General features: G+C 36.0%; 1 protein-coding gene and 1 long non-coding RNA gene across 4 annotated transcripts; both read right to left on the reverse strand.

Annotated features, from left to right (window-relative positions):
* Positions 1-371: 371 nt before the first annotated feature.
* LOC127083883 (uncharacterized) lies at positions 372-22,105 on the reverse strand. 3 transcript variants are annotated; one of them, XM_051024243.1, is made up of 14 exons: positions 21,881-22,105; positions 21,639-21,810; positions 21,458-21,543; positions 20,729-20,883; positions 18,416-18,480; positions 18,114-18,294; positions 16,194-16,439; positions 15,762-16,088; positions 15,619-15,678; positions 9,219-9,467; positions 2,215-2,473; positions 1,934-2,139; positions 973-1,023; positions 372-855 (listed from the first exon to the last, which is right to left on the reverse strand). In XM_051024243.1, exons 2-14 carry the CDS (start codon positions 21,740-21,742, stop codon positions 814-816), a joined length of 2,031 nt encoding a protein of 676 aa, XP_050880200.1. In that variant the 5' UTR covers positions 21,743-21,810; positions 21,881-22,105; the 3' UTR covers positions 372-813. The 3 variants fall into 3 exon arrangements, 2 of the variants coding, with proteins under 2 accessions (XP_050880200.1, XP_050880199.1); XM_051024242.1 differs by having other exon boundaries at positions 372-842; positions 21,881-22,103; XR_007788569.1 differs by having other exon boundaries at positions 686-842; positions 1,881-2,139.
* A 20,731-nt stretch (positions 22,106-42,836) lies between these two features.
* On the reverse strand, positions 42,837-44,330 carry LOC127083884 (uncharacterized). Its single transcript, XR_007788570.1, has 2 exons — positions 43,883-44,330; positions 42,837-43,761 (listed from the first exon to the last, which is right to left on the reverse strand). It is a non-coding gene; the product is annotated as an uncharacterized LOC127083884 (long non-coding RNA).
* Positions 44,331-72,089: the final 27,759 nt, after the last annotated feature.

Here is a 72,089-nt window from a genome sequence, read left to right on the forward strand (position 1 = left end):
ACACTAATTTCCACATTGAGTATGCCGGATTCAAATCACCTTGTATTGCTTAAACTCTGAAACTAACACTGATTTTCACATTGAGTATACCGGATTCAAACCACCTAGTATTGTCGAAACTCTGAAACTAGTAGCTTCAACGCATAATTTCATTTGTACCCTTCAAGCTTTTCTTCATATAAATTTTTGTATTGTAGAATCCGATATGCTCAAAGAAATGTGGATATGAGACACTCGTTAATATTTCTCTATATAAATTCATCCCTATAACAAACAAAATACCAAATGTCTCCCTCTGGTGCGGCGTAAATCTGGGTGTGAGAGTTGGGGGAAGACAGCACCCACCTTCACCTTCACCCATGAACCCCGAATAATCGAAACGAAAAATACTTTATATTAAAAATCCATTCAACAACTAATTTTACTAAACATTTTACTAAAATGATTACACCAATATTCCCTTGACTCTTCCTAAAGATGTACACAACTGTATTTCATATAAACATCATAAAGTTCATCAACCCAAGACAAATGACAGTACCAGCCAATTGCTATCGAAACAGATCTGGGAAAGACCACATTATGAACCTTGCAAAAATGTCGGAGTCGAGAAATTCAATATGTGCAGCCCGCCCAATGAAAGAGTTCAAATTCTTGCCATGGGCAGTGGCATCAAAATTGACATCACAGCGCATGAACACTCGACGTTCAGAGGGGTTGGCACGTATTTGGTCCAAACAAGCATTAAGCATCTCCAGGAACATTTTACCCTTCTTTGAAGTGTCGTGTGATGCGGCTTGACATGATTCAATTCTAGCAGAATGATAAGGCACATATCCATCCTGAAAATTTGTACTGTATCAATTAAAAAGAGCCAAACAAGTTTGAGTAAAAGAAAATGTGACACAAGGAATAGTAAATTGCAATCCTAAATATAAAAATGATTTTAAGAATTCTGAGAGAAGGCAACACCTGAGGAGAAGATATCAAGATAACATTCCTAAAATGCTCCAATGTCTTCTTCTGAAAAAATGAAGAGTGCAAAAGAAATAACTCCATTAAGAACTCTTCGTGATATTTATTGCCATGTATGTATGAATGATTCATTAAAATCTATTTTCTTTTTCATTTTTTAAGAGTGCTTCATAAATATAAAAACAGAAAATACTTAATTGAACAAAGCTTTAGTTTTCATTTCCAGAAAATAACTCCCTACAACTTGGAAAAAATCTAATTAGTCAGTTCCATTCATTTTCAATAACCCAATTTATCTTCATTAGCATGCCTTTATACTTTCCCCAACATTATTTTTTTAGTTGAACTATTCATACCAAAAGTAGTCATTGTGCACCAATACAAAGTAACTATCAAAACATTTGTTGAAAATACAGGCCCAAATCACATTTTACGGAATTTTTTAGGATTTCGGGAATATGATTTGGTCTAACTCAACCCTTACAAAAAAAAAAGTTTGTAAGGTGAGGACTATCCACCACTTATAAATACATTTTCAAGCCATATATATGGGACTTCTCAACACATCTAGAGTGTGGCCCAATAGGAGGTGGTTCAACGAATCTTGAATAGACTCTGATACCATTAAAGAATTTTGGACTGGCTTGTAAGGCGAGAACTAACCACCGCTTATAAACACAGTTTCAAGTCATTCAATGGGGGACTTCTCAACAGAATTCATTTCACAAGAAAATTGCCATCAACTTTGAGGAATTCGTAATAGAGATCACATATACCAACTTTTAAAAATCACATCAACATTACTTATCATTTTCAAATGCAAGGAAATTTTACTTGGAAAAACAGTTTTTAATCAGTAACTCCAATTAGACATCAAAACAAACATGGCATGTAGAAAACAAGACCTTTGAGCTCATGTCTGTCATTTGATCCCAACCTTTGTAGGACACTTTCCTACCTTACACAGTTTGTATAGGAACGTTTTTTGCAAATCTGGATCATCCGTACATGTGAGCTGATGAATGCACTGTGTGCCTTTTAGCTTCTTCAAAAACCACATTCCAGAATTAAATAATGAGTTTGAACTATAAATATACCCCAAGTGTGGACCAGATACTGAAACATATGTATGTAGGTGTCTTAGATATGGCTCCATCGAGCTATCTGCAAACACGGGACAAAATTTAGTACCAAATTTCAACTGATCAACAGCATCTCTTTTATACAATTATAACATACCTGCTATTGCTGCTCTTATAATGAGATTACCCATAGAATGTCCAACAAAACTTAACTTAATATCTCCCAATATCCCATATTTTGTTACTTTGTCCATTTTGCTTTTAACAAAAGAAATAACTTCCTGAGCCAGCCTATGTCCCATTTCTTTGAAGTCTCCAGATGTTTTATCTTCATTAACTTCTGACATGAGAAATTCTACTTTGGGATCTATCAAAAGCCATTGATTCCTAACAAGTCGTAGATCCAGATGATGCCCCTAAAACATTTTGAATGATGAAGAATAAGCATTTAATCAACTTTTTAACCAGTGATGAACAAAACAGTGAAAGCAAACATCGCAGCTGGAATGAAAATGATACATCTTATGTGTATGATATTTCTTCATGTTCTAAGAAATCAAATATTGAATATCAAAACCAAAAAAGTAAGCAAATCATGCATTTCCAAACAGCATATGTCTGGGCAGTGAATTCAATTTATGTCAGCTCAACTCAGCTATATAACAAAAGATAGTAATTACAAACTTTAGTATACTTGGTAAAAAGAATAGAAGACTTAGGTATAAAAACGATTGCCAATTTGTTAGAAACTTAAGCCAGATCCAACCAAAAAAAACAGAAAAGAAAAGAAGAAGAAACTACAAGTCTACAACCCATTTTAATAGAAAGTTATCCCTAAGAGAAGAGATATTCAACACAGAAAAGAGAAAAACAACATCAATGTAAAGAAAAAGATGAGAAACTGAAAAGTCCTGGTCCTGAAGCTGAGATGTGATACCCTCTTTCTGATTGGTGAAACCTCGCAAAGAGGAAGGACCACTCTTTTCCAAAACTTGCAACATTCATGGTTGTATGAGAATTGAAAAGTATTGCTTATGTATTACATCCATGTTTGAAATCTGGCCATGAAGCACAACTTTAACTGAGAATGGTCTAGACAAAGTCCAAGTCAGATAACTTCCAAGTTTTAACGAATTAGGATTTTCAACTTTCTACTTTGTTTAACTAAAGGATATGGGGTGCCCAAGCACACATTGAGTAGTATGGGATGCGGGGTGGGGTATTTAAGTGGCTTGGTGTTAGGGACCAAGTGAATGAAGATGGGTTAGATATGGAAGTGACCAATCATATTGGGCCTAAGAGTGCTAAGACCTGGCAGGTTTATTCAAGAAGGAAAAGAGGATCTCACACCATGTGATAGCTATGAGGTGGCTGAGAGAGAGAGAGAGAGTAGTGGTCCTAGCCAATACCGTTAGACTATAGCATAAATGATGTGGGAAGGGAATTGAAATCTTTTCTTATAAGAATCATAGAGTAACCATTGGATGGAGGGTTGTTAAGCACTCCATAGGAGCATAGCTCTGTGGCAGTTAGATCATTGAATCTTCGGTAAATTCTCTTACAATCATACAATAAACAAACAGTCATTATTTTTCATCAATCTCTATTCTTTATCTTAATTTTACCCTTTTCTGTCAAAACCTAACACTTGGTTCTTCCCCTTTGATAGCTAGCTTTTAAGGGAGGGTTCTTCAAATGTGGTCAGATACTTATCAATTGGTATCAGCACAAGAGACAGGTTTTCAGTTCCTAGGAAAGGGCTACCTACGGAGGGGATGACCGGAAAGACCAAGTAAAATGTCAAGAGTGCCATTCGTCGGGAAGGAGACGTTTATGAGCAACTTACAGAGATTCGTCAAAAGGGTACAGTGGAAGACTATATACAAGAATTTGAGTGTCTGACTGCGCAGATTCCAAGGTTGCCTGACAAACAGTACATTGGGTATTTTTTGCACGGATTGAAGGACGAAATCAGAGGTAGAGTTCGGAGTTTTGTGGCGATGGAACCAATTACGAGGAGTAAATTACTTCATGTCATCAGAGCAGTGGAAAGGGAGATAAGGGGTGGGTCAGGTTGCACCCGAAATCCGAAAATAGGTATGGGGGAAGGAGACGTTTATGAGCAACTTACATAGATTCGTCAAAAGGGTACAGTGGAAGACTATATACAAGAATTTGAGTGTCTAACTGCTCATATTCCAAGGTTGCCTGACAAACAGTACATTGGGTATTTTTTGCACGGATTGAAGGACGAAATCAAAGGTAGGGTTCGGAGTTTTGTGGGGATGGGACCAATTACGAGGAATAAATTACTTCACGTCACCAAAGCAGTGGAAAGGGAGATAAGGGGTGGGTCAGGTTGGACCCGAAATCCGAAAATAGGTGGGTCAAACCGGGTTAACCCGAGGAGACAGGGAGGTATGGATTGGGTTTTTGTCAAAGGGGGCCAGAACAGTAGAAATCATAATGGGTTTGGGCCTAGAGGTGTTAATGGCCCAACTAGTGAATCCAAACATGGTCCTGCAGATAAGAGGAAGGGGATGCACGTGAGAAGGGATTTACCCAGTTGTCTTATCAAGAGCTCATGGACCGGAAGAAGAAGGGTTTGTGTTACAAATGTGGAGGCCCATATCATCCTCTCCATCAGTGCCCCGATAAGCAACTTCGTATCATGATTGTAGACGAGGAGGAAGGAGGAGATGATGAAGCGAAGTTGTTGGCGGTAGAGGTGGATGAATCTGAAGAGGAGCAGGGTGGTGAAATGAGTGTTATGAGTCTCTTTGAACTAGAAGAATTCCAGCGTGACAAAGTTCAAACACTCAAACTCAGAGCAATAATCAATGGCGTACCGGTGGTGGTGTTAGTTGACAGTGGAGCTATGCATAATTTCATTGCGAAGTCCATGGTTCAAAAGTTAGTGTGGCAAGTAGAGACCACTCCAAAGTTTAGAATCAAGTTAGGTGATGGGTTCCAAACCATTACCAGAGGAAAATGTACGCAGGTCTTATTCAAAACTGGGAAAATCACTTGTGAAATCGAGGCTTATCTATTTGATTTAGATGGGGTGGATGTAGTTGTGGGTATGGCATGGTTGAAATCTTTGGGAGATATGATAGTTAATTGGAAGAAACAAACAATTGAGTTTTGGCATGAGGGGAAGTGGGTAATGTTGAGAGGGATAGAAGGTACACCTAAAACAATCTCAGCATTGCAAAGCATCGTAGGGAAGGCTAGCAAAGGGTATGGCAAGAAAGGAAGGTCATTAGATGCAACATTGAGCAACACTGAAGGGCAAGCAGAAGCATTGCTAGAATAATCTATATGCAGGAAGTATTGAAGTTATTTGATGATGTGTTCCAAGAACCTAAGGGTCTTCCTCCACGTCGCGCAAGGGACCATGCTATCAATTTAATGTCAGGACAAGGCGCGGTCAATGTCAGACCCTACAGGTACCCACACCACCAGAAAAATGAAATAGAAAAACAGATTAAAGAGATGCTAGAAATGGGAATTATTCAACACAGTTGCAACGCTTTTTCTAGTCCCATTATACTGGTGAAGAAAAAGGACGGGACATGGCGGATGTTTGTTGATTATCGTGCCCTTAACAAGGTCACCGTGCCAGACAAGTTTCCAATACCAGTGATAGATGAGTTACATGGGGCTCAATATTTCACCAAGCTTGATTTGAAGTCCGGCTACCATCAAGTGAGAGTGAAACCAGAGGATGTTCACAATATTGCCTTTCATACTCATGACGAACATTATGAATACCTTGTGATGCCGTTTGGATTAATGAACGCTTCGTCCACATTCCAATCTTTGATAAACGAGGTGTTCAGACCCTTATTGAGGAAGTTTGTATTAGTTTTTTTCGACAACATACTCATTTACAATAAATCCTGGCAGGCACACACCCTTGAAGTAACCGAAGAGTTGCAGATTTTGAGGAGACACAAATTGGTTGCTAATAGGAAAAAGTGTCAATTTGGCCAAAAAAACGGTTGAGTATCTTGGTCATTTGCTCGTGGGAAGTGGTGTAGCAGTAGATCCCACGAAGGTGCAGAGTGTAATTCAATGGCCTATACCTAAGAATGCTAAAGGAGTGAGGGGGATTTCTAGGCCTTACGGGTTACTACCGCGAGTTTATTGAAGATTATGGGAAGATTGTCAAGCCATTGACGGAGTTGACAAAGAAGGAGGGGTTCAAATGGGGCCTCAAGCTCAAAAGGCTTTTGAAGTGTTAAAACAGAAGTTGACAACAGCCCCGGTACTTGCATTGCCTGATTTTGAAAAGGAGTTCACAGTCGAATGTGATGCATCCGGAGTGGGTTTAGGTGCAATACTAATGTAGGAGAGAAAGCCCATTGCTTTCTTTAGCAAAGCTTTAGGAGGAAAGAATTTGGCTAAGTCTGCATATGAAAGGGAGTTAATGGCAGTAGCTTTAGCGGTGCAACATTGGCGTCCTTATTTGTTGGGCAGACATTTCACTGTGACAACTAATCAAAAGAGTTTGAAACAATTATGGCTACAGAAGATTACGACCCCGGATCAGCAGAATTGGGCCACTAAATTGCTCGGTTATCAGTTTGATATCGTATATAAACCGAGAGTGGAGAATAGAGGAGCAGATGCTCTTTCTCGTTTACCTGAAGGTGAATTAGCATCTCTGGTTTCGTATCCAATATGGGAGGAAGGCAACGTGATACAAGAAGAAATCCACAAGGATAAGGTTTTGCTAAAAATCATAGAGGAATTGAAGGAGAAACCAGATTCAAGGCCAGGATTTAAGTACAAACAGGAAGTGTTATTTTATAAGGACCGTTTAGTGTTGTCTGCACAATCTTCAATGCTTCTCAAAATGTTGGCTGAATTTCATATTACTCTGGAAGGTGGCCGTTCCGGTTTTTATCGCACCTACAGACGTTTAGCTGCTAATGTATATTGGATAGGGATGAAAGCAAGGGTGCAAGCTTATGTGAAGGCTTGTGATGTTTGTCAGCGACAAAAGTACTTAGCTATCGCACCTGGGGTTTATTACAACCTCTGCCATTCCCTCAGCAATATGGGAAGAGGTCTCAATGGACTTTATCACAGGTTTGCCAAAATCCCGTGGGTTTGAAGTTGTGTGTGTGGTAGTAGATAGGCTGTCAAAATACTGTTATTTCATCCCTCTCAAGAGACCTTATACTGCAAGAACAGTACCAGAAGTCTTTGCCTGAGAAGTTATACGACTTCATGGTTTACCTACAGCAGTTGTTAGTGACCGTGATCCCCTGTTCATCGGTAATTTTTGGACTGAACTTTTCAGGTTGCAGGGTACTACTTTGAAGATGAGTTCAGCTTATCACCCGGAAACGGATGCCAAACGGAAGTCGTCAATCGATGTTTGGAGACTTATTTGAGAAGCTTCATTGCGGACCAACCAAAATCCTGGTTGTCTTGGGTTCCCTGGGCAGAGTTTTGGTTAAATACAACATTTCATGCGTCCACAGGGAGCACACCTTTTGAGTTAGTCTATGGAAGGAAACCTCCAGTTATTACAAGACTCTTGCAAGGTGAAACACGGGTGGCTACAGTTCAAAAAGAGTTGGAAGAACGAGATGAAGCACTCAAGCAACTTAGAGCTCATCTTCAAAGAGCTCAAGACCGTATGAAGTATTTTGCAGATGAGAAGCGGACAGAATCCAGTTTTAGTGTTGGAGAATGGGTGTTCTTGAAGCTACGTCCACACAGACAGCAATCCGTAGTATCTAGAACTAATGCTAAATTGGCAGCTAGATATTATGGTCTCTTTCAGATTGTGGAAAAGATAGGAGCTGTTGCATATAAGCTTAGATTACCCGAGGGATCACGGGTACATCCAGTTTTTCAGGTTTCTCTGTTAAAAAGGACAATTGGAGATTATGCAGTGGAGAGTGAATTGCCCCATAAAGTTGAAGGGAGTTGTGTGGAGCAGTTTGTGCCTGAAAAAGTTTTAGTCACACGTTTCAATGGGCTAGGAGAACAGAGAGTTGAACAAGTTTTAGTTCAGTGGACTAACAGGGTTGTGGATGAGGCTACTTGGGAAAACATGGAGACCATAACAAATCAATTTCCTGAATTTAACCTTGAGGACAAGGTAGCTTTTCTAGAAGGAGGTATTGTTAGGGACAAGTGAACGAAGATGGGCCAGATATGGAAGTGACCAATCATATTGGGCCTAAGAGTGCTAAGACCTGGCAGGTTTATTCTAGTAGGAAAAGAGGATCTCACACCATGTGATAGCTATGAGGTGGCAGAGAGAGAGAGAGTAGTGGCCCTAGCCAATACCGTTGGACTGTAGCATAAATGATGTGGAAAGGGAATTGGAATCTTATCTTAGAAGAATCATAGAGTAATCATTGGATGGAGGGTTGTTAAGCACTCCATAGGAGCATAGCTTTGTGACAGTTAGATCATTGAATCTTCTGTAAATTCTCTTACAATCATACAATAAACAGTCATTATTTTTCATCAGTCTCTATTCTTTATCTTAATTTTACCCTTTTCTGTCAAAACCTAACACTTGGTTCTTCCCCTTTGATAGCTAGCTTTTAAGGGAGAGTTCTTCAAATGTGGTCAGATACTTATCAATTGGTATCAGTACAAGAGACAGGTTTTCGGTTCTTAGAAAAGGGCTACCTACGGAGGGGATGACCAGAAAGACCAAGTAAAATGTCAGAGTGCCATTCGTCGGGATGTCGTTCTCATAGACGGTGTTATCGTAGAGGCATGGGTATTATGGGGTGCCCAAATCCCACATTGAGTAGTACAAGTATGGGATGCCTAGAGGAGTATTTAAGTGGCTTGGTTCTTCCCCCTTAATAGCTAGTTTTTGTGAGAGGGTTTCTCAAGTGCTTGGATCCTGATCACAAGGGCAGAAGTCAAAACTGGCCCCAAGTCGGGGTTGCGCTTTTAGGTTTTCCAGCTTGTTTGAAGTCAGGTGAACCCTATCTGGCTCTTCTTCAGCTTTGGTTTGATGAGTTATTCCAGGATAGTCCCCCTTTCGACAATGCTACAAATAGTTCATCAAACAGTACATAACTAACTAACATACGTGGATGTACTTAACATGCTCAAGTCCTAAATAAATAAATAAAAAACAAGGTACAGTTTTGCAATAAAATCCACAAGACATGCCTGAAACCCATGCACAAAGACAACAATCTTCAACACGCGAACATAACTTTGTGGTGCAGATTTCTTGCTTAAAGTATCACTGCTGGGCCCATTTGTTAAGCTATGTGAATCCACAAATCCAACATGTCTCATAAGTGAAATTTCACTAGTACTACGCCGTGGTACATTCATCACCCTTTCAACAAGCACAACTGGTATACGCAAAGGATCTCCAAATATCTGCATGTCTTGAATTGAACGGTTGTTAATCTGCACACAAAAAAAACATTAATTTATTAAATAGGCCATACTTAAAGGCTATGAAGCACCGATACTCTAATTTGAATGTGTGTTTGGTATCTGATACCGACATGAAATCAACATATTTGATTATATTCAATTATTTTACTTTTTCAAATTATTAACAGTGTCAACATGTCAATGTCACGTTCCGTGTCTCTGTTTGTATCAATGCTTCGTAATTTAAAAGTCACTATTAAGAAATGTGATTGAACCTAACTCAACCCTACAAAACCGATTGGTAGAGTGAGGACCACTCCCACTTATAAACACATGTTCAGGCCATATATTATCCGATATGGGACTCTTAACACACACCCTCACGCTCAGGACTAGGCAACTGGAACGTGGAAATAAACGGTGGGTGGTACGATAGCGAAAACCATAATAGGTGGCTCACCGGATCTTAAACGAGACTCTTGATACCATGTTAAGAAATGTGGTTGGACCTAACTCAACCCTACAAAACCGGTTGGTAGAGTGAGGACTGCCACCACTTATAAACACATGTTCAGGCTATATATTATCCGATGTGGGACTCTTAACAGTCACAATGTGTGTTTGGTGTCTGCTACCAACACGAAATCAACATATTTGATTACATTCAATTATTCTACTTTTTCAAACTATTAACAATGTCAATGATAGAAATATGGATCAAGTGGTGGGCCTGGACAGTGGGCCCAAACCAAAGGTTTGGAGGGTTTACAAGAGAAGTAAAAGAATAAAAGAATAAAAGAAATAATCATAGGAGTTTGTTAGAGTTATTATAGGAATTAGTTATTACAGAAGTTTGTTATTTTAATTAGGGGGGTTTGTTTCGATAAATTAGGAATAAGCTTGTGGCTATAAAAGAGGACAGGATTTAGGTATCAAGGAAATCAATTAGGATTCACCATCTTGGTGAGGGAAGCACTGTGTGCTTAGGGGCTGATTGGTATTCACCATCAGTTGTTACTTTTATTATTATTTTACAATCGATTCATTCTTTTATTATTCCATTCAATTATTCTCTATTTCTCCCATATATTCATATAAGAACCTAACAATTGGTCCGACCTACCGGATCAAAAAAATCACCACCACACCGAAATTGTAGATGCCACGAAAGCCCAAGATGGGGGATCGTATGGACGCGTTGGAAACACAGATGGTTGACGTCGAAACACAGATGGTTGACGTCGAAACACAGATGGTGGACGTCAAAGCAACACTGCAGACGTTAGCTCAACAGATGCAACAACAAAGCGCTGTTCTCTCTGATTTATGCAAACAGATCGGTCAGAAGAATACGAATCAGGAGAGTGGGGGTCCCATGGGTGAGTCTTCACATGAGGAATCACGTTTGTCAGGGAAGAAGGTGAAACTGCCATTATTCGAAGGAGACGATCCTGTTGCATGGATCACACGAGCTGAGATCTATTTTGATGTGCAGAATACGACTGATGAGATGCGAGTGAAGTTGGCACGTCTGAGTATGGAAGGTTCTACAATACACTGGTTTAACCTTTTGATGGAAACAGAGGACAATCTGTCCTGGGAAAAGTTGAAAAAGGGTCTGATTACGCGCTATGGAGGAAGACGTCTGGAAAATCCCTTTGAGGAATTATCCACGTTGAAACAGAGGGGTAGTGTAGAAGAATTTGTGGAAGCTTTTGAGCTTTTGTCGTCACAAGTGGGAAGACTTCCAGAGGAACAATATCTCGGTTATTTTATGAGTGGTTTGAAGCCACAAATTCGTCGTAGGGTTCGGACTTTCAATCCTCTGAATCGGATGCAGATGATGCGTATTGCAAAAGACGTAGAGGAAGAGTTGAGAGAAAATGATGATGACGCGGGCAGATACGGTAGCAAAAAAGGAGGGCCGGATCGATGGGGCCGTAGTGATTGGGCCGGGCCAACTTTTCGGAACAGGAACGGGTCAAATCTGAAAGAGACAAGTCGTTCCAGTTGGGCCAATCCGACTCAGAAAACAGGATCAAGTGGATCTAACACGCGGTCGACGACGTCGTTAGCTTCAACTGGGAAAAAGGGTGAGAATGATTCGCGACCTGAAAAAGGGAAAGGGATTCGCAGCATTCGCAACGACGAGATGGATGAGAGAAGGGCGAAGGGGCTGTGTTTCAAGTGCGGTGGAAAGTATCACCCTACTCTCCATAAGTGTCCTGAGAGATCCTTACGAGTATTAATTTTGGGTGAAGGAGAAACTCTTAACGATGAAGGTGAAATCGTATCTATGGAAGAAGTGCAAACTGATGAGGAAGAGGGGGAGGAGGTAGAATGTCAATCCATGGGTGTGTTGGGAAGTATGAGTGGAAATCGTACCATGAAAATTGAGGGAAAAATTGAAAATGTGGATGTGTTAGTGTTGATCGATAGTGGTGCGAGCCACAATTTCATCTCCCCTCAAGTAACAAATGCGTTGGGGTTAGAAATCACTCCTGACCCTGCCAGGAGCATCAAACTTGGAGATGGACATAGGGTGAATTCTCAAGGGGTGTGCAAAGGAATTGTAATAAAGATGGGTTCTGTGAAAGTAGTCATTGATGCGTTGGTACTGGATCTGGGAGGTTTGGATATAGTATTGGGAGTCTCGTGGCTGAGCACACTAGGAAAGGTAATAATGGATTGGAAGGTGTTGTCTATGCAGTTCATGTATGAGGGGCAGATGGTTAAGGTGTTGGGTCAAGGTAGCAGGCAAGAGGAGCATAGTTATCTGAACTCCTTTTTGGATGACAAGCAGAATAGGATGGGAACTGAATGGTGGGGATCTCAGCATCACCAATTGGAAGCTGGCGAGATCTCTGTGCCAACAGAAGTAATTGCGATTCTGGAACAATTTCCTGCAGTTTTTAAAAATCAAATTCAGCTGCCTCCGGAGAGATCTCAAGTGCACCATATCAAATTATTTCCAAATCATGGAACAATCAATGTTAGGCCCTACCGGTATCCTCACCATCAGAAGGAGGAGATTGAGAAACAAGTGACTGAACTGTTGCAGGCAGGAGTGATCAGACCCAGTATGAGCGTTTTCTCTAGTCCGGTGATTTTGGTAAAAAAGAAAGATAAAAGTTGGAGAATGTGTGTGGATTACGGAGCGCTTAACAAAGCTACAGTTCCGGATAAGTACCCTATTCCCATCGTAGACGAATTATTGGATGAATTATACGGCTCGACTGTTTTTTCGAAGATTGACCTTAGGTCCGGTTATCATCAAATCAGGGTGCATGAAGATGATATTCCCAAAACAGCTTTTAGAACTCACAATGGCCACTATGAGTATCTCGTGATGCCATTTGGGTTAATGAATGCTCCAGCCACGTTCCAAGCAACCATGAATGATATTTTTAGGCCCTTCTTGAGGAAATTTGTCTTAGTTTTTTTTGACGATATCCTCATATACAGTAAGAACATTCAAGAGCATCAAAAGCACTTATGTCAGGTTCTTTCTGTTTTACTTGAAAACTGTTCTATTGCAAATCAAGCTAAGTGTAAGTTTGGGTGTAAGCAGATTGACTACTTGGGGCACATTATCTCAGGTAAAGGGGTAGCAGTAGATCCTGCGAAAGTAAGGTGCATTTTGGATTGGCCAGAACCAAAGAATGTAAAAGGAGTTCGTGGATTTTTGGGACTTACTGGGTACTATAGAAAATTTATTAAGGATTATGGCAAAGTGGCCAAGCCTTTGACTGAGCTGACCAAGAAGGATAACTTTGCGTGGGGAACAGAGGCAAATGCAGCTTTTCAATTGATGAAGATTATCATGACTTCACCCCCTGTTTTGGTACTACCTAATTTTTCTCTACCCTTTGAAGTGGAATGTGACGCAGCTGGTAGAGGTATCGGAGCAGTGTTAATGCAGCAAAGGAAACCTGTAGCGTTTTTCAGCAAAGCATTATCTCAAGGCAATTTAGCAAAGTCGGTGTATGAAAAAGAGCTTATGGCCTTGGTATTGTGCATCCAGCATTGGCGACACTACTTGTTGGGAAAGCAATTCACAGTATACACGGATCACAAGAGTCTAAAACACTTCCTGCAGCAGAGAATAACTTCCCCAGACCAGCAGTGTTGGTTGGCTAAGTTGCTTGGCTATCAGTTTGAGGTGAAGTACAAACCAGGGATGGATAACAAAGTTGTTGATGCTCTATCCAGACGTGATGACGATGCTGATTTGGGTACCTTGATTTCGTACCCGCAATGGACCGATAGCAAAAAAAATTTAGATGAGGTGAAAGATGATCCAGAAATTCAGGACATGATACAAACCGTGTTGTCTGCTCCTGATTCTAAGCCAGGCTATTCTGTTAAGCAAGGTGTGTTGTTTTATCATGGCAGGCTGGTTCTTTCTCCTAAGTCCCCATCTATCCCTCTACTGTTGGAGGAATTTCATTGCACTCCTACTGGTGGACATTCAGGTTTCTTGAGAACTTATCGGAAGCTGGCGGATAATTTATATTGGCTGGGAATGCAGAAGTCGGTGAGAGAATTTGTGCGTGCTTGTGATATCTGTCAAAGACAAAAGTATGCGGCCACTACTCCCGGAGGTTTGCTGCAACCTCTCCCCATTCCTAATGGTATCCTAAGTACAGTCACTTCATATTGCTCAAGCATCCTTACACAGCTAAGTCCATTGCTGAATTGTTTGTAAAAGAAATAGTGCGGCTTCATGGAATTCCAAAGTCCCTTATCAGTGACAGGGATCCCTTATTCGTGAGCCATTTTTGGTTGGAATTATTTAAACTGCAGGGCACTAAATTGCAGATGAGTTCTGCCTATCATCCAGAAACGGATGGGCAAACGGAAGTGATAAATAGATGTCTGGAAAGCTATTTGAGATGTTTTGCTTCAGATCAACCCAAAACTTGGTCAACTTGGCTTTCGTGGGCTGAGTTTTGGTACAATACCACCTATCATGTGTCGATTGGGAGAACTCCGTTTGAAGTGGTTTATGGAAGGCATCCTCCTAGTATTCTGCGGTTTTTATCAAATGAGACTAAGGTGGCTGCGGTGGCATTAGAGCTAAGTGAGAGAGATGAGGCTCTAACACAACTTAAATCACATCTACAAAGAGCGCAAGAACAGATGGCGAGCTATGCTAACAAGAAGAGAAGAGATGTGCGTTTTCAGGTGGGTGAATGGGTTTTTTTGAAATTAAGACCTCACAGACAGCAGTCAGTGGTTAAACGGATCAATAAAAAATTAGCGGCACGTTTTTATGGGCCTTTCAAAGTTATAGCTAAGGTTGGAGAAGTGGCATATAGGCTACAACTGCCTGATCAGTCCAGGATCCATCCAGTTTTTCATGTATCACTATTGAAGAAAGCAGTGGGAGACTATCAGGTTCTAGGCGAACTTCCCAAAGATTTGGAACTCACAGATGACAGTGATGTGTACCCAGAGAAGGTCATGGGCTCTAGGGTGACTATGAAGGGAGGAGTGACTGTGCAGCAAAGTCTCATTAAATGGAGGCACAAGACATGGGAGGATGTGACATGGGAGGATAATGCAGTGTTGCAGGGTCAATTTCCAGATTTTTGCCTTGAGGACAAGGCCGTTTCTATGGAGGCGGGAATTGATAAAAATATGGATCAAGTGGTGGGCCTGGACAGTGGGCCCAAACCAAAGGTTTGGAGGGTTTACAAGAGAAGTAAAAGAATAAAAGAATAAAAGAAATAATCATAGGAGTTTGTTAGAGTTATTATAGGAATTAGTTATTACAGAAGTTTGTTATTTTAATTAGGGGGGTTTGTTTCGATAAATTAGTTATTTTAATTAGGGGGGTTTGTTTCGATAAATTAGGAATAAGCTTGTGGCTATAAAAGAGGACAGAAAGGTAGGATTTAGGTATCAAGGAAATCAATTAGGATTCACCATCTTGGTGAGGGAAGCACTGTGTGCTTAGGGGCTGATTGGTATTCACCATCAGTTGTTACTTTCATTATTATTTTACAATCCATTCATTCTTTTATTATTCCATTCAATTATTCTCTATTTCTCCCATATATTCATATAAGAACCTAACAGTCAACATGTCAGCGTCATGTTCAGTGTCTCTGTTTGTATCAATGCTTCATAGTTTAAAAGTCATAGGGTGGTCCCATATTCAAGTTGATAAGCTCACCCGCATCTGTGCAATGCTCCTCCGATGAAGTTCGGCGCATGAAATTGCAGCTTCAAGAGGCTGTATGATTTCAGAGACAAAATTAATGCTTTTCAGAAGCAACTTATATGACACAACAGTATGAAGGAACATACAAGCCTTACCTCTTCAGGTAACTTCCACAAACTGGCAACTCTTTTGTGCATACCACGTTTGGAAGATTCATCACTACCACCACTATTTATATAATGATGAGGCATCTCTACCTTGGAATACATCATCCATATTGACCACTCAGATTTCCGATCCTTAGCCCATGTATTGCGTAAAAATTCTAGTATCTCTGTCTTGTTTTCCCGGTGAATTTTTAAAAATATCTTCCATAAATAGTACAATTGATCTCCCAATGAATGAAAACAGTCCAATAGTTCATTCTGAGACAGGGAATGGAGCTTTTCAGCATCCCGAATATTCTGAGTACCATTTCCTCCCTATGCAGAAAAAGAAACAAAGAATCAATAATAAAGAAACTGTAAAAACAATATAAATGCCAGACAAAAACATTAGAACTCTGTAACATGAAATAAAACAAGGACCTCAAGACCATTTTGTGGCTTGCCTTGTCCTAAATTGTCACCATCTATTGCAAAATCATTTGCTCGCACCACAAAATTTATTAAGTTCCCGTCATTCATTTTTGACACAAAATCTGAAGTATCTATAGCTTCATTAACTGCTTTGTTAATTTTGCGTAGATCTTCCAGCAATAAATTACGAGAATCTAATAATGCTCTGACAAGCATGATATCTTTCACATCTTGAGAAGCAACGCCGCTGAAGCCCTGATCAGTATGCAAAACATTCTCTGGTTAATGCTTGAAAAAGAATGATCCCTAAAACAATAATGAGCCTTTTCATCATCCCATATTACTTAAGTACAAATACAAGTATTTAAAATTACCATAAAGGCCTATATATAAAATTCTTTAAATAACTTTCACCCTATTCTCGGCACGGGTGGAAAGTATTTTGCTAGTGTCTCGCAGCATAAAACCTCAACAAATATGTCTGTCAATTTATGCTGAAACTTCTATATTATATGTGCATCACTCCCAAATCATTATCCTCTCATTTGCATTTATGAAGTACACATACAAGTATTTAAAATTACGATACATGCCTATATATAACATTGGATAAATAATTTTCACCCTACTCTCAGCATTTTGTTAGTGTCTCACAGCCTAAACTTTCAAAATAATTCTGTCTGTCAATTTATGTTGAAACTTTTGAATAATACGTGCATCACTCCCAAATCATTATCCTCTCATTTGCATTTATGAATACAACGACACACATTGAGTTTTTTTTTTAAATTTGACACTCATAATAGGACAGGAGTATTACATTTCCTTGTTGTATGATTAACATTTTATACCATTAGCCTATACATTAACATTTGAGCTTGAACTTCAATTATCATCAAACACTATTCAGATTTCTCTCATATTTCAAGTTAAATTAAGGAATTGAATTGAAAGATAGAAGGAAATAATAGTGTACGGTTGAAATTGAGCAAAAAATGGGAATAGAATTTCGCAAAGGGATTTCCATCATAAAGGATCTTTCCTTTCACTCACATACAAAATACTGTTAAGAGTCTCACATCGGACAATATATGGCCTGAACATGTGTTTATAAGTGGGGGCAGTCCTCACTCTACCAACCGATTTTGTAGAGTTGAGTTAGGCCCAACCACATTTCTTAACATGGTATCAAAGACTCGTTTAAGATTCGGTGGGCCACCTACTATGGTTTCCGTTATCGGGCCACCCACCATTTATTTCCACGCTCCAGATGTCCAGTCATGGGCGTGAGGGAGGGTGTTAAGAGTCCCACATCGGACAATATATGACCTGAGCATGTGTTTATAAGTGGGGACAGTCCTCACTCGACCAACGGATTTTGTAGAGTTGAGTTAGACCCAACCACATTTCTTAACAAATACCTCCCTCTATTCCGATTTCCCCAATTTATACAGACTATTCCCTTCCAAACTAACTCAACCCAACTACTTAAGTGTCCCTATATTCTAACACAACCCAAATAGAAAAATCGCAATTAGATAAATGGCATGCTATGTTTATTGTAGACAAAAGTTGAGTTTTAAAATATTGAAGTATTTATACCAATTTAGAATTTGATATTTTATATTGAAAATGAATTTATTTTATATGTTGTATCCCGGTATTATCAAGTTCATAAGTTTTAGAAAATCATATCCACATATTGGTGTTGGTGGATCACATCATATCTTTGTTATCAATAGAGACATTAGTGTAGACAGAGTTGCTGAAATGGATGGCGTGAACATGTTAATCTACATAATCAAACATACACAACCAAATTTTCAATCAAAACTGCTTCAAAATTTACCGATGAAATGAACACAAAATACTAAATGAGAGCCTAGTATATTCATACAAAATATTAGAACATCTAACAAACCTGGGTACCTTCGATGCAGCTGTGGCAGCTTTCAATAGACTGACATGTACACTTACATCGACAAGTACTGCATGCAGTGCATCAAAATGGACGGGACAATAAGAATGCAATCCTAACAGAGCTTTAGGAGGAATTCGGAATTCATGGATAGCAGCTGGAGAAGCATCCAGAGAAGCTTGCACATCAGCCCTGTAGATGGTATGGTCCGGTCAGCATTCCATTTTCACCAAGCAAATGTCAACCGAAAAGGAAACAAGCATGTGTGTGGATTATATAATAGGCTAATAAACACACTACTTTTATGACTCACCCATTCTCAAGTGTTGAAGCATAAATAAGCTCAAACTTTAAAATAACACCATTTGTAGTTAAATCCTGTAAATAAGAGCCAAATAAAACAGTTTAATGGGATCAGAATATTGAACTAAACGCAGGAAGCTATGAGTAATATACATGTTATGCTACTTGATTCCTCAAGTAAGATTAAGAAATCTTTAATATTAGCAAAATTGGTGCTTCCGTTGATTTGAATATGACATGGTAATAGTGGATAATGTTGGTTGTTTGAGAAGATAAGTTTGATAACATTTATGTGAGAGAGATGGCATAAAGTATTAAAAGGAATATAATCTTATTACTTGAGATGAAAAAACCACAAATAAGGTTGCTCTTTGATGTGCAATTTTGCCATTCCTTTGGCAGTGTCTTGATTAGATTCATGTGCTTTGTGTTGGTAGTTTAGAAGATATATGGGCTCGCGTATTTTAAGTATTATTACTTAGAATTCAAGGTTTAACAGATATGTCTCGTATTAAATTAGTGATATTAAAAATGCAAATTTGCCACCAAATGGAAGAAGGGTAAGTTGTTTTCGTGGTCTATGACTAGCAAGTAAACAGTGCTAGCCTCAACGACTGAATGGCTCAGGGAGCATATCTGTTTACACAGTAGTGACCCTAGGATTATCAGATGCAAATTCATCTGCGGGGATATCATAAAACAGATAAATAAGAAAGACGAAAGTGTTAATATTACTCAAGTCTAATAAATGTAAATTGATCTGTAGCACAAAATGCTGGCAAGCAAATATCATGGAGGGAGAGAATTTTGAATTTTAAGAATTAGGATTAGGTTTTGGAGGATTAAATAGATTGGAAATCATTAAGTTCAACCTTCATTTAAGGTGTGCTAAGATGGATACATTTAAGAACTAAAGAAGGAAAAACAAGTATCATTATGAAAATGCACATGGGCTGTGTAGTATTTGCACTGAATCTGGACAATGGATATTAATGTGTTTAAGTCTTTAATGTATCTTCTGTAGCAAGAATGGTTATTACAAAATTAGAATTGCATCATACCGCCAAATACGCCTACGGGGTATGGTCACATACTAACAAATAATTGACACAACTTAAAGTATAATTCATTTCTTGTATGTATATGTATGTGTGTATGTATTAAAAATGACTACAACCAAGATGCAATGCTAATATGTATGATATGCTCAATTTCCTTTCTCTTTTTGTTTTTTCCTTAACAGTTTTTTCATAGTTGCTGCAATTTCAGAAATATTCTATTTTTCTGTTACATCATTGGTATCTCTATTAATTTAAATTTCAAAACCCGTATAGTATACACTGTAGTGTAAATAGGTTTAACATAGATGTCCAATCATATTTTGTCATCTTATTATATCATAATGGTACATCTTTGTTGGAATTTCCGCTTTAATTGCGGTCCGCCCCTAGTCGCCTTAATTGTGGCATTTCGGCTTGCCTTCATTGCAGCCCCTAACAACTGCATTGTGTTGGCTTTGAAGGGGTGGATTTAGTCCCACATTGCTTAGAGATGTGGCTTGTGTTGTGCTTATAAGTGGGGGTAGTCCTCACCTTACAAGCCGGTTTTGTAGGGATGAGTTAGGCCTAACCCAAATTCTGAGATGGTATCAGAGTCTATCCTAGAGCCATTGTTAAACTTCCCGCATCGTCCACGCTTCGGGCTCATTGAAGCCCAAGCGTGAGGGGGTGCGTTGGAATTTCCGCCTTAATTGCGGTCCGCCCCTAGTCGCATTAATTGCGGCACTTTGGCTTATTTTCATTGTAGCCCCTAACACCTTCATTGTGTTGGCTTTGAAAGGGTGGATTTAGTCTCACATTGCTTAGAGATATGGTCCGTGTTGTGTTTATAAGTGGGGGCAGTCTTCACCTTACAAGCCGGTTTGGTAGGGATGAGTTAGGCCTAACCCAAATTCCGAAAATCTTGAAACTTGTTTACATTGTGGCGAGATGGTGAGCAATGATTGAACATATGCAAAACTTGTTACACATTAGTATATAGTTAGTAAACCAACTTTTTAATATAATAAGTAGCATGTTTAGAAAACATTTCTCATTTGCTGAAACAATGGAAGGTCACATTCTTCTCAATTTCTTATTCATTACTCCAAATTTAATCATTATCCAAAAGAAAATGGAAAGTTATGTGTGTTTTATTGACTACGTGGTATAATCTAGCGGACCTTAATAAATAGATAGTCGGCACAATGGCATGAAAATATAATAATTTGATTCCTGCTAAGGTATACACGTAGAAAGAGAAGAAATGACAGAAAGATCATTACCACAGATTTACTACGTGATAAGTTGAATGAGACCATCATACATAAATATACATCCTGCCTGGCATACTTTATCCGAAAGGTCTGTGTTGAGAAACTGTTTTCCGTGTCATCAATCTTCCATACTCCACAAATACTGCTTTGGTCCAGATCAGGAGCTGCAGAACCAAATTTTTTTACCTCAGATATAAAGTTCACTTGAGAAAAAGCTTCACTAATAGTTCACAATTGAAGATAATAGAATAACCACAAACCAAGGAGAAAGCAATAAACATTGCAGATAACAGTAGTGTCAAAAGTAACCAAACAAGAATTCCACATTTCATACATAGATATGAAACATACTTGGGAAATACAACACTAATCCCAGTGAGTATATCTAGGTTCAACCCGCAAAGTCCCGAGTTAACAAAACCTACTACTCCAACTAATCATTGCATCTCTTTACACTTATATTTCTCAACTTACACACCATGAGGTATTCTTTCTTGGTGATAGAAGCTGAAACTACCGAACCCTTTCAACAATATTTATTTCGAGTTCATTAACTACGCGGCAATAGTGTAGTTTTTTTTTACGCAGACACCGAATCATATTTTACTATTGTTTCATGCTATAACATTACTTCCTAGTTCCTAGCCAAGTACAGCATACATCAAGGCATAACAATTTCTTCTCCCACAAACACATCATAGAAAATTAATCATTATTAATTATTAATAAACAAATTACCTTCATATTGAACAATTCTAGCTGGAATACCAAATGCACTATTTTCATTATCTTCCCATCTTACTGTAATCTTAATTCGATACCACCTATGCAAAAAAATAAAAAACACAATTAATCAAAAACATGAAAATAACAAGCAATTAATCGATTAATTAACGAAAAGCATAAGCATAATGCATACCCTTGCTTAAACAGATCAAGATTGTGAAATCTATGAACATATACGGCAACTTCCTGAACAGCTTCCAACATAACCGCCGGCTGAACCTTAACGGCACGAGGCATTACATCAGGCAACCAACCTCTTTACGAACCAGTTTCAGCATTCCGAATAAACTCCAAACGAGGAAATTCTGAAAGGAAAAAACGAAAATGAAAATCGATTCTAGGGTTCGTAATTGCTACGATTTGGGGGAGGTTTACCTGGGTTTGTAAATGTAACAAAAATCAAATTTTCGTTATAATTATTATGAGAATTATGAGAATGTAACAAATTGGAATTTAGAAAATCTTCAATTGCATGTCTCATTTTGGTTGGAATTACAATGGTTTGTTTTTTGATTTTTCATCTCTAAAAAAAAGTTTTAATTTAATTTACTACTTCATCATATCATCCCTTATACACAACAAGCATTTTCTAATTTTCGTGAGGTTTCCTTTTAATCCAACTCATAGAAATGAATAAAGTTGGCATTTTAGTAGTATTAATTAAAAAAGAAAAAAAATACTTTAAAGGATGTAACCAAAAATAAATAAATAAAACTTTAAAAGGTGTACTTGATTGAAATTTTAAAAGAGTATTTTGTTAAAAAAAATCTTCAAATTTTTTTTAATTCAAAATTCCTTAAAACTTTAGAAGAGTACGTGGGTTTAATTTGACTTAATGGAATTTTTAAAAAAATTAACACTGATTTTTTTATCAATTAATAAAATATACAAAATTAAGAGAAAAAAAGGAGTGTGATAGGGACAAAAATCAAAATTCTCGTAAACTTGCAAAAATGAAAATAAGGGAGACCTAGCTTATTGTGGGTAAAGTCTTTTTTATTAATATCGAAAATAACATTTCATTTAATTTCTTTTGTATAAGGGTTGACCAATTTTGAATCAGATTCAAGTCATATTCCAACCTTTGATGGAAGTTATTTCAATTGGTTTCATTGCTTCAATGATCTCACTATGAAAAGTAGTTTGAATGTCAATGTTAACAGCAAAACAACCCAAGTATTAACATTGTTGTTTCTAAAAATTCCCCCTACATAAACAGTTGGATCACGACATTCTAAAGCAACTTCGTCTGAATCGCACTTGATCTAGAGGCTAGAAGGATTATACTAGATAATTTCTTTGATCATATGTGCCTTTTTTGGATAAATATGAACTTTGAAAGTTTTGAGAATTTAAAGTTCTCTTATGAAAGAAGGCGCAGATGCTTTCGATGTGGTTCCTAATCAGGGAAACCAAAGAGATAGTCTTCTTATGTTTAATTTCCAATGATAGAATTTGTTATTGAATCTGTAATTATTTATATTATACATAATAATATTTATGACATAGATAATAACATAAGTGATTATCAGTTTGACCTGAGGGAGGCGGGATCTATTGTGGTTGTTCCAAAGAGAAAGCATTGAATAAGTATAAATTTGCAAGGTAATCGCTTAGGAGAACCAAAACCATGATTGTTGGAAAAATGAGCATGAACAAAATAAATGAATTGATGATTCTAAGGCCAAAAAGCATAGATTGCACTTAAAAGCTAAATTGCATCCTCTTGATTGTAGATTTTCATTTTTTAGGAGTTTGGTATGCATTAGTTTCCATACCAAGGTGGATTTTGAGGGAATGATTGTCTTATCCAAACTCAATTTGGCCCAAGATGATTTTTAGCACGGTGTAGTCTTATGTTGAAAAGCATCTTTGAAAGTAAGCTTGCCAAAGATGGTGTGAATCAATACCAGACTATTTTTGGGGGGAATTAGGGGAATAGTGGGTTGGGAAATCAATTGTTCTAACAAAAAGGGACATATTTAAAATGTTATAATGGATATTTCAATCGTTGTTATTAATTAGATCCTTGACTTTTGCTTTTAAGAAAATTTTGACCTAGTCTAAAATGAGCAAAATGTTGGATAACGGATCTTCACACCAGACATTGTTCCCAAAATTGATTGAAGTTCCATTACCAAGTAACCATATGCTATTAATCAAAACATTTTGAAAATATGACTTGATACCAATCCAAATGCTATAGAAATGTGATATATGATGGGATTCTGATTCCTTAGCACTCTACATCTAAGAAACATCGCCCAATGATTTCAAGAGTAAAAAGTTCCCAACATGATTTAAGTGAGGCCCCCTCATTAAATAACAAACCTTATACTAATCCCACCTTGGTTTAATATGAATTGTCAAGTTGTTTAATCACAATCTTCATGGAATTTATTTCTTCTTATCACTTGCTACTAGTTTGATTGTGTATAATTGCACAAATCATTTAAAGCAACAAATTTTTGACACCGTTGATAGGGAATATGTCATTAAACTTTGATTTTTTATAAGATCTAGTAAAATAATTCATTTTAGCATTTTATATGTGTTTGTCTTCTACTTAAACATCATGTTTCATCATAACCATGCATGCATAGGTTGATATCTTCATAATACGTAGTAGATCTTGAGTCAAAAAAGACATTCAAAATCTTAAGGAGATTTCAACAAGCTCATCATTTATTTGGAACCGTGTTCCTGAACCAGAGCAAGTTGAAGAATGATTTGAAGCAAAACAACAAGAGGAAGAAAAGCCATCACTAATCAAGATGTCATTGGCATTATCAATGATCTAGCAAGAAACATAAGATATTATGCAATCTTATATCTAAATTCCATGAATATTAGTATCATTAAACCATGGATTATTTTCACAAGGTTTGAATTCAAGCATATGATGTTCCAAATATTACAAGTTATTAGACAATACTCAGGTGGTGTGACAAATGATCCTCGTGTGCATCTGAAGTATTCCTTGAAGTTGCAAGCAATTTTTTAAAAATTGGGATAACTTATGACATATTCATGCTCAAATTATTTCCTTACTCTCTAAGAGATTGTGCAAATAGTTGGTTTGATTCCTTGGAGCCAAAATCCATAGTCACGTTGAATGATTTGGCTAAGAAATTTTTAGCCAAGTATTTACCCTATCTAGAATACCAAACATGGAATGAGATTGCTTTATTTTGACAGGGGAGTGAATTTGATGTTTGGGAAAGCATTAAGGAGCTATCGAGGCAATGTCCCACCATGATATTCCAATTTGCATATAATTGGAGACTTTTTACATTGATTTAATGTCATTTTTAAGAAACAGGTTTGACATATCCTTATTAGAGCATCATGAAGTTGCATGTCTTTGCTACCTTGATGGTTATGATTTTGTTACTTGTCATTTAAGATTTTGGTTTTAATTTTATGTCATTGAGTCTCTTAATCAATTGTGCATCTCTGGATTTAGTTTTATATCCTTTTTTAGCATGCATAAATCGAACTGTTTGATTATAACGTAAGCAATATGCTTTGAGTCATTTTGTCGTGTTTTTTGATCAAGAACTATATTTGAGTTTGGTTCAAGTCATGACATTGGTAGAATCTCAAAACCTCTTTAAAATTGTAAGAATTGAGATTCTAAGAGTGTGATTCGAATCACACATCCCATCACTCAAATAAAGTGAAACAAAAACTTTTAGGAAATGTTCAAGCTATCATTGTTGGAACCGTTCTTGATGGAACAAAATCCAATCGCTTTCTTGATTGATTCAAGATTATTGTTCTTCACTCTTCACTCGAGTGATTTAACCACACCTTGGTTTCGAGATGATTTCGTCTTATAAAGATTTGAAGGGATGAGAAAATTTGAGAGAGAAAGGGAAAGAAAGAAAATTATGGCTTTGGAGAAAGGAAGAAGAAAGTATTATTGAATGAAAAAATTTGTGTACAAAGGTAGGGTACCTTCTTATTTACAATGAGATTTCATACACATCAAGCAATCTCAAGCTGACTAACTAACTTTAAAAAGTTATTATCCAAGTTTGTCGAATATTGGCTACTTCAACTTCGACTAGCTATATTTGACTCTCTATCGAATATGAGCACCTCCTTCTCTTATAAGTTATATTTGACCTTCTCTCGAATACATGAATATTCAACTACCACTCTATAGAACATAATCGACTTTGATTCAGTCGAATCCTATACTTTACAAACATGTTTAACACAAATAAATACGCATTTAACACACCACATAATTCATTGTGTCTAAACTATCTACATTCATCATAGTTCTCAATCTCTTGAACAATTCCATCTGGATAACCTTTGTCATGATATCTGCAATCTAATTCTCAATTCTGCAGTGCCCCAAGTTCAACTTTCCATTTGATACTTGCTCACTAAGATAATGGAATCTTGTCTTAATGTGTCTTCTTCTTCCATGTGCTATCAGATTCTTGGTCAAATTGATAGCAAACATGTTGTCGATTTTCATGATCATTGATCCATGACTTTCACCTACAATATCTTCGATCAGATTCACCATCCATGTTTCTTAACATGCACAAAGAGAGGCAGCTATGTACTCTGTCTCACATGATGACAACACTATAATTGGCTCTTTTCTTGACTTCAAAGAAACTAATGCACCATCTAGTATAAACACATAACCAGCTGTGGATTTTCTATCCTCTACATCATCATACCAACTTGAGTCGGTTTATCCCACTAGTTGTCATTTCTTTCCTTCATTTGTTGTAGGAAACAAAATGTCATAGTTGAGAGTTCCTTTAAGATACCTTAGTATTATTTTTATGGTTGCAAGGTGAGATACATTTGGCCTCTGCATGAATCTACTCGCCATACCTACATTGTATGATAAATCAGGCCTTGTGTGACAAAGGTATCTTAACGATCCAATAAGTATTCTATATTGTGTTGGATCTACCTCATCTGTGTTTGGATCCTTTGTCATCTATAATCTTGTTTCAGTTGATGTCGAAGTTGAAGGAGAATTGTCATCCAAGGCGCAGCGGAATTTAAAAATTTCTCCATTTAGTGATCCTTACGAATGGGCATGATCAGTGATAGAATCGTTACCTCTTGTGGCGATTCAAACCTTTGGTGCAGATCTCTGATAATGATCAAAACCTTTGATATAGATCCACGGGGCGATCACGAACGTTGAACGATGACAACGTCTCTACTCAGTCCACACGAACGAATTCCTTCAATCGCAGTGCTAGCTGTTATGAATGAAGGCTTTGAGTGAGAGAAAGAGGGAAACAAAATTCCAAGTCTCTACTTGAATTTTTGTCTGAGTGGATTGGAATGTCAATGCTTCTACCCAAGGGGTTCTATTTATAGAACCACTTGTGTGGGCTTCAAGCTAAAAAGCCCACTTAAGTGTATTTTGGCCCATATCTTATAATATGCCCAAAATCACTTAAGTATTTGATACCTTACCATATTTCGTCTCCCACTTAAGTGCACCGTACCTTACGGTGTTCCTTAGTTACTCTATCTCTCATCAATCCGTCCTTTGTGTGTGACCCTATAGGTTTTCGCGGTGTTGGCAATTATATTAAATCACGCATTTAACATAATAAACAGTGAGCGGTATCTAGCAACACATCACTACTACCCAAGTCACGAAAATGTCATGTGATCTGACAAAACCTCATGTGATAATAATTATGTGTATAATTACCCCTTTGCCCTTATGTCTATATTGAACACAAGGTATAGACCGTGTCATCCTTGTCCAGTTCAATATTGGGCCCATAGACATTTATCCTGTTATGCAGGATGGGCAAATTCCATCTAGGACACTCATGTCCCTCAGCATGCTTTGTGGAGTACCCATCAACTGTCTTTATGGTTATCCAGTTACGGACAACGTTGGATCAGCAATAAAGCACTCGACTCTACATCTAGGATCCATAGTGGTTTCAGGTCGAAGAGTGGTATACACTATTATCACCATGAGAATAACTTATGACATTTTGCATAACTTTCTATATAGTATTCTCATAGCGGGTCAATCCGGTATAAATATTACTCCTAATATTCATACCTATGTTTAAGACTTGATAACTCTTTATCCATGATCCATGAGATGTGATCATCAGTCTACAAACATAATAGTCTTAATGCTTTAATGTTATCCCACTTCACACTAAAGCTCGACTACGGATACTTTAAGAATAGTGTCCTTATGTTTAATGTGTTCTCATGATTAAGTCACACTTAATACATTAAACGGACTATCTATTTCAGGGACTTTATTAATCAACCATAATAAAGAAAATGCCTTTTATTATTAATAAATAATTCGATACAAGTACCAAAAGTATTGGCCTCTAGGGCTTACACCAACAGAAGTTGCATTACATTCATCCATCTCAAATCTTTTAAGTATCTCACTTGCATATCTTCTTTGGTGTAGTATCAATCCTCTATTACTCTTGTATAATTTGATGCCAATGAAAAATGAATTCTTTTCCAGGTCAGACATTTTGAATTCCTTGCTTAGGTCACTTTTGAAATCTTTCATCTCCTTCTTGCAGCTACCTGTTATCATAAATCATCAACATAAAGACATATTATAAGTAGTTCACTCCTGTTTGTCCTAACATATACTCCATTCTCAGTTTTGCACTTTATAAACTCGGTATCCCTTAGAAAGTCATATATCTTCTTATTTCAAGCTCTTGGAGCTTGTTTGAGTCCATATATGTCTTTATGCAACATGTATACATTGCTTTCTTGGCCTTGCTTCACAAAACCAACTGGTTGTACTACATAAACTTCTTCATCTAAGGGGACATTCAAAAGTGATAATTTCACATATGTCTCGCACATGTACTAGTTTCTCATGTTTGTTAGGCCAAAAACTAACCGGATTGTTATGATCATACCAACTGGTGTAAAAACTTCATCAAAGTCAACTCCTTCTCTTTGAAGAAATCCTTTGGCTACAAGTCTTACTTTGTGTCTGGTTTCTTATCCTTTTGGATTTAGCTTCACTTTGTAAACCCATTTCACATCAGTTACCTTCCTACGTTGTGGAAATTTAACTAGTATCCATGTTTTATTTACTTCAATGGACTTTAGTTCCTCCATCATGGCTTGCATCCATTTTGAGTCCTTCAATGCCTTAGTTACATTGATTGGCTTAATATCTGCATAAAAATCATAGTGTACCATCTCGCCTTCATCATTTACCATATCATCTGATGTGATCACATATTTCTACAACCTTGCACACATATTTCTTGTCCTTTAAGGTGTGCTTGTGCATGCTTTAACTCCATCTCCCTCTGGTTGAATTCCACTGTCAACTTCACTAGTTGATTCATCATATAGAATTCTCATTGAATCCTTCTTGACAGTGTCATTCCAATTTCACTCCTTCAGTTTATCTATAACCACATCCTTATTGATCATAACTTGCTTATTCAAGGGATCAAATAGTTTGTATTCACCAATCAAGTGATATCCTATCAAGATCATCTAGCTCGACTTGTCATTAAGTTTCCTTCTCAGCTGATTAGGCACATGTCTATGTGCTATGGATCTAAACATTTTCAGATGACTTAAGTTAGGCTTGACACCAGACCAACATTCTTCTGGTGTGATTCTTTTTAGCTTATTTGTTTGACATATTTTTAAGATGTATGTTGTAGTCGGCACAACTTCACCCCATAACTCATTTTGTAAATACCATATTCATGATGGTCTTATTCTTTCTTTCAACAATACCATTTTGTTGTGGGGTGCAGGTGGCACCACCTCATGAATAATTCCTTCTCTTTCACATAATTCATCAAAGTACTTCGACATATATTCTCCACCATCATCAATCCTCAAAGTCTTGATCTTGTGGCCATTTTGTATCTCCACAAAAACTTTTAACTTTAAAAATACCTCAATCACATCATTTTTATTCTTGATTAGGTATATCCATAATTTTCTACTGAAATCATATATGAATGTAACAAAGTACTTGTTACCTCCAATCAAATTTATCTGAAGATGACCACACACATCTGAGTATATGATCTCAAGGGTTGCTTTCGAATTACTTCATGCATCTTTATTGAAGTTGTTCTTGTGTTGTTTTTACTGAACAGGTTCTTTATATACTTCATGTAGAATGTTAATTTCTGGTAAACCTGAAACCATATTTCTTGTCTTCAGATTTCTAATGTCTTTGAATTTGAGATAGCCAAGTCTGTAGTGTCATAGCCATTCATCCATGCTAACTGCAGTTGCTTGACACTTGTGCTCCATCACATGGATTTCAAGCTTGAAGGTTATCTTTTGAGACATTGGTGTCTTCAAGATTAACTTGTCACATGAGTCGAGTAATCTCATCATCTTATCTTCGATAATACTTTGTAATTCTTCTCGATCAGTTTCTCTATGTTGAGCAAATTGCTTATGGTACATGTTTTCAACGCTATTAGTAAACTTGGTGCTTAAAGTCAATAGTTATATTATTTGTTATAAGACTAAGTTGTCATCTTGTTTTGAGTTTTATCATATGGTGACCATTTGTGAAGATTTTACAAGTTTACTCTCATGAGAATAAATTTGATCCTTTACCTACAACATGAAGAATTCAAAATTAAGACCACTAAGCAATAATACACAGGGTACAAAAGTACATTATGTGTGTGATAACATGGTACAACGTAGTGTGCAATACTTGCTTCGAGTACAGGTTCGTGGAAGTAACATGTTGCAATAGTATATGAATTATAACAAACCCTTTATCAACATTCAATTTAAAGCAACCGTCAACTAAATGTTGTTATATAATTTCTCAACCTCTCATTATTGTATTAATCACACTGCAAAACACAAAGCAATATCACTTAATAACATTTAAAAATCAACTTGAGAAAAGAAAAAAGGATTTCAAATAAAAAACATATAGATAAAAAACATATATTAAAAGAAAGAAATAAGTCATCAATAAGAGGTTCATTGTAAAACATAATTTTTATTGAAATATAAGACACTTGAATTTATGCTTAAATTTATTTACATCTCTCTGTTGATTTATATTTGTAAGCACGCAAACAATTACCTAATAATTTGATGGTACTTCCTTAAAAAGTTAAGTTGTAGCCAAGTTATTTGAAATGCCAAAGAGATTAAATTGGGGCCAGTTTTTTATGTTAGAGAATCTAAGATATAGGTTAGTTGGATCAGGAGATATCTTAGTGGTGTTGTAATTCTTCGGATCATAGTCAAAATCTCTCAAGTGTGAGAGGATTGGATATAATTCCAAGTTGTGAGTGTAAGAACAAAAAATATTCTACAACAGATTCCATGATTTTGATGATAACAAAGGATGAAACCAAAAATGGCACCCTAACGAAAAGTTTCTAAGTGTGCAGGGTTCTAAGGAAAGAAGGAAGAGATCTGATGACATCATCAGATACAGAATCATATCAGATACAAATTATCAAAAGACCAGAAGTAGAAACACGTTCAAGAAAGTCTAACTCTGAGCAAAACAGCAAAATATCAGAAGCATCTGAACAAGAAGTACGCTCTAGAAGTTCTGACTCTGAACAACGGTATGTCAAACTCCAGAAGCTCTCAGCGCTATCTGAAGAAACCATCAGAACTCAAAAGAGATCAACATCAGAAGATTAGATAGCAAGATTCCAAGATTCCCAGAAACATGAAGACTCTGATCATGGATTTCCTAATAAAGAAAGAGTAACGTTAACTTCAAATAAAGGCTTGAAAATGGATTTCCTAATACAGAAAGAGACGTTAACTCCAAATTCAAATGAAAAGGAACTATATTTGGAAAGAAGTCATTCGAGGAGAAAAAGTAGTGTTGGCAAGAAGCTATATAAGTTATGGCATTAATTCAAATTATTGGCCATCAATTTCAAAATACTTCACTCCTATATAAAGGACTGCAATCAACATTGAGAAATATCATAGAGAACATACTGAAACATCAACACACATAAAAACGTTTTATTCTCTCAATCTTCACGAAGCTTTTGCTTAGAACGTGAAACACTTTTTGTTCTTACTGTTGTAATATTTGCTTATCTTAGAAGCACTATAGATTACATAAGTCTTTATCTTTGTTGTATTTCCTCAAGTGACTCTGCGCAGTCTGTATACTTGAGAGGACTAAGAGATCTTTCTCTTAGACGTTGTTTGTAATCAATCTTTCAAGATTAGTGGATTAAGTCCTTGTTGAAGGCGAAATCACCTTGGCCGGGTGGACTGGAGTAGCTTTGTGTTATAAGCGAACCAGTATAAATTCCTTGTGTGGTTTTTATTTTAAAAAAAATGCTTATTTTCCAAAACAATTCAAACCCCCCTTTCTTGTTTTTCTCACCTTCAATTGGTATCAGAGCTCCGGCTCTGTTATTGATTTTCTAATCAAACACTTAACAGTGTAGAGAGATCCAGAACGAGAAAAACTATGGCCCACACAAATGAAAAAGATAGTTACAATGCTAAGCCTTCTGTCTTTGATGGAGAGAAATTCGATTACTGGAAAGATAGAATTGAAAGTTTCTTTCTAGGCTATGATGCTGATCTCTGGGACATTGTCACAGATGGATACAAACCTCCTGTCACAGAGGATGGAGCTGAGGTTCCCAGAAGTAAGATGTCAGATGATCAGAAGCGAGTTTTCAAAAATCATCACAAGGCCAGAACCATACTCCTCAATGCTATATCTTACAACGAGTATGAAAAGATCACCAACAGAGAAATAGCCAAAGACATACTTGACTCTCTGAGGATGACTCATGAAGGAAACTCTCAGGTCAAAGAGACAAAGGCTCTGGCGCTTATTCAGAAATATGAAGCCTTCAAAATGGAGGATGACGAAGCCATAGAGGTAATGTTCTCTAGATTCCAAACTCTTGTTGCAGGTCTCAAAGTTCTAGACAAAGGGTACACAACTGCAGACCACGTCAAAAAGATAGTCAGAAGCTTGCCAAAGAAGTGGAGACCCATGGTCACTGCTCTGAAGATGTCTAAGGATCTGAACAATATCAGTCTTGAAGAGCTGGTCAGTTCTCTCAGAAGCCATGAGATAGAACTAGAGGAAGATGAACCTCAGAAAAAGAACAAGTCTGTAGCATTAAAGTCCAGATCTGAAAGACGCAAATCTGACAGAACCAAAGCCTTCCAGGCAGAAACTGAAGATGCTGATGACTCTGAACCAGAAGATTCTGATGATGAAGAAGAATTATCCCTCCTGACCAGAAGAGTTAAACAACTCTGGAAAAAGAGGAACAACAACTTCAGAAGACCAAGACCCAGAGGGGATCGATCATAATCAACCTCAAAAGGTAAAACTAACAAAGATATTACTTGTTATGAATGTAAAGAAACAGGTCACTACAGGAGTGAATGCCCCAAGCTAAAGAAAGACAGTTCTAGAAAAGAAAGCTTCAAGAAAAATACCTTCAGGACAAAGAAAGGATTAATGGCTACCTGGGATGATAGTGAATCTGGCTCATCAGAATCTGACTCTGATGAACAGGCAAATGTGGCATTTATGGCTACCACATCCAGAAGCAGCTCAGATGAAGAATCTGAAGAGGTATTTTCTGAACTCTCTCGATCTGATCTAGAATCATGCTTGTCAGAAACTCTTAGCTCATATCAGAAATTAAAACAAAAGTTTAAAAATATAAAAGGCTGTCTTGAAGCAAAATTTGAAGAATGTGGCAAACTTGAGATGACAATTCTAAAATGAGAGGATGAAATCAGATCCTTAACATTACAAAGAGATGCAGCGAATAAAAAACGTTTAGAACTGGAAGAAGTGTTATCTCAAACTCCACAGACTTCAAATGCAATAATTTATAAATACGAAGAAGCCTTTCAAGAATTTCTGAAAAATGGGATAGGAAGGAGTGTCATGGCATCCATGATTTATGGAGTCAGTCAGAACAATAAAAAGGGAATTGGGTATGATTCTAAGGAAGATAAAATTTCTACTGGTGACCAACTTAAATCTCCGTTTTCATATCACTATACGCACACACAAGAACAAAAATTTGAAAATGCTAGAAAACCCAAAGTTATAAGAAACTCTGGGAAAACTAATCAAAGAGGACCCAAGAGATTCTGGGTACCAAAAGATAAGATTGTTTATGTTGCAGATATCCTATGCAGCAAAGTTCAGACACCAGTCATGGTACCTGGACTCTGGATGCTCGCGACACATGACGGGAAGAAAGTCTATGTTCCAAAGCCTGGAACTTAAAGATGCTGGATTCGTAGGCTTCGGAGGAGATCAGAAAGGAAGGATCAGAGGCTCCGGAACTATTGGTAATGGCACTCTTCCCTCTATATCTGATGTTCTTTGCGTAGAAGGATTAATGCATAACTTGTTATCCATAAGTCAATTAAGTGATAACGGTTATGACGTGATCTTTAATCAAAAAACATGTAAAGCCATAAATCAAAACAATGGTTCAGTCCTATTCACAGGCAAGAGGAAAAACAACATTTATAAAATCAATCTTTCTGATTTAAAAGAACAAAATGTTAAATGTCTGATGACTGTTCACGAAGAGCAATGTGTGTGGCATAGACGCTTGGGCCACATTAGCATGAGGAAACTTTCTCAGCTAAATAAACTCGAGTTAGTCAGAGGCCTACCTAAACTAAAGTTTTCTTCAGATGCTCTATGTGAGGCATGTCAGAAAGGAAAATTTTCAAAAACGTCTTTCAAAAAGAAAAATGTTGTTTCTACCTCTAAGCCTCTGGAACTTCTCCACATTGACTTATTTGGTCCTGTGAAAACAGCATCAGTCAATGGAAAGAAGTATGGACTAGTCATTGTTGATGATTACAGTCGCTGGACATGGGTGAAATTTCTAAAGCACAAGAGTGAGTCTCACTCTGTATTCACTAGTTTCTGCTCCAAAGTGCAAAAAGAATTTGACTCTAAAATTATTAGAGTCAGAAGTGATCATGGTGGGGAATTTGAAAACAAAGATTTTGAGGAATTATTTGACTCTAATGGAATATCCCATGATTTCTCCTGCCCTAGAACTCCATAACAAAATGGAGTTGTAGAGAGGAAGAATAGGACACTCCAAGAGATGGCCAGAACCATGATCAATGAAACTAATGTGGCAAAACACTTTTGGGCAGAAGCTGTAAATACAGCGTGTTACATTCAGAATAGAATCTCTATAAGACCTATTCTAGAAAAGACTCCCTATGAACTGTGTAAAGGAAGAAAACCAAACATTTCATATTTTCATCCTTTTGGATGTTCTTGCTTTATCTTAAACACTAAAGAACATCTGAACAAGTTCGATTCCAAAGCACATAAAGGTATTATGTTAGGATACTCAGAACGCTCTAAAGGCTACAGAGTATACAACACAGAAACCAAAATTGTGGAAGAATCAATTCATGTCAGATTTGATGATAAGCTTGACCCTGAAAAGTCAAAGTTAGTTGAAAATTTTGCAGATTTAGAAATCACTCTTGCAGGATCTGATAAAGCTCCAGAAGCAACTGTCACTCAGAACTCTGAAGAAATTAAATCCCCAGAAATCCCAAAGAAAGTTAAAAGTCGTATCAACGTATCTGAAGATTTGATTATGGGAAACAAGGACGAACCTGTCAGAACCAGATCTACCTTCAGGACTTCTGAAGATACTCCTCTGGGACTAGTGTCTCTGATTGAGCCTACGTCCTATGATGAAGCACTTCAAGATAACGACTGAGTTTCATCCATGCAAGAAGAATTAGATCAATTCACAAAGAATGATGTCTGGGATCTTGTTCCTAAGCCCAGAGGCACTCACGTTATTGGAACCAGATGGGTATTCAAAAACAAGCTGAATGAGAAAGGAGAAGTCGTCAGAAATAAAGCTCGACTGGTAGCTCAAGGTTATAGTCAACAAGAAGGTATTGACTATAATGAAACCTTTGCTCCAGTCGCAAGGTTAGAATCTATTCGTATTCTTGTATCTTTTGCTATAAACCACTCTATCAAATTATATCAAATGGATGTCAAGAGTGCATTCCTTAATGGTTATATTTCAGAAGAAGTGTATGTCAACCAACCTCTAGGTTTTGAAAATCCAAATTTTCCAGAACATGTTTTTAAACTTAAAAAATCTTTATATGGACTTAAACAAGCTCCCAGAGCTTGGTATGAACGTTTAAGCAATTTTCTTCTGAAACACAATTTTATCAGAGGGAAAGTTGACTCCACACTCTTCTGTAAGAACCTTAACAATGATCTCATGATATGCCAGATATACGTTGATGATATTATTTTTGGTTCAGTTAACGCCTCTGTTTGTCAAGAATTCTCTGAGTTAATGCAGGCAGAATTTGAAATGAGCTTAATGCAAGAACTAAAGTTCTTTCTGGGAATTCAAATTAACCAAACTTCAGAAGTTACATACGTTCATCAAAGCAAATACATTAAAGATGTTCTAAATAAATTTGATATGGCTGACTGCAACTCTGCAAAAACTCCCATGCATCCGACATGCATTCTTGAAAAGGAAGAAGTAAGCAAAAAGGTTTGTCAGAAGCTCTATCGAGGTATGATAGGCTCTCTTCTCTATCTGACTGATACTCGTCCTGATATTCTCTTTAGTGTCTGTCTCTGTGCCAGATTCCAATCAGATCCTAGAGAATCTCATTTAACAGCAGTTAAGAGAATTCTCAAGTATCTGAAAGGAACTCCTAACCTGGGCCTGATGTATGAGAAAACATCAGAGTATAGACTTTCGGGTTACTGTGATGCAGATTATGCAGGAGATAGATTAGAACGAAAAAGCACATCTGGAAATTGCCAGCTTCTGGGAAACAATCTGATATCCTGGGCCAGCAAGAGACAGTCAACTATTGCTCTATCTACTGCAGAAGCAGAATATATCTCAGCATCATTGTGCACAACTCAGATGCTCTGGATGAAGAATCAGTTAGAAGATCTGCAAATCTTCGAGAGTAACATTCCTATCTTCTGTGATAATACTGCTGCCATTTGTCTAAGTAAGAATCCCATTCTACACTCCAGAGCTAAGCACATTGAAATAAAACATCATTTTATCAGAGACTATGTTCAGAAAGGGATAGTAACATTGAAGTTCATTGATACAGATCATCAATGGGCAGATATATTTACTAAGCCTTTAGCTGAAGATAGATTTCTTTTTATCTTAGAAAATCTGAACATTCAAAATTGCCCTGAATAATTTGTGCCTCTGAAGATGTAAAATGAGACTCTGACATAAACAAACAAGTTTCTGTCTCTGACTCTGATACTTCTACCAAGTTAAGAAGATATCTGAGTTAGAAATCTCCAGGAACCAATCCTTTGGTATTCCTGAAGATCAGATACATCAAAACACGTGGAGCACTTAGCGTCTAACTTTGGAACTTCTAGACAGCTGTCCAGAAGAAATTCAAAGGCCAGACGATTGAGATCTCCTCGAGCAGTGTGCATACTGTTGGGATTAGACATTCATTAATGAGCCTTAATCATTTTTCCCCAAGCGTGCTAACTTGAGTTTTATGCTAACGCTGAATTGTGTGTCGTTTTGCATGTGTTTTCGTTTAGGGTATTTAAACACTCCTCTCACATTTCACACACTTATCACTCTCACTCACTCTCAAACCCTCTCTGAAGCATTTCTACAAACACTTCATCTTCATCTTCTTCTTCATCAACTATGGATGCTCAACAACAACAAGTTTTCAACTTTTCTCAACAAATGGAATCCAACACCACTGCCCAAAGTTCAAGCATTTCCACTCCAACAGTTACAGGCGTTTCCATTACTCCAGTGTACAAGGAACCCCATGTTCTTGATCGTGAACCCCATATAAACCTAGCAACCCCCTTTGAGGGACTGGAAGTTTTATGTGAAATACTGGTAGACTTCAACAACATGAAAAGGAATGGAGTAGATCTTACTGAAGAACTCCGTCAACAAGGGTGGGAAAACTACTTCCAAAGGCTTTATGGCCCTGTTTACCCAAATCTCATCAAAGAATTCTGGAGATTTGCTGACGCTGATGACCATTTCATTGTCTCCTACGTATTGGGGGTAAAGATAGTGATTACTGAAAAGTCAATTGCTTCTTTACTGAACATGGAGAAAGATGAAGGAAGAAGGATCTACAACATCAACCCTAGGTCAAGGCGCATTGCTCAGGAAACAAATCCAACCATTTTCAAACTCAACACTGAAGGCAATCCTTCAAAGAACAAAGAACTTCATCAGAACCTCAGAGTATGGCTCAAGATCATTCTGGGAACCATTCATCATCGCCCAGCATCAAACTCCTCTGACTACATCAATACAGATCAGAAGTGCATTCTGTATTGCATTCACAAGGGTTTGAAGCTCTGCCTTCCTGCACTACTCTTCAGATATCTCAGAGACTCTGTAAGGGAGACAAGAAACAACATGAAACCCAGAACCTACATCCCCCTGGGAAGACTGTTGTCTGATGTTCTGATCGAGAATGGGCTGGTAGATCATCTGGAGAAGAACAAACTGATGGAAGATCTGGCGATAGATACTGGAAGGCCTCTGAACGCTAGAAATCTCAAGAGCATGGGAATCTTGAAGAAGATTCAAGTCAGACCCACGCTGGACACCTCCTGGGACGCCTTGAAAGATCAGAGGAAGCTGCCCCATGGTCTTGCAAGGTTCTACAAGAATGAACCCAGAGAAGCTATCCTCTTCTATATGCAGCGTCTGAAGGATGAAGGAGTCGACATCTCTGACTTCAGACTGGACGATTGTCTAGATTCAAAAGAAGACTTTGTCAGGTTCAAAAGAGGTCCCTCTGAAAAGAAATCTTCAAAGGCCAAGAAAGCAAGGCTAGGAGAGACTTCTGGAACCAGATCTCCAGCACCTCTGCAAGTAACTACTGGTAAGTCTGCTCCCTCTATTCCCTCTGAACATCTTATGGCTTCTTCTAATCCTCTCCCAACACCACCTATATACACATCCTCTGAAACCCCACCTTCTACAACCAGAACCTCACAACCTCTACCCAATTTTAATCTTGCTCATACATCACTACCTCTATCTGAAACTGAAGAAATGAACCAAACCACTTCCTCTTCATCATCTTCAGCCCCAGAATCACCTCCATACCTTATCCTCTCCTCTGACCCAAAACACTCTGACCCTAACTCTCCAACCCTAGCCCAAATTCAGGCTCAAAACCTCGCTTCACAACAACCAACACAACCTGAAGTAACTTCACCACCACAACAAACAACAAACACACCCTCTGAAGCTCAACCCTCTGACCTCCACACCTCTGATATCACCCCGCCAAACACCTCCGCTGAACCTGAACCTGAACCTGAACCTGAACCTGAACCTGAACCTGAAGCTGAACCTGAACCTCTAACACTAAACCTCAGCCCTCCAACCTCTCCACCTCATACCTCTGAACCTGACCTTTCTATACCTACCCTTGAGGAAGCCATCATGCTGTTCGCAGGGGCTTCAGTTCAGAAGGTCAAGTCTTTGACCAGTAACTCTGGCATCAGTGATGATCCCGATTCTGTAAGGACACACTGGAACAGAGTCATTGGCTGGATGACCTCTAAGGCTTTTAAACTGAAGCACATCTCTGAACAAGTCAGAAACGACTTTATCAGAGATGCTGAGGCAAGACTACAGGAGAGACTTGCAAGAGAAGCTGAAGAAGAATCCAGAAGGCTGGAGGAAGAAAGAGCAAGGGAAGCTGAAATCCTAAGGGCAAAGGAAGCTGAAGCTAAAGCTCTGGCTGATGCTGCTGCTGCTGCCGAAGCTGAAGCACAGGCTGCTGCTGAAGCTGAAGCAAAGGCCGCTGCTGAAGCACAGCAGGCTCTGACTCAGGGGGAGTCCTCATCTGTTGTTCCTATGGTTCTCCAGACGCTGGAAGAACTGAAGAAAGATCAGAAGGAACTCCGTGCCAGAATGGATAAACAAGACACTGTCAACGACAACATTCAGAACATGCTAGCTCAATTGCTTCAGAGAATGCCTCCGCCTCCCAACCCCTAGGCACTTAGGATTTTGTTTGCCTGTTGTCTTGCTTTCCTTGTTTCTGATGTTTACTTGTTCTTTTTGCCCTTGTCTCCGTTGCCTTTTTATCTGAATATAATGCTTTTCACTTGAATTTCTTTTTTTTTTTTGCTATGTCTTTTTTATTGTGACAAAAAGGGGGAGAAGTCATTAATAGCTCTGATGAAAATACTATCTAAATACCTTAAGCACTCTGCAACATATTTTTCTTAAAAATAAATTTATCTAACACTAGACTTAAGAAATTGCAGAAGGTATCAAGAAACCTCATTGCTTGGAAGCTCTGGTAAGGACTTCTGAACTTCCTAGCCTATCTCAGGGGGAGCTCTTGTCTATCTGATCTGATATTGTTTATGTTTCATCTGCTAATTGAGTTTGTTTTGTCATCATCAAAAAGGGGGAGATTGTAAGAACAAAAATTGTTCTACAACAGATTCCATGATTTTGATGATAACAAAGGATGAAACCAAAAATGGCATCCTAACGAAAAGTTTCTAAGTGTGCAGGGTTCTAAGGAAAGAAGGAAGAGATCTGATGACGTCATCAGATACAGAATCATATCAGATATAAATTATCAGAAGACCAGAAGTAGAAACACGTTCAAGAAAGTCTAACTCTGAGCAAAACAGCAAAATATCAGAAGCATCTGAACAAGAAGTACGCTCTAGAAGTTCTGACTCTGAACAACGGTATGTCAAACTCCAGAAGCTCTCAGCGCTATCTGAAGAAACCATCAGAACTCAAAAGAGATCAACATCAGAAGATTAGATAGCAAGATTCCAAGATTCCCAGAAACATGAAGACTCTGATCATGGATTTCCTAATAAAGAAAGAGTAACGTTAACTTCAAATAAAAGCTTGAAAATGGATTTCCTAATACAGAAAGAGACGTTAACTCCAAATTCAAATGAAAAGGAACTATATTTGGAAAGAAGTCATTCGAGGAGAAAAAGTAGTGTTGGCAAGAAGCTATATAAGTTATGGCATTAATTCAAATTATTGGCCATCAATTTCAAAATACTTTTCTCCTATATAAAGGACTGCAATCAACATTGAGAAATATCATAGAGAACATACTGAAACATCAACACACATAAAAACGTTTTATTCTCTCAATCTTCACGAAGCTTTTGCTTAGAACGTGAAACACTTTTTGTTCTTACTGTTGTAATATTTGCTTATCTTAGAAGCACTCTAGATTACATAAGTCTTTATCTTTGTTGTATTTCCTCAAGTGACTCTGCGCAGTCTGTATACTTGAGAGGACTAAGAGATCTTTCTCTTAGACGTTGTTTGTAATCAATCTTTCAAGATTAGTGGATTAAGTCCTTGTTGAAGGCGAAATCACCTTGGCCGGGTGGACTGGAGTAGCTTTGTGTTATAAGCGAACCAGTATAAATTCCTTGTGTGGTTTTTATTTTAAAAAAAATGCTTATTTTCCAAAACAATTCAAACCCCCCTTTCTTGTTTTTCTCACCTTCAATGAGGAGAATCATGATACATTCCTCGTATTAATGTCTCTTACCATTATCTCTTTATATTCAATATTTACGTTTGAATTGAGTTTTAGTTAAACAATTAGAAAAGGTTTTAAACATAAAAAAGATTTAAACTCTCATTTATTGTATTTTCCTCACTTTCACTCATATCATATGAAACTGCTAAGATCTATAAGTCAAAGGTAAACTGGTGGCTTGAAGAGTTTCACGTGGGGATACATTTTTACTCATTGACTCTAGGTTGATCCTTTTCCCAAGAAGGCTTAAATATAGATGGTCTTGTATCTTTATGAGATCAAAATGTTGTCCACAGATTGATTTGTTCGGAAAATAGGGCATGAATTTAAGGTCAATTCCCAAAGAATTAAACATTATTTGTGTGTGTAAGTGTGCGTGGAAAGGGGGGAGGGGACTCAATCTTTTGATACGACTCTCACCATTCATTTTAATGATCAATGATTTTTATTTAAAACAGGCTACAGACTAAAAAACAAACGCTTAATGGAAGACAAACCTTAATAATTAATGTATGTTTTTTTTCTTCGTGTTTTATTGTTTTTAGTTAGAGAAAAAAATGTTGCAATCTTCATTCAAATGCTAAAAAGATGATGTGAGAATGATGTGCTTAAGTGTTAAACATTAAGCATTTCAATTCAAAAATCAAATGTTGAAGTATGGGTTAAAAAAACTTTAAGGATTAAAGGTGTCATACCCCAAAATTTGCCCTCCTTTTTTAATTTTTCGTCTAACCTATAACTTGATATCCATCTAAGCTCATTCATACTCATTCACATTCATTCATTCATTAATGATTAGCATCTGCTAACAGGTATCATAGATTCAGTGTTCGTGGTTGATAAAATCGGGGTTGGATTGAAGTTTATGGTGTTGCACATCATATGGATTGAAACCCCGATTCATGGCTTTGCTAGTCAAGGATCTTGTGCATGACCTTTGATTTGGTTGACACTCACCTAGTTTGATTCATAACATTGACATAAGTTGTTTGGTTCAAGATATTATGGTCCATATTCGTTTGTCCATGAGAGAACACGCATTTTTACCCATGTTGACTTTTGGTCAAATGTTGACTTTTTGGTCAACTAGTTGACCATAGTCAACCATTTACCTTTAAACCCTTTAATCATGTGATCCGTAATCATTTCATTTTTTTTCGAATTAATTCAAGAAGTTCGAATGGATTTTTGTTCGAATTAATCTTGGTTCAAATTGATGTTTGGAAGTTCGATTTGACTTTTTGAAATTCGAATTAGCTTTGGAAATTATTTCACCATCTTTTGCCATTGATTTTTAGAAGTTTATTTGTGAGTTGACTTGTGGTAAGTCGAGTTAATTTTAGAGTTTAAATCGATTTTCTTAAGATCTTCTTTTCTTATATGGGCAATTTTTTAGGCATTCATTTCCTCTTCTTAAAGGCCCATTTCTCTTGTTTTGGTTTAAGCCCATTCCAATTTTTAGTCCATGTCCATGTCCATGATACATCCAATTACACTATCCATTTCATTATCCACTAAATCCATCAAAAACCAAAACCAATTAATCCATTTTTACAATAATTCATTTTTACCAATTAACCATTAAAAGACTATAATCCATTTTCAAATTTCAAAATCCATAATACTAAACCAAATTCCCTAAGCCCAACTAAGTCCATATCCAAACCAGACAAAAACAAAGAAAAAAGAGGCAATTGGAAATGAACAGAATGTAGCATAGCAGGAAAGCCAAACGCAGAAGCAACAATATAAAACTCCATATTCTAAAGCTACATCATTGAACCAACATAAGCTGCCAACAACTAGAACAACCAACACATAGCAAAAGCTACAACACGCAACAAATTCAAAAGGCGTTGCAGATAGAATCAAAACGCAAGTCGCTGCAACATGAAATACACTGCAAAACCGGTAAACGGCAACGCCAAAACTTGTAAAACCATAAGCCAAAAAGGTGAAAAAACTCAGTTAACGACACAATACATCACTAACAGAAAACTTATCCAAAAAGCTCTAACAAAAATCTAATACAAGCCTAACAAAACTCTAACCAATTCTCATCCCAAATAACAACTTCTAACTGAATTCATAATAGAAGAAGGAGAGAAGAGGATTTTGGAAAAGGCTATAAATAAAAACCTTCACATTTCAGAAGGCTCTCTCATTCCATTTTTTTAATCACCTTCTATCCCCTTCGTTCTGCAAAGCCTTCAACCAAGCTTCTTCTGCAATCCCTGCAACAAACTTCCATAACCATTTTTCTCAACCTTCTTCTCCATCCTCTCTCAACAACATTGTGTTCACATAATAACAGAACCAAAAAAGTTGGCCTTCAAGACATAACAGAATGGGAAAGCAACTGCGGAGTTGTGAACCAGTTTGAATCGCTCAATCACCAATTTTACAAAATTCACAAAAAAAAAACAGAATCACAAGAAGAAGAGAAGATCGAAGCATCACAGAAAGAAATAAGAAGAACGGAGAACAGGATGAGAATGTTCGAGAGCATACCTGAGAGTCACGTCCGATAACGTCGTCGTCACGTCGATTGTCTTCTTCGACGAATACGTTAGCTACTTTTATCCACACCAGAATTCAAGGTTCATTCTGAGGCGTACGTTACATCAGTAAGCTTCGTGATTTCACCAATCACACGGTACCTTTCGTAATCATGATTTAGAACACGTGAGCATCAAAATCCTAAGTGCAAAAAAGCAATGAAGAAGGAAGAAGATTGAAGCGGAAGAAGAATAGGAGAGAATAGCAGCGAGTATTCCGTACCAGAATAATATCCAAATGTCGTTCGTCGTGTGCTTCATCATCAACGTCGAAGGTGCATAGAAACTCTCCTATTTTTGACTCACGTTTGTTACTGTTATATAAGACTTGATTAGATGAGTGATGATACCAAGCTTGTAGACTCCATTACCTTCATATGAGGATCAGATTGTTAATTTTTGTTTAAGACTCGTGAGAGATTTTGATTCGGTTCGTGTGTTTAGGGAGGAATTAGGAGAGATTTCCTGAGGATTCGGGAGTCGAGAGTTTGAGTTGGTGATAGCGAGGTGAGCGCGAGGCGAGTGGAAGCTTCGTCGCCGCCGATGATGAGCTCTTGCATGACAGAGTCGTTTGATGTGCGTCGGCCATGTTTTCTTTCTAATGGGAGAATGATGTTCGTAGGAAGACGAACCCAGGGAATGTAAATTCCCGTTGCTGCATTGCTGGATCGATTGGGCCATAGGCCCAATCCTTCAGTTTTGGATTGTACTCCCTCTACTGCTTTGCACCCCCCTGTTTGGGCTTAGGGAGTGATTTCAGGCCCATGTTATGTGTATTATGATTATGATGTTAGTTTGGATATTGATTTTAGATTTAGTTTGGAGTATAATATGTGTTAATTAGTTTAGAATTTATAATTTGCTAATCGTTTAGAATTTCATTTGATAATTGTTTTTAATCTTTGAATTTTATTTGATTTTAATTTTTTGTGATTGTTTTGAATTTTAGAATTTCACTTGATTTTGAGTTTATGATAATTGTGTGATTTGTGAATTTAATTTAGATTTTGATATTGATATTGAATATTCTTTTACTTTGTCTTAACATCTAACAATTAACTTCTAACTTTTAATTTTTGCATTCTAATTCCTAACTTTTAATTTCCGCACCTAATTTCTAATATTTAATTTTTGTCATTTACTTCCTTTGCTCTTATTTTTTTGTATATCATATCATCATTCACTTCATCTTAAAACGAACTTAAAAATGGTAAAGACTTAAAAAAATTCAAAAATACAATAACTCCCAAGCATGGAATGGACATTGGAATGGACTTAGGGACTTCTCATTAGGAACCTTACAAAAGACTTTGGACAAACTTTTGACCCGAATTTGGAAGGAACATTCAAGACTCAAGAACACTTGTAATCTTTTACTCGCTTTCTAGTTTATGACACTATGCACACACAAGGCTTTCTCTTGAGCTACCTGACAATGAGACCTTTTATAACCTCAACTTTTCCCAAACTTATACCTTAATCAGAATGGCCATCAAAAGAAAAAAAGGAAGAGTATTACTATGGAAAAAGAAACATATTAAAAATTCAGCCAAAAAGTTAGAGAATGAAAAAGAGCTAGAAAAATAAAATGAACAAAAAGAGGAGTAATAGAAGAAAGAACCTGGGAAATAATAACTATAGGAGATACTTGAAACTGAAGTTGAACCAATGCATAACAACACGCATAACATCAAGCACCAAAGCTAAAATAAAATATATTTAAGTAGAAGAATAGAAGTCATAAGAATAATAGGAGGTAAACACGAACAAGAATAACTAGAAAATAAGGCCATATTAGAACATGAGTAATAGGATGAGCAACCAGTGTCACCACCTGATGCATTAGGTGGCACTAACTCACAAGAGGAAATCCAAGTAAGATATAATTAGAAGCCATTTTTACCTCCACAATCACTTAAAGTTGTTGTGACAAAGACCAACCTAAACTGGTTTGTGAAAATAAAGAAAAGAGGAACCATTTGGATCTGAATATACCTACTAAGGAAGAAAGAAAGGAAGGAATATGACAATACCAAAAAGAAACAGAACAAAAATGTGAACCAAAAAATATGGACATAAATGATTAAAAAAATATGAAGAAACTCCTAACCCCCTATCCCGTAAAAATAAGATTTGAATATTCAACCCTTAAAGTTATGAATGCTACAACATTGACATGTTCGTCTAATTTACGCTCTTATCATTAATTTTTCTATATATTAAAAATGATGTTTAAGTTATTAGTTTTTATTTACATGTTTTAATTTTGTAGCCACAACTTCTGGGTTCAAACTCTAAATTAGAATATGTTTACACAATTCAATTTGAAGTATCTGGAAGGGAGTATATTTGTAGGCTTTTAAATTTTCAATATGCATCTTGTTGTTCCTTTTTGGATTGACTGCATTATGCAAAACAATATGGTATGTTCAAACTGTTTTTTATGAAGAAGGGACACATGTGAAAATAGATGTTCTAGCATATGTGCAACATCTGGCCCTTGTTAGTAGGCCAATGTTGTAGCTATTTAGAATGTGATTTTCTGATTGGATCTCAATTAGATTTGTTGCAAATTTTTTGTTATCTTTTAGCAATACATTTATCTAGATTTGTTGATTAAATTGGACGTGATCAAATTAATTTAAATGGAGATTTAAATTTGAATCAAATTAAATCTTTTTGGAGGATATTTGAAAAACAAATCTTAACATAATATCCTACAATTCTAGACGTGGTTTAATGCCCATTGGAAAAAGCCCAACATTTGATTTTCTATTTAAAGAAACTCAAATCTAATGTTTGATGTATGCAAGTATTGAAGATTCCTTGTGTTAGGGTTTATATTTTTGAGTGTTTGTTTGTGCTTGTGCACCACTCCAGCGCCTTCATTCATATCTTAAATCATAGAGTTTGGTTTGTTTAGTTGAGTTGTAATTCAACATTCAATATTTTGTTTATCGAGTTGATCACTTGGGATTATTGATTGAGAGAAAGTGAGAGGGATTCTCATATTTAGGGGGAGTCTTAAATATAAAGTCACTAGGATTAGGAAGAGGCATTTAACATATGTTTGTTGTTCTTATAAGACTAATTGTATTAATTCAAAATAGTGGATTTCCTTTCTTGGGTTGGAAGCCCCCGAGACAAAAGTAAGCGATCAATGTATTTTAATACACTATATCTTACTTTATGTTAAGACTTTTATATGACTTTTCACATTATTTTAATTGTTTTCAATAGGTTTTTGAAAGTTAAGTTGAGTTCTGCTTATTTTCTGAATAAACAGGTATTTACACCTTCTTATTATGCAAGTCATAACTTGATCTACAAGAATTGAATTGACGTGTTCTAATTTGTGTTGGAAAGCTAAGATTACAAGATACAAGTTTTATGTTGAAGTCAAAATCTGATTCAAAATACAAAGGGGTCGAATAATTCATTTTAGTTCCAGACTTAAGAAAATACTTAGTTTTGGGTCAGCTTATGTTTTTCGGAACGGTGCTCTTAAAGCCCAATTTTCTTTATTATTTAAGATAAACTCAACATTAGAGTAATTTAGACAGTTTTTAGGAATTAAAAAGAACATTAGGATTACATGGTCGACTAAACTCCAAGGTTAGTATACTATTTCGGAATTTCATCAAGACTTTGAGGTTATTATGTTATCAGTTTTTATGCAATTCCTTTCAATCATGTTTTTTGTATTCTTGTTTGTTTCACTCGAGTTGCATAAAATATGATTGATTAAATTTGATCGATGCATGTTCCTTAATTGCACGTGTTAACTTAGCTTATTCGTTAACTTCTCCCGATCTTAAGCCGCAATGCTTAATGCGACAAATAGGAATATAATTCACATAATGCCAGTCACATTTGTTAATCGATACTTTAATCAAATAGGAATGGAACTCGCTTAGGGAATTTGTGATATAATAACCGATGATAAATCTGAAATTACCGAACCAATTGATTAATTTGTTAATCGTAATTGTAATCATTTACTTTATTTTAGTTTCAATCGTTTGAAAACCTAAACCTCAAACTATTTGATACGACTCGAGTGTCACTTCCATATACTACATTTTTAATAACTCGTTTTTGACCCGTGTGTGACAACGAATCAAATTAGAGTCGTTGTTGGGGACTCTCGGTTGATTTAAACCAATTCTCGAATCCTAGTTTAGAGTTTTGTTAGATTTTTTTTTTGCTGTTGTTTGTTGATTTTTAGGGTTGTAGTAGTGGTAAATATCTCAGGCTATGAGGTGACTCTGTAAGCTATTGTTTTGAATTACTAAATTTTTTTATAGAAAATCAGAAGAAAAAAAAAACATCACTCCCTTTGAAGAGACTTCTAATGGATTTTGACCCTCAAAATTGAAATTTCTCATTTTTATATTTTATATATTTTATTTTCTGATTTCATATTCTTAAAAAAATCCAAAATAATTTGTATTTTGTTATTTTATTTTATTTTATTTTTAGTCATATTTTCATAATTTTTAGATTTTATTTTAATCGTTTTGCATTAGATTTTATTAGTCATAATTGATAGTGATTTGATTATGTGTTGATTTGACTTTGATTTTGATTTTATATGTCTTATTTGATTCTATATTGATTTGATTTGGATTTTGAATTTAATAATCATATCATGACTGATCAAAATAGAATCTTAAGGGAACTTGTTACAATTGATTCATTTTTTTTTGATGATTTCCCTTCTTTGTCTAATTTTGATGACACTTATACTTGTGATGTTTATCCTGATACACACTTATGTTCAATTTGTGCTGAAATTGAAGCTGCTTTACAGGTTGATATTTCTTTTGATATTTCTACTGACAAAGTTGATGTTGCAGATGTAAATGTAATTCCTGCTCCCAAAAGTTTATCATTCATTGAGCAACTATCTACTTTAGAGCTAACGCCACTCCCTGCATTTTTAGAATTTAATAAAAAAAATCCTGTAATAATTTTATTTAAAGTTGAATCTGAACATGAACAAAAGTTGTTACAAGTATTGATGGAACATAAGAAGGCAAGTAGATAGGCCCTGGCTGACATTCCTGATATTAGCTCATCAATATGTATGAATCAGATCTTACTTGAAGATGGAGCAAAAGTACTGAGCCAACCCCAAAGGCGGTTTAACCCCTTGATCTTAGATGTTGTGAAAAATAAGATCTATATTGTACCAGAGAACAAAAAGAAGATCATTTTCATTTTTCCATTCGACACTTTCACCTATAGAAGAATGTTTTTTGACCCAGGAATAAAAAATGAACGCACTGATAAAAATTTCAAAGTCAATGGACACCGCCTTAAGTTATTCTATGAGAGCTCCATATTAGAAGAGGAAATTGTAGAAGAACTCTCATTGGGAAAGGTTATTCATGCAGTCATCTATACGCCTTGACTCTTCATGTGTGTTCTCTCCTATCTCTCATCTCTCTTATTTTATGCTTGCTTCTTTTATTTAGGATAATGTGTGTCTTAGGTATGGGGGAGGGAACCATTTACTTTGTTTTTTTTCATTCAATTTTCATTATTTTTGTTTGTTTTCTTAAATTAAAAAAATTGCATGCATTTTCATTGGTCTTTGGGTTGCAAATGTTGTGTGAGTAATTCCTTTCTTCTATTGATTAAAAACTTGTAGTGTGATGTGATCAATTTATTATGCATTCTTAGTATTATAGGTATGACTAAATGCTAAATTGGGCACCATTTGTGGTAGATCATTAACCTTTGTGAGATTTTGAGCCTTTTAATGAATAACATTAAAAAATCCATCTATTTCTTTCTTGTATGATTTCACTTATGTTTGTTAGTCTCTAAAACTTGATTTGACTCTTTTTTAAACTGTTAATTACTTGCACACACTGATATGATAAAGGCAAGTTGTTTGTGTTTTATTTTTTTAGCGAGTTAGTCAAAAAACCAACCCTGAAAAATATCATCCCTTGTTTGAAAGTCCCTTTGAGCCTAATTATCACATTTTTTATTTATAACTCATTACAAGCCTAAAAGTGAAAAACAATGTTATCACCCTATTCAAAGAGTTGAAAGACTCTTGTTTGAAGTTGTATGAGGTTGAATAATTATAATGTGATATTTCATTCAAAGGTTGACAGAAAATAAAAAATAAAGAAATAAAGAAATATAAAAATAAGAAAAAATGGAAACAGAAAAGAAAGATGCTAATACATATTCCTTCTGAAAAAAAGAAGAATAAAAAGAGAAAAGAGTAGAGAAATCGTTACAAGGTTGTTGTTTGAAATTGAATGAAGTTTTATCTAGTTCAACTCCCGCAATTTATTTCAATTTTCTTTTGACCCTTTGAATTTTATCCTATTACCCTTTAAGATCTATCTCACCCTTACCTTGGCCAAGTTACAACCCGAATAAAAGTTCTTTTGATCTTTGTGTGCATATATTTCAATTCTGGATGTTAGAGTCTTTTCAAGCTCATGATAGTACTAATTTTCATGATGTGCTTTGAGTGTAAATAATCAATCTAAACATTTGAGAGTTGAGTGAATTTTATTATGTGAGGATCTTGTTGTTTATAATGTGCTTTTTGGTAAATTGTCCTCTTATCTGTTGTAATTTTCACAAAAAGTTCTTCACTAACACCATATTTCTTGAAATGTGGATTTTACTTACACCCTTTGATTTTGAAGACCTTTGAAATTGCATGCTCTGTTTTGTTCTTATTTTTCTGCTTTGAATTTTAACTTTAGAATTTTGATTGGAGTGTAAAAGTTTAAGTATGGAGAAATTTGATCAGTGTATTTTAATATAATATCTCTTACTTTGTGTTAAGACTTTTACATGACTTCTCTCATTATTTTAATTTATTTTAATAGGTTTTTGAAATTTAAGTTGAGTTCTACTTATTTTCTGAATAAACAATTATTTACACCTTCTGGTTGTGCAAGTCATAACTTGAGCTACGAGAATCGGACTGACGCGTTTTAATATACGTTGGAAATTTATAAAGATAAGCTACAAGTTTTGTGTTGAAGTCAAAATTTGATTCGGAGTGCAGAATGGTCAAATAATTTGTTTTAGTTCTAGACTTAAGAAAATACTTAGTCTTGTGTCAGCTTATGTTTTTCGGGTCGGTGCTCTTAAAGCCCGATTTCTTTATTATTTAAGATAAACTCAGCATTAGGGAAATTTAGATAGTTTTTAGGAATTAGAGAGAGCATTAAGATTACATGGTTGACTAAACTCCAAGGTTAATCTACTATTTCAGAATTTCATCAAGACTTTGAGTTTATTATGTTACCAGTTTTTATTCAATTCCTTTCAATCATGTTTTGTGTATTCTTGTTTTCTTATTTCAAGTTGCATAGAATAGGATTGATTAAATTTGACCGATGCATGTCTCTTAAATTTTTGCGTGTTAACTTAGCTTATTCGTTAACTTTGCCCGATCTTAAGTTGTCATGCTTAACGCGGCAAATACGTATATAACTCACATAGTGTTGATCATGCATGTTAATCGATATTTAATCAAATAGGAATTGAATCCACTTAGGGAATTGGTGATATAATAACCAATGATAAGTCTGAAATTATCGAACCCGTAGATTAATTTGTTAATTGTAATTGTAATCTTTTACTTTATTTTTATTTCATTTGTTTGAAAACCTAAACCCCCAATTTTGTTCTTTGTTTTGGTTAATTTAACTTAGAGTCCTTGCGATACGACTCAAGTGTCACTTCCTTATACTACATTTTTAATAACTCATTTTTCACCCGTGTGCGATAGTGGATCAATGAGGTTACGCTGAACTGGGTTAATACTTACTATGTTATTTAATGCTTTAATTGTTATTTGATATCTATTTTGCAAACTAGTTTTTTTTTGTATGCGATGTCCCATTATATTTGGCCTGACATATGTCCTTGCCTGAACAAAATTTCAATTGGTATAAGAGCAAGCACCTTATTATGTTTGGGTGTGTGCTAGGATTCTTATTTTGTTCAAGATGGACAATTTTAAAAACGGAGGAGAAGTTCATCATCCAAAGATTCTTTATGGTATTAAGAATCCTCCAAATATTGTAACCAAAGATGATTATGAAGATTGTGAATACCAAGTAGATTATGATACCGAATAAAATCTCAGGCTTTATAAGGTCTTTAGTAAATTCGTAAATAAACTATATATGAGATCTAGGAATAATTCTTTTCAAATGTTCAAGACAATAAGTAACACAATTTCAAGAGATGTAACTTTCAGCATAAAGGAATAGGTGGTGACAATCTCAACCGGATCCAATGTCTTAAATGTAAATATTTTGGACATATTCAATTTGAATGATCAAAATTTTCAAGGAAACAAATAAGAATCTACAATGTCATTAATGATGGGGAGGGTGAATCTAATCAAGCACACAATGTTATGACTTTCAAAGACATGAAAGAGGTTATAAATATTGGTGAGTCATCAAATGCAAAGAAAATGTGTATTACTTCTATTCAGAAAATAGACTATAGAATGTCAGACAACAAGTCTCATCATATTGACAAACATGTTTACCAGAAAACAATATATAGAATGATAGGTAACAAGTCTCAACATTCTGTCAAACATGTTTACCAGAAAATAGAATGCAAAATGTCAAATAACATGTCTCAACATCGTGTCAAACATCATTACCAATGCATTAATTTTTTCTACTATACTCCATTGTACTATTTTAAATTGTATGGTATTCAACCACATCATTAATATATGTATTCACAATGGAATGAGAAGTATGAAAGGAATCACCAATAAGTTTGACATGGCAAGGCTAATATTCTTGTTCATATTGAATGTTTTTATTTTGACACTAGATGCAATAGACACTTGATATGAGAAAGAAACTATATTACATTTTGTAGCAATAAGAGAAATAAAATTTTAAAGATGAAGATTGTTGCTGCCATTGTAGAGCAGAATGTTGAAGATCGTGTTTTAGACATCATGGATGACTTTTTAGATACTGAAACTAAGTTATGGCACATAAGGCTTATGAGTAAAAGGAAGTTTGTTGCAGAGAAGTCTGTATGTTTCTCTCTCTCTCTCTCTCTCTCTCTCTCTATATATATATATATATATATATATATATATATATATATATATATATATATATATATATATATATATATATATTCCCCCTACTACCATGGATACCGTTTCATTTCATTTTGAAACAAGTGTTCAGAAGTGGAAGTATGCTTTCCAAAGAAGGATTATTTATGAAACATAGCTAGTTAAAAAAGACTTTGAGTGTAGAGATATTATGTAGTTGTTGAAAACAACTGGGTTAATGAGAATTGTAGTTGATGGCGGTCCTTGCTATAAAAAGCTAGTCAAGGAATTCATTATGGTCATTTATGTTGAGTGTAATCTTGCATACATCAAGGAGTATAGAAAGGTGTATAATAAAGGAAAGTGTGAGAAGTGTTCCCCTTCAATCTTTGATGACTATTTGGGCAGAAGCAAGTATGCAGGGCCTGATAAGCTTCCCTTTATTGACAATATTATGACCAAGGAAAAGGAAGCTGAGGAAGAAGAACAAGTTGGCAATGAGGAAGAAAAGGAAACTGCAAGTGAGAATGAAGAAGTACATTATGTTGAAGTACTGAAGAATAATGAATTATGGAGCTTCTTAGTGATGCTCAATTATTGAAGACAATGTTGAATGATGGATATGGTTATCATAAGTTGATGAAGGAATTTATGGTTAAGAATGATGGTATTCCTCAAGGGTTGTTGAATTTAAATTGTAAGTTGTTTATGGGGAAAAATGTCATAGGCATAGTTCTCCCAATGTTCTTGTTATTGATAAATCTAGTTTTGGTAATATGTTAAGTCTGCAATCAGAAATAATCCATTATTGGATCAATAATTTTTTGTACCATGTATGAACTCATGCTACCTTGGAATATGGAGAATATTGTCTTTGTCGATTGGATAAACATGTTGAGTTTCATGGAGTCCAACCACTTATTGGTGTTCCCTCTCTAATCTGTGATATTTTGAGTGTTCAAAAGAAATACATTATTAATTTTTGTGATGATATTGGTGTTTCCCCAAGTGTTTTGACTTTGAGTTACATAATGAAGGTTAGGAAAAATGTGGCAGCCATTATGTCCAACATATATGCACTTATTGATGAATCTGATCTAGTTTTTGATGGAGAAATATTGGAGCTTTTTTACCTCAACTTGTTGTTGCTTCTAAATAAGTACATTGTCATACATATTGTGCCAATCTTTGTAATAAAGATTTGATTGATCATGTGTGTTTTTGGATTATGTAATATGAATCAAATATAGCAAGTATAATCAAGAGATTCTGATTTATTCAAGGAGATGGATCAAGATTAGAAATCATCATTGTTGAAGGTTGATCTCATGTGCTTTTTAGAAGTCCAACTAAATTCATGACCTAAATTCTTATGGGCTTTTGGAGCTGGATTTTTGTGGGTATATAAGGAGTTCATTTGCTTTATGAAGACTCATACCTCAAGAGTAAATATCTACTCATTAAGTAAGATGTAGAATCCTCAAGTGAAGAAGAAGAGTCAAGCTTTGAAGGCTACAGTCACCATGTTGGAGCTATTTATGCTTTTTTTAAATAAATATGTTATGATATTCTCAAGATTTGGTTCTTAGTCTAAGATGTTTGGTAGTATTTCTATGGATTTGGTTCTGAAATGTTTGATACCCTCTGATTTTGTTCATGACTTCCAATGCCTTTTCTAAATTGTGGCAAAAGGGTGAGTAGTGGTAGTATAACTTGATTGCATGATGAGTAGCCTAACTACTAATTGTGATTGTGCTTATGGAGCTAATATATTATATGTGGAGCATTGTTTAACTTATGTATTGCAAGGTGTATATGCTGCAATATTGATGTATGCTCACATGCTGGAGCATATGGTTTGACATCTAACCTTTGACCATGTGTGAGTTAATCTGATTGTGTATGAAGTTTGATGTTCTGATATGTACTAGTTGTGGTGTGTGTTGATTACTGACTTGACTGACTACTAACTATTGATTTGTGTGCATGCTGATTAATTGTGTGTCTGACTATAATGGAGCATTATGTTTGATGAATTATGTTATAGTAACCATATTTCATGTCTTTCGATTATGCTATTGTTGATGTTTGATTTGTGTGCTTGTGTGTGGTGTGCTTAATGCTCAACTTATATTGCACATCTTATATGTTTTTAAAGTGTTGTTTTGCTAAAATTTTCCAAAAGGGGAGATAGTTATTCTTTTTTAGATTGACTATATTATGCAAAACAAAATGGTACGTTCAAGCTGTTTTTGTAAAGAAATGACACATGTGGGAATATACGTTCCAGCATGTGTGCGACATCTAAACCTTGTCAGCAGGCCAATGTTGTAGTTGTTTGGAGCGTGATTTTTTTATTGGATCTCAATCACATTTTTTGCGGATTTGTTGCTATCGTTTAACAATAATTTATGTAGATTTGTTTGATTAAGTTGGACGTGATAAAATCAATTTAAATGGATATTTAAATTTGAATCAAATTAAATATTTTTGGAGGATATTTGAAAAACAAATCTTAACAGAATATCCTACAATTTTGGACGTGATCTAATTACCATTGAAAAAAGTTACTTTTCTATTTAAGGAGACTCAAACATAACATTTGAGGTGTGAAAGTATTGAAGATTCCTTGTGTTAGCGTTTATATATTGAGTCTTTATTTGTTTTTGTGCACCACTCTAGCGCTTTCATTAATACCTTAAAGCATAAAGTTTGGTTTTTTAGTTGAGTTGTAATTCAACATTCAATATTATGTTTATTGAGTTGATCATTTGGGATTAGTGATTGAGAGAAAGTGAGAGGAGGTCTCATATTTAAGGGAGGTTCTAAATAGAAAGTCACTAGGATTAGGAAGAGGCATTGAATAACATGGGTTTTTTGTTCATACAAGACTAATTATACTAATTCAAAATAATGGATTTCCTTTCTTGGGCAGGAAGCCCCCCAAACGTAGGTGAGGTTGCACTGAACTAGGTTAACAATTCCTGTGTTATTTATTGCTTTAATTGTTATTTTCTATCTATAATGCAAACTGTTTTTTTTGTAAGCGATGTTCAAAAATTTGGTCTGAAATATGTCCCTGAAGAAAATTTCACATTTGCATGCTTAATTAAATAGTTTTGTTTTAATTTGAGTAGGAACCTTGTGAAGAAACCCTTGGTAGACTAATGGTCCCTATTTGCACCCTTTATTTACAACTTAGAAAAATCCCATTAGTTTTAACACATTAGGTTATGTTTGTTAGAAAAATGTGAATAGTTTCTTTAGGAAAAAACAATAATTTATGAATTTAAACACAATTTTTAGATGCTTCCAATATTAGCATAATATAATGGGGGAACAAAAGTAAAATATGAGGAAAATACATTTAAAATGACAGGTCAACTTAAAAAATAAAATGAAAAGTAGTAAAAGGAAATTAATCTGAGTAAGAAGGATGATTTTAGTCGTCCTCATGGTCACTTATTCCAAAAGTTGGTTGGTCCCCATTTACTTAGAAATATAAAAAGAAAAAGAGATGATGTTGTCGATTCTTCCTAAATAAGATTATTCCACAAAGTTCCAAATGTGACAAATTCATAAAAAAATACTTATTCAAGTTTGGGAGTATGATAACGTACTTTTTTTTAGTTATTACTTATAATAAAGTTACATGTGATATTTGTGTACATGCAAGTCTTATCCTACATTTATAAGAGGAATTAGTTACTTAGATGTTTTATTTCATTTTAACAATTTTAGTAGTTTATGATAGATTTGTGTTGGGCTATGCTTATTTGAGATGAAAGTAATAACTATGGTGAAAGCCTTTCCATAATGTTTTAGGATGTTGCAACACCTTAAAGATCAAAGTATAATGGAACTTCACAAAAGATGCGAGCCCAACTGAGAAAATAAGTCTTCTAAATTTTAGATGACATTTCAGCATTATAGTACAATTCTACGGATAAAAGGGTTCCTTAAACTATAATAATAAATGACATGGAATATTCTTGGAAAAACACCATAATACCCAAAAACTGGAGAAAGATCGATGTACTATGACATATCTTATATAAGACAAAACTCTACAAAAGCAAGAGAAAGAGGTTACTGCCCTAATTTACATGCCATTTTGCATCCCTAACCAATAAGAATTTCTTCTCAACATATTTCATAATTGTCATACCCCAAAATTTACCCTACCCCTCACAATTTTCATCTTGTCCATAGCCCTAATTCATGTGCATACATTCATACTTAATCATTTCACTTGCATTGGCATTGTTCAAAACAAGAGGACAAGCATCATGGATCTCATCCAAAAAACTCTCATTTCATACAGTATCACATTACAAATGTCCATACAAAGAAATTACAAAAATTACTTTTGACCTATAGTTGACTTTGGTCAACTATTGACTTTTTGGTCAACCAGTTGACCAAAGTCAACTCATCTAAATCCCTAAAGCTATTTCCAATACGCACTTTGTTTCTTCATGTTCTCCATCTTCACTTTTAACTTTATGGCCAAATTTTTTCACTAGTAAGTAACCATTTTCTTCAAGTCATTCATGGTGGTTTTGTACCAAATGTCTTAAGCTCATGGCAAAACTCCAAGAACATGAGCCATATCCCAAGCCTAAGCCAACTTTTCATTCAATGCATCATTTCACACATGAATACAACAAGTCAATTCACATAATTATCATTATATTGCAAGTAAATCATAACCAATTCATATCATTCATATCATATACCAAACATTTCAAACATACACCAAACAAAGCCAAAGCAAACTAGCAACTCACTTTCATAACAACACAACATAGTAGACATGGCAATTGCAAACAGTCTAAGGCATTACAAACTAGCACACATTCAAGACCATATACATTATTCATCATAATCAATCCATACAATATTCATTCAAGCATCAATGCCATGATGTCATAATCAACATAACAATGCAAAACAACCAATTCACTATCAGAAATTCATGTATCCAAATTGCAAGCATCACTAACCGCAACCCTGCCATTTTAACAAGATCATTATCATTCACATCACATAGCATCATAACAAGCATAACGATCCATCATCTAACAACCAAACATTCACTATAATAGCAGACTTAACATTGCAAAGAAAATTGATGCCAGTAGCAGACCTAAGCATTCATTTACTTAACCCTAACAAAAAATTGAAACACCACATACTAACTGCATGTATGCATTAACTTCTAACAATGTACACAAACCTAACCATTCACTTAACAACTGTCTAACTGCTCACTATTCATTCACTAATTATCATTCAGTAGCAGTTAATGCACTTCACATCAAACATTCAGATAATCAATCCATTCATCCAACTGTCAAACAATCAAGGTAAACTAATATCAACAAATACCTAACATAACTGACATCAACGACTCACACAGTTCTAACAACATTTTTCAATTCAAGCTAAAAACCATAACATAAAACCTAACAGAACTGCATCATTAACTAACTTCTAACCGAGTTTCCTCAACCCAAAGCTAACCTAACTCCTGACCAAATTATGCCCAATTCAGTTAACAAACCACCTATATAAATCATTCATCATCTTAGAATCATCACTCTTTCTCACTGATCATCAAAAATCATTTCTCACTCTATCATATCCCAAAATTTACCCTACATCTCACAATGTTCATCTAGTCAATAACCCTAATTTATATGCATACACTCATACACAATCATTTCACTTGCATTGGCATTATACATGACAAAAGGATAAGCAACTTGGATTCAAGGTATAATTGTGTCTACCTAGTGAAAGCTAGGGTTTCCAAGCATCTTGAGGTTTCTCAACCAAACTAAATCCTAGTGTGTTTACACCTTTGATCTTTGTGCGTGCATCTTGCTTTGAAGATTCACTTATATCTCCATGGCCAAGCTAAACCCTAATTATGGCAATATCATTCATTGTGTGTGCATCTAACCCTAATTTCAATTGATTCACTATCATCCATTGTGTATGTTTCATTTGCTTGATCAAGATCCATTCAAGGCCACTTGTTCATGGTCCATTATGGAGGTTTCATTATTTTGATCAAGGCTCATTGCAAAGTCTCACACACTTAACTTTTTCTTGATGATGTTCATTAGTCTAAGCCCACCTCCATGGCATTACAAGTTCTACAAGATCCATTTGTTACATTCATGATCATTTCATTATTTGGTTATTTCTAGGTCATAGTTTGCTCATGGTTCATTCATGTCTCATCCATGGTTATATCCTTTGGTCCATATATGCATTTTCATTGTATAAGTTCATGCTAAGGTATTTGATTCATCTAAGTCTTGTAGCATTCACATCCATTTCAAGATCCATTTGTTTCATTCATGATCATTTCATTAGTTGGTTATTTCTAGGCCATAGTTGTTCATGTGACCATTGGTTCATGCAATCTCATTGTCCATTGGTCCATGTTAAGGTCTTTGATTCATCTAAGTCTTGTGGTCATTCAAGTCCACTTTCAATACCAATCGTTGAATTTTCAATACCATTCATTGGATTCTCATTCCATTCATTTCAATATTCAATTCCATTCATTTCATAAACCAAATATCACTTCATTTATACAATCACATCAAAATGTCCATACATAGAAAAAATTTCAAAATTTGTCATTTTTGACCTAAATTGACTTTTGGTCAACTGTTAACTTTTTGGTTAACCAATTGACCAAAGTCAATCGCCCCATTTTACACCCCAAACCCTAAATTCTTGGTTCATTCTTCCATGATCCACCATGATTCCATGTTATGGACTTCTAGCTTTCTTCAAGTGCAAGACATGTCCATCATGCTATGTTTGCCATCCTACAAAAGGCCATAACCAAGCATTGATTAGCAACATACCAAGCATGTCCAAACATTTCCATTGTAGCCCTAGCATACCATGTCAAACCATGTATACAAACATGACCATAACATAAAACCAAGACACCAAAAATAATGGCTTACCATTATCTAAACATGGTCATGGCTAAGCATATCATGGCACATTAGTTACAAGCTAATGCATTCATATCATTCCAAATATCCCAGACCTAACAAGCCTAACATTGCAATGAAAACACATACAAACAACAACAATGCAACACAAAACTCACAATGCAACTGCGCCATTCACAAGCACATTAGATCAGAAGCAAGCATCAAATAATACAGTCAGCAACAATACATCTGCATCAACTCATACACAATCCATAAGCATCATGACAACCAGGCTTGCAACACATAACACAATGTAATTCACTACAAGCAGAACTGTAGAACATTGTAGAACAAATCATTCATTCTGTAATACTAATATGCACCTGCAACACATCCAAACATCAGGGCAACATCAACATTAGCAGGGCAAACAACATTCTAAGTCAGTTGCATAATTCAAAAAAGAACATGATTCCAACTAACAATCCTACAAAGCATATCAACTGACATCCCAACCATCCAAAACTAACCTACAATAAGAAATCACCTAACCTAACTACCCTAACTACCTCGAGTTTCATTCTATGACAAAAATCAAATTTCAAATTAGTTACAAAAATCACTAACTAACTCCCTCAATTTCATACAAATTCAGTTACACACTCCAATTGAATTCCAGCAGAATTCACTAATCCCCATTCAATCCTAACTACCTATGTAAACAACAAATCATCATTTCATCATGAAAAAAATCATATACCATCACTCATCATTTCTGAACCTTCAACACACTCACTTTTCACTCTCTCAAATATTTGAATCTCCATCGTCTCTCTCAAAAACTCACATTCAATCCTCTTCAACATCATAGCCTCATTATCTTCAACCTACATCATCCTTCATAGCCTTATCATCTTCAACCCATATCATCTTTCACCCTCAATTAAACCTCTTTATCTGATTCAATCCAGCTCTTGAAACCATTCATTCATAAAAACTCATCAACAAGCAGAAAAAAAGAAGAGGAGAAGAAGGCAACAAGCAGAAAGAGAAAAAAAAATTAAAAACGTACCTGGCTCCGGTTTCAATTCATCTTCTCTGGCAAGGTGATTCTTCAAAACTTTCATATTTCATCGCATTCTTGATACCAGGATGTGAGTGGAGAGGTGGGGAATCAAAGCCTCAACCTCTTAGGCTTTGGTTCCCGGTATTGGCCATTTAATTTATCTTAGAATGATTAGGGTTCTTGTAAGATTCTCCACGATTTGTGCTTTAGAGTAAGTTCCTGTTGAAATTGACACCATATATGAGCTAAGCAGGTTATCATGAGCATTTTGATGGTCTTGGTTGACGTTTTGGTGTTCCACCGCCACGGTGGATGATGATGGAGATTTGGCACGAGATATTTGAATTGCTTTGATATGTTGTGTGCATGTTTTCCCTTTTAAATTTCCTTTTGAATTTTCCATGTTGATGAACATCGCATTGCCTTCATTATGCGCATTGGGCCAATTCTGCCATGGGCCTGGTATTATTGTTGATTGCAACCTCATTTGCTTTGGTACCCCCTAATCCCAACATCCAAATTGCATTCGGCCTCCATTATATGGGCATGCGCAAGATTGCTGATTGCACCATCTTCCCAACTTGAGCCCCCCTATTTTCTTGTTTATTTCCCCCTATTTTTTATATTTCTCTTTAACATTTCTCCATTTTATTTTTCTTGATACATTTTGTTATATTTTTTTATGATAAAAAATTTGTTAGAATTGATCATAAATAGTATTAATTCATTAGGTTTTAATTGTTGATTTTAATCACTTTCACATGTTGATTTTAATTGCCATTTCTAATTATCATTTTAGTTACCGTGATAAGTGTGTTTTGCCTAGGTCATGTTTAGGGAAGAAATGCAATAGTTCTGGATGATCCATGTATGAATTCACTTAGATAGCTTTGTATTCCATGTGTATGATAAACTTTCATTTTGATCATTTGGTTAACTTTCATATAATTAACCATTAGATTATAATTCTTTTTAATTGAAAATTTCATTTCAATTCACCATGATGCATTCCATGATTAGATGTCATTTCTCATTTTGATTAATGTGATTAACTTCCCATTACTTGGCCATTTAGAATTTCATTATTGCTTTGGTGTATGTTATCATTTGATGAATGATCCATATAATTCCATTTAGCATTTTCCTTGTGTGTTTATTTTGATCATTTGACTTCAAACATAATTCATAATTTGTATTCATTATCATGTGTATCATTGTTTACATCTCTCATTCCCATTGTATTGTGTGTTTATGCTTAAGCTATACCATGACCACTTGATTGTTTTAGGCATGGTATTGGTTTATAAACTTGTATAATTCCATTTCCCATTCCAGGTATTGATTGGTATCATCCCCCCATTGTGGGTAATATGACCCCAATTACCAGGAACATGTAATATCTTTTTATTTCCCTTTCCTTTAATGCTTTCCATTGCAATCTAACTAACAAGATACAATCAAACGATAAAAAGATCTTTTTCAAAAGAATAAAACACACTTGATCCAACGTCAAGTGCTTTTCCAAATCAAGCTCACTTCAAAGTAATGTGAGTGATTGACCCAACGTCAAGTATCTTATCATCCATTCCATTCCACTTCTATACCTATCCATATCTCTATCTCTTTCTTCACACACTTTTTCATAATAAATTCCAAACGCTTGATCCAACGTCAAATGCCTTTTCAAAACAATTTCTCAATAAACGGGAAGATAAAAGTGGAGTGTACGTACTTGTGCAGAACACTCTAGTACTTGGGTTGTCGGACGTACCTAGCTTGTGGCCCGATGCTTGACTTCTTTCTCAAAACACTTAATAATAAAACGAGTTCAATTTGTTGCTCTGAGAGAGAAAAAGAGTGGTTAGGATGCCACTATCCTCTCAACTCCTGAGTATTCTGATTATTGGTCGTACTTAGCCAAGGGTTAGATACTTGTCTCCCTCTAAGTACCAATGATAAAACTCGATAACCATATTTCATAATTAAAAACTCATTGGATGAAAAAAGGGGTTAAGATGCAACTGTCCTCTCAACTCCCAAGTACTCAGATTGTCGGTCATACTTAGCTTGTTGTCTGATACTTGTCTCCAAGTCTAAAATCAACCACAACTCAACAAATCCAATTTTCTGCCATAGGGCATCCGTAAACCTTTTCATAAAGGACATGTTACTTCTGTTCTACCATGGTAAGAACAACGCTTAAGCCTCTCATGTGCAAGCACACAAGTAATGTTTAACTGCTAGAATGCTATCCAAGTACATCCATTCTACCGCAAACAAACAAACACTTAAGCCTCCCATGAGGTGAGCATACAAGAAAAGTTAACTGCCAGGACACGAACAGTAACATTGTCCACTAAAATAAAACAACACACATTTTTTTTACTCGAAACTACGGAGCTCTGACTTCCTTATTGAACGAATGAGGATACATAGGCACAAGGGATTGAATACTTGGCGAGCACATTAATTATTATTTTATTTTTTCACACTAATTTAAAACTTATTTTTTTCCTTCTCCATTAACCAATAGCAAGTAACCTTCAGATAACAACATTCATACGCACGAAGAACAAGCAAAGTGGTTCCTGTTGAGTACAACGAATGTGAGGGGTGCTAATACCTGCCCCTTACATAACTGACTCCTGAATCTGATCTTGGTTGCAAAGACCATTCTTTTGGTGTTTTATCAATATTTTCCCTTTCCTTTGGAATAAATAATATCCGATGGCGACTGTATTTTTCCCGACGTGATAGCTGCCGACTATACTAGGGAATATGTTAGCAAGTCAAGCCCAATTTTGCCTATATCCTTTTTGCCTTGGATGTTTTTCTTTATATTACTTGTATCTATCTATTTTTGTTATATATACTTTATATATGTGTTGTGCTCTTGAGGGCTGGTTTCTGTTGCTTGAGTGATAAGCCCAATACACAGGCTTGGAGAGTACACCTAAGATAATTTGGGAGCTTCATATTGACTTGTCAGACGTAGTTGTCTTGATGGAAAGGTACGAGGATGTAGCGGGGAATTCATGATCATCAAGCTATTGATAAGCTAGAGATCAAATAACAAGAGTCGCCACCGCGCTTTTATTGTTTCCAAAGGAAAAGGGAAAAAGTACGAACAAAACCCAAAAGTAAGAAGTTTTCAAATCAAAACTAATAAAATGTCAGAGATTACAGGTAAGGGGGTTGGTTACACAGAGGGAAGGTGTTAGCACCCAAAGTGTCCTAGGTACTCCTAGGGAGCCCTTTTTGTGTGCAAATGTATTTTGTACAAAGTGATGTTTACAAACAAATAGAATGGGGGGATGAGAAAATAATTTATTAATTATATTTTTGTGTTTGACAAGACCTTCAATCTTGTGCCTACGTACCAACATAAAAATGAGGGATCAAAACCTCGTAGTTCGTAATACAAATTTCAAAATGGATGCATTGCTTTTAACAAAATTTAAGTTTGAAAGGCACAAAGGCCTAAAAATGGTTAGAATGAGTTAGTTCTTTTTGGCTTTTTGAAAGTTTAAGTCAAGTATAATTAAGTCTATTTACAAGTTTGATTTAAGAAAAGAAGTTTGAAAATGCAATGGCATAAGGCCAAAGTTTCTATCTTTTTGCAAATATGGTCAAAGTTTAGAACAAAAGTAGTTCACACAAAGAAAATTTTGAAAAATAGAGGAAGAGATTTTGAAATTAAAGAAACGGGGAGAAGATGAAGAGACTATCCTATGTACAAAATTAAAAGTTTAGAGTTGAAAAGATTTAACCAAGTGGGTAGCAATCCAATAGACAAGAATGTCAATAGAAACCCAGAATTCCCTTGGACTTTTAGAATCAAGCAACACATAAATGCACAATTATATTATCTTGAAGAGCAAGGCATCAAATAAATATGGTCACATCCAAGCTTATCTATTCCATGATCTTCTTCAAAATAGCCCATGTAACAGATGAATTCCACAGGTCACAGGTTCAAAATAACAGCTTCACAATGATCATGTTGCAGATGAATCTTAGAGATATCTTCAAAGATGCATCATATGAAGTTCAAAATTGCAAGCACTTGGTCTTTCAGCAAGTTGGCATTGGCCAAGTCCTTTAGCATAGGAAGGTTGCCTAGATTCTAAGTCCATTTGTCCAAGATCAAGCCAACAGTCCACTCAAAAGTCTTTTAGTTTTTTTTTGTTATTATGTACATTAATGGTCAAAGACCACACAAACAAGCAAAGTATACACAAACAAAATATATCACACAATATAGTCCAAATGGACAAAGTGAAAATTGCATTAACATAAACAATTAGAATGATATGAACAATGGCAAATGAAATAGAGTGATAAAAGTAAATTGCATTAAAGTAAAGGCTTGAAATTAAAAGTTAGTAGTTAATAGGTTAGAAGTTAGTATTGTTTTGCTTTTGCTTTTCATGTTAAGATATTCTTTGGAGAACACTCAACCCACTTATCACAAGCATGAATCCTTGAGCCAAAACATCTTCCAAAGGAAGGAAAGAAGGCCAAGTTTCCACACAATACCATGAAAGAGGGGAGACTTACAATCTCATTAACTAGAATGCTTATGCCTTTTATGTCACAAATTTAGCGCTATGTTAAGCAATCGTAATTGGACTTATGTAGAAGTCACAACTATTTGAGGTCAGGCAATAGAATTTTAGTGTTAATGCATGTTAGAGACATAGTATAATGGACTATGCTCATGAAACATACCACACACAAAAAGAATATGCAAAAGGTGTGGCCTAATCTCATCCATACTCATGTCAATTTTTCAATCAACTAGCATTAGGACTTTGAGATGTCATAGGCCAAATGGAATGAATGAATGAAGAAGAGGAATAAGATGAAGTGGGAGGGGGATGAATGAAATCACAAATTGGTCAAAGGAGGACTTTTACCAAATTAATATCATTCATTCATTTTGGGAGATGGAATGTACATTCTATCAATCCCCTAAATCCAATGATATTAATTTGACAAAGTCAAATCAACCTTGACCAAGGCCCAACAACAAAAGTCAAACATAAACAAAGTCATCACAATTGGTCAACAAATTTATTTGGCATTTATTCAAATTAAAAATATTAAAGTAGTGCATTTAAATTAAATATGGTTTGTCCAATTCCTAAAATCTCATCAAAACACCAAAGAAATAGCCATGAGATTTATCATAGGCCAGACAAGGTCAAAGGACCTTGGAGAAAAAATTTCATAATTTTTGGATGTTTAAAAATATTTTTAAACAATTAAAAACAAATGCAAAATCAATTAATTCATGAAAAATATTAATAATGATCCAAAAAATAATTTTAATTCAGAAAATAAAAGAGAAAAATATTTGAATTTTTTTGGTGAAAGTCCCATATTTTTTGGATCAATATTGAATTTAATATGAATTATTGAAAATAATGCAATTAAAATATCAAAAAAAACGTGGACCACTTGATCTCCCTCATTAATTGAGGTGGCAAATCAAGTAGCCAGAAACGCGCTATCCAAGATGGACATGATTCAGCGCGCCACAACATTGGTATTTAAAAGGGACGACCGTGATTAAAACAAAACAAGAGGATCCTGTGGCTGTGAGACATGTCAGTGCATGGCCGGAGCTGTAGCTCCGGTCTTCTTCTCCGGTGGACCTCACCGGACTGGTCCACCATCAACCATCACCAAAATTAAAAACAAGGACATGATTTCAAAGTAAAATTGGCACTGAGCTCGAATTTGGCCTCAATTCACTATAACTCCAAGTATATTGAGAGATACATGGAGTTGAAATTTGAGGTACATGAACTGAGTTCTTTTGATTTGGCCTCAAAGCAACTCAATCTTCTTGCCTACACTAGTAGGACTTCAGACAACCAAAGAATCAATGCAATTGAGCAAGAATTTGAGAGAATCGAAGAGATCAAAATTTCTGGAAAATACCTTCAATGGAGGTCTGGATTCAACAGATCTTGATCTTGCTTGTGCTTGATCTTACTCCACTTGCTTGCAGAAGAAGGATTTGATGCTTACAAGGCTGTGGATTCCTGGAGATTTAAATTTTAAAACAGTGGAAATTCAACCTCAAATTCAAATGAATTTCTCAGGTTTATCCTTTGTAAAGTGAGGGTTAGAGATGGGGGATCAAAGCTGGCGCGAATGTGTGTTGATTGTTGAGCATATGAGGCTCTATTTATAGCTGAAACCATTGATATTTTCACACTTGAAATCACTTTCCAAATTTGGTCATTGATGATGCATGGGTGCATGGGCGTGCATAGGCCCATAAAATCATTGCCATAAGTCTACAAATGAATGTTAGATAGTCTGAATTTAGCTTGGATTGCAAGGCAAGTGTGCATTTGGATTTGAAGTTTGATCCTTGCCAAGTGATGTCATCATGTTCATGCCATGTGCAGCCTATGCATTCCTTGTCCAAAATGAATGAACTTGAGCTCTTTGAAAAGGTGAGATCAAGAGGAACAAATTTCATGTTCAACACATTTTCATTTGGAGCTTGTAACTTGGAGAAATTTGAGGTGGAAGTTTGGAAAGTTTTGACATATCAAATTTTTTCTAAGTGTCAAATCATATGTCTCAATATTCCACCTTGCTTAACTTTTTATATGAACTTCAAATGAGAAAGGCGTCTTCATCAAAGTTTTATCTCTCTCAAAGACCTTCAAAATGGTCACCAATTTCATGTCATTTGGATTTAAAATGATAGAGTTATGTATTTTTGAAGTTTGGAAAAATCACTTGATCAATGGTATAAGTCAAAAGTGACCTATAATGTAACCTCATATCACATGCTCAAAAAGGTTGAATTAGATCCCACTCCAAACATCAAAGAGTAAGTAGACACATTGAATTTGATTTTGAAACTTGTAAATCTTTCATCTCATAAAAATTGAGAAAGTTATGGCCTTGGGAAGTTGACTTTCAAATTAGGGTTTAGACAAAATGACCTATAATGTTTCAACATAGAAAATGATTTTCCAAGCAAAACTAGCTCTATGTCTCAACATGAAAGTTGTTTGGAATGTAATTTAGAGTAATTTTTCTCTTGGAATAATTTTCATATGGTGAAAAGTGTAGGAGATAGGGTCCAGGGAGACCCAGTTTTGATCAGATGAATCCATCTGGCCAACCACCATCAACCAACTTGCTAACTTCCAATTCTCTTGACTTTCTTGGCTCATGGTAGATCATATAAGCATAATATGATGAATTTTTAAGTGTCTCTTAAGAAATTTTATCAATTGGTGAGATAGCTTGTTAGAGAAGTTACTCAAGATACCCAGTCAAACTAAGGTTTCCAAGGCAAATCACCCTCAAACTCTTGAAGAAAACTTGATCAATATAATATGTAGAGAACATTGGGACTCATATACGATATTCATAACCATTCTTGAATCAATTCTTGGTTGTGATCTTTGTTCATGAGGGTCTCAAACCCTAGATGTGAACTTGATGAATCAATGGAATCATGCCATTCCTACAAAAGAGTTAGACAAATACAAAGACATATTTTTTGGTATTTTGGTTAGTAAAATGATAAAATACAAGTATGATATAATCACAAAGTGCTTGGTGATCTCTCAAAACAAACCCAATGAAAAGGGGTAAGGAGGATGCCAAGAAATGATCCCAATGCTAATGCTTATGATGGAATTGCATGAGGGATCTTATGGTCAAAATTGGGGTCTTATAGTTGCCCCTATTTAAGGACATTCTAACTGAGGAGGTGAAGGTTAAAATCTTCGGCTCGACTCAGTAGAATGGGCTTAAATAACAACCTAGAGAAACAAATTTTGGTCCCTAAGATACCTCATGATGCATATGACATGAATGCAAAAGTTAATGCTCTGTGAGGAAATATTTCCACAAAGGAAAAAGAAATCAGAGAGACCGAAAATTCGCAGGAGCACAATGCATTCCGTAAGGAAAACTCACTGGGGAGACAGAGACTCTGGGGAAAAAGGAGTTATGCGTAGGCCAGGCTACGACTAAAAACTACTGGGGGACTCGAGGGATTCCATACAAACATGGAAAAGACTCAGCCATGGAATAATAACATTTGCAGGGGATACGAGTAAGTCAGGATAAAACTGGAATACTCGACTCATGCAGGAAAAGTGATTTCACTAAGGAGATGCGCCTTCAACTCGACTGGGGAAGAAATACTTCAACACAGGAGGAGCAAAATTTTATTATCTACTACCTGTTACTAGGTAAGGAGATAATAAAGATCTGACAGAGAGAACATCCGTCATCGGTTAGGATGAACATATCAAGGATGACTTGCTGAGGATTCCAGGAGAGGAAATTCATTACCGGTTACTGGATAAGAATAGCCTTACTAGGAAAACTGCAGAAAAGATAGGATTTACAACTACCAGTTATTGGGCAGAAGACCAAGGGCGAGAGTATCCGTCATCGGCTAGGATGTACATATCAAGGATAAACTCAATGGGGAAGAAAATCCGTCACCGGTTAAGATGAACATAACAAGGATAGACGTGCCTGGAAATGCCAAGGAGGATACCCGTCATCGGTTAGGATGAGCATATCAAGGATATACCAAGTGAACAAAAAGGGTAGGAATTACATCTATCGAAAGCTGGATAGAAAACCGTCAGAGAGAAAATCCGTCACCGGTTAGGATGAACATATCAAGGATTAACTCTGCGAGGGGACAAAGTAGGATTTACAACTACCGGTTACTGGGTAGAAGACCAATCAAAGAGAAAATCCGTCACCGGTTAAGATGAACATATCAAGGATAGACTCCGAAAAGGGGATAAAGCGGGATTTACAACTATCAGTTACTGGGTAGAAAACCACAAAGAGAAGAAAACCCGTCATCGGTTAAGATGAACATATCAAGGATTGACTCTCTGAGGAACAAAATAGGGATTACAACTACCTTTTTACTGGGTAGAATACCAAAAATGAGAGTATCTGTCACTGGTTAAAGTGAACATATCAAGGATAGACTCGGGCAGGGGAAAGAAAGATATTTGTCACCGGTTAGGATGAACATATCAAGGATATACTTCCTGGGGACTCTACTGAGGAGAAAAAAGGGTACTTTTGCCGGGTATTGGGTAAGAAGTAACAAACTGCAAACTAAGAAGAATATTACCAGTTACTGGGTAATAGACTCTTAGGGGACTAAAACATCTATCTAGGTAAAAACTAGAAAGAAACAATCAATCAAGACTCAACCCAATAAGGACATAACTCAAGGGGAGTAATTCCATCCAGAAAATCTACTGGAAAGGAAACTGAAATAACAACCATCCACGAGGAAACAAACTCAGTGGGGAAATAGAGAAAGGTTAAAGTCTTTCTGCTTAAGGGGCTGAGACTCTACAATTGAAGGAGGACAGACGCCAGATTTGGTATGGGGATAAAATATCGCCATAATAGAGAATAAACATCTCAAACAAATATGAAGATGCAGGATATGCAAATTATGAAATTATATGAATGTATATGTATATGTATATATGATGATTAAGCTGACAAAACGACCACAAAGGATACAAAGGTGTCGCAAAGAATTTGAACCACCGGTACAATCCTTAGTCAATCCACAAAATATGGAGACAACTGCTGGAGAACAGAGAGATCAACATCCCAAAGGTTCAAACCTAACTGGGGAAGGAGGAGATCTGCTGAGGATAAAACATCCAATCTATGGGGAATTTTAGGTCAACACCATAAAAGTGGGAGACAACCCTACAAAGAATAATCATAACAAAAGCTGCTCAGAAACCAAGAGGAAACTCTGATTGGGAGCAAGTTGAATAGCGATTGGTGCGGACACCAAAGCGATCCATTAGGGAAGATCAACCATCTCTGAGGATCCACCCTACTGAGGAAATACAAACTTCGTTGGGGAAGGCAAAAACTCTGTCGGGGAACACAACATACCGCAAGGTATCTGAATCAACCAAATCAGCTGGGGACAAGGAAAGAAATTCCGCTGAGGATCAAACACTCTGTCGAGGATCTGAATCAACACAAACGTCTAGGGATACCCGAAGGGTTAACTGCTTGAGGAACCTCTGATGTTTCACACTTAAGGACTTGCTATCCATTGAAATGTTGTTGATATTCCTTTTAATTGCTTTGGAAGAATTCTTGCTTTTATATATTAAAGAAAACTTGATTTTGATTTAAAAATTTAATTTTAAAATGATCATAATAAAATTTAAAACTATTGGTTGAAATAAATAAGAGTACAAACAATTTGGATAAAAGCTCAACTTTATTTAATAGAATGGCAGTCTGTAAATGACAAGACTCCATAGATTTTACAAAGTTGAAAATGGTAATTTACATGGAAAAGGGTTACATTGAATGCAAATGATCCTTAATCCTTCTACCAACTCTTGATATCCACTGCGCTCTTGACCGCTGCTGGAGATGAACTGATGTCAACCCTTGTGCTCAAACAAGCCTTCAAAACACTGAAGATCAACAAAATGCAGTTACTGGCCATAATCCCTAATTTTTGCATAAGTTACCCTAAGGTGGGGTACTCAACTTATCGGGAAATTCTTTCTGTTTTATGTCTATAATTTTTGCCTGGATCGCCCTTTCGGGTTTTCAATCCATCGAGACGCTCATTTTTTCCTAAGCCGCCCTTTCGGGTTTTCAACTTAGCGAGCTGTTCTTTTCTTTTTAGGCGAAGTATTTCTTGACTGCATCTGCGTTCACAGGACGAGCGAACTCTTCACCATCCATAGTTGTAAGAATCAAAGCACCGCCTAAAAAGGCTCTCTTAACAACATACGGGCCTTCATAATTGGGAGTCCATTTTCCTCTGGAATCTGGCTTGAACGTCAAAATCTTCTTGAGCACAAGGTCACCTTCTCTGAACACACGAGGTCTGACCTTCTTATCAAAAGCTTTCTTCATTCTTTGCTGATACAACTGACCATGACACATAGCAGTTAATCTCTTCTCTTCAATTAAATCCAACTAGTCAAACCTGGTCTGACACCATTTAGCTTCAGTCAACTTGGCTTCCATGAACACACGCAATGAAGGAATCTCAACCTCTACGGCGAGCACTGCTTTCATACCATATACAAGAGAGAAAGGGGTTGCCCATTTGAAGTGCGTATGGATGTACGATACCCATGCAAAGCAAATGGGAGCATCTCACGCCAATCCTTGTACGTGACAACCATCTTCTGGATAATCTTCTTGATGTTCTTGTTTGCAGTTTCAACAACCCCATTCATCTTGGGTCTGTAGGGAGAAGAATTATGATGTGCAATCTTGA

Source organism: Lathyrus oleraceus, chromosome 5 (assembly GCF_024323335.1).
Source record: "Lathyrus oleraceus cultivar Zhongwan6 chromosome 5, CAAS_Psat_ZW6_1.0, whole genome shotgun sequence".
In the NCBI taxonomy this organism is placed as follows: Eukaryota; Viridiplantae; Streptophyta; class Magnoliopsida; order Fabales; family Fabaceae; genus Lathyrus; species Lathyrus oleraceus.

Bases quoted from the DNA above. Each gene is read 5' to 3' on its own strand.
- LOC127083883 (XM_051024242.1), bottom strand. From the start codon at position 21,742: ATGCCTCGTGCCGTTAAGGTTCAGCCGGCGGTTATGTTGGAAGCTGTT. The intron at 18,481-20,728 runs GTAATGATCTTT...TCTTATTTACAG, and splicing joins TATCACGTAGTAAATCTGTG to GATTTAACTACAAATGGTGT. The intron at 16,440-18,113 runs GTACCCAGGTTT...CATACTGATCAG, and splicing joins CTGCCACAGCTGCATCGAAG to GGCTTCAGCGGCGTTGCTTC.